Source organism: Manihot esculenta, chromosome 8, assembly GCF_001659605.2.
Source record: "Manihot esculenta cultivar AM560-2 chromosome 8, M.esculenta_v8, whole genome shotgun sequence".
NCBI lineage: Eukaryota > Viridiplantae > Streptophyta > Magnoliopsida > Malpighiales > Euphorbiaceae > Manihot > Manihot esculenta.
In genome coordinates, this window is record NC_035168.2 from 25315730 (window position 1) to 25387818 (window position 72089).

Below are 72089 nucleotides of genomic sequence, written 5' to 3' on the forward strand. Positions count from 1 at the left end.
AAAGAAGGAGAGAATGATACGGATCCAATAGGGCAAGTTTCTGACAATGGTGTGGAGCAAACTTATGTCATTCAAATGGATCTAAAAGGAGTTCAAAATCATATTCATATGATCCATATATATTTGGGGGGTGCTTCAACTCATATGGGACAGATTTGGTGCAACACTTGCAATCATAGGCTTAGGGAGCCTAATCAAATCTATGGGCTAAAACTACACAAAGGGAAGCCTAAAGTGAAGATTAAGTAAGGCTTTTGTGAAGATTCAGCTTTGTTATGATGGGCTTGCTATATTTTTATTATTTAACACTTGTTTTATTTTAGCATTGTTTGGGCTTGTATTTTGGCCATACTTTATCTTTTAAGTTTTAGAGTGTTGGGTCATGTTTTGGGCTTATGTTTTAATACTTATGTGTTATTTTAGTGTGTGATTGGGCTTGGACCTTATGTGTTTAAGTCAAGTCCAAGAAGAGTGTCTTAGGGTTTTATTTGTTTTTCTCCTTACTATATAAGGATAAGAAACAATTGTAAGAGGCAGCTTTTAATCAAACTTTTCAGAATTTCTTTTATGCCTTTGGCGTGTATTGCTTTGAGTGAGAGTGAGGATTTGCTTTCATCAATTGCACCAAGAATCTTGGCTAACTTATCAACTATTCGTTGTGGCGTTTGTCGGATTCTCATCTAAATCCTTCGATCATTGGTGTTTCAGCTTCTCTAAGTTTGGGGTGCCATAGGAGGTGGGTTTATCAGATCTTTGGATTCCGTATCTACTTGTGCGTGTGGGTTTGAGGCTTGTGCCATAGGGTTCCGCATCATTTATTCTACTCACCTCAGCTAGCTCTGACAATGACTGAAGCAGCTGACTCACTGCTGGGGTCCTCGGTTCCTCGGGTCCGAACCTACACAGGTGGACTCGAATGAGGGACCAAACATACTAGAACATGACTCTAAAACATCCCCCAAAAACCCCCTAAAACACCTCAAAACAATCATACAAAACATGCAAAGGAAGGCTGAACAGGGCACTTTCGGCGGCAAGTTCGGCGGCCGAAAGTCCCTCCAGAGCCGAAAGTCAGGCAGGTTCGGCGGCACCTTCAGCGGCCGAAACTCCCAGACAGAGACGAAACTCATGCATGTTCGGCGGCACTTTCGGCGGCCGAAACTGCCCTCCAGAGACGAAAGTCCTCTTTCGGGGGCAGGCTTCGGCAGTCGAAGGCTGCCTCCACAAGCGGGTTCGGCGGCCGAACCTGAGTTTCTCCAAAGTGGCAGAAACTCAGCTCCAACATGCACAAACGCCTCCCAAACCTTTCAAACATGCATAAACCTATTCTACAACACTCCCAATCATAGACATTCAAGCATACAAGTTCATAGGGGTCTCAAACTAGCCTAAACCCCAACTTCAACACATCAAACATACCCACATTGCTCAAAAACACACATTAAACCCATAAACTCAAAACAACCTAAACATGCATTTCTACTCCATGAATCAACTTAAAACTTGTTTAAAACATATAGTGAGCTCAAGATCGGCCCTTACCTCTTGAAGATCAAGAGGAAAATGACCCTAGCTCGGAGATGGGAGAGTTTGAGTTCCTTGAACCTCAAAGCTCCAAAACTTGCTTTATACTCGAAAATCTTCAAAACAAAGTGAAAACTAGTGAAAATCGTGAAAGATTTGAAGGAAGAAACTCAAGATCGGTGAGGGACTGCGGAGAGCTCACCTTGGCCGAAAATGGGGAGAAAAGCTCACCCGTTTCGGCTAAGGGACCCCTTTTATAGGTGGCTGGTCAGGCCACATTCGGGGGCCGAACGTGCCTCCGCATGCATGCCAGGTTCGGCGGCCGAACATGAGGTTCGGCGGCCGAACCTGGACTTCCCTCACTTATGCTTTCGGGGGCCTAAAGCCCTCCCGAAGCGCATGCATGTTCGGCGGCCGAACTTGAGGTTCGGCGGCCGAACCTGGGTCTTCCTTCAAGATTATTTTCATGCAAAAAAACTCATTTTCTTTCTTGATTAAAAACATAAAACTCATTAAAACATTTTATGTAAACATAGTTTTACCCTTCTAGAGGTCCCCGACACCCGAGATTCCACCGGACGGTAGGAATTCCGATACCGGAGTCTAGCCGGGTATTACAATCTGTATTTATAGCAATCCATCCCATAGCAGGAGGGGACCAAGAAATAAAGGTGGTGGACGATCTAGAAATAGTATGGCCCATTCCTGAAGCACGTTTCCAAGCTTCAGTATTCTCAAGAGCCTGCTACAAAATAAAATGCTTGGACATAGGCGGGTTCTGCGCAAGACTCTCAAAGATAACCTTATTTCTTCTTTTCCATAAGTACCAGATTCCCAAAGGAAAAATAATGTTCCATTGTTGTTGTAATACCCGGCTAGACTCCGGTATCGGAATTCCTACCGTCCAGTGGAATCTCGGATATCGAAAACCTCTAGAAGGGTAAAACCATGTTTTCATAAAATGTTTTAATGTGTTTTATGGTTTTAAGCAAGATGGAAATGAGTTTTTGCATGAAAACAACCTTGGAGGAAAACCTAGGTTCGGCCGCCGAACCTCAAGTTCGGCCGCTGAACATGCAGGCATTTCGAGTGTGCCTTAGGCCCCCGAAGGTATAAGTGAGGGAAGTCCAGGTTCGGCCGCCGAACCTCAAGTTCGGCCGCCGAACCTCAAGTTCGGCCGCCGAACATGGCATGCATGCGGAGGCACGTTCGGCCCCCGAACGTGGCTTGGCCAGCCACTATAAAAGGGTCCCTTAGCCGAAATGGGCGAGCTTTTCTCCCCATTTTCGGCCAAGGTGAGCTCTCCGCCGTCCCTCACCAATCTTTGAGTTCTTCCTTCAAATCTTTCACGATTTTCACAAGTTTTCATCTTGTTTTGAAGATTCTCAAGTTTTGAGCAAGTTTTGAGGTTGGAGACCCAAGGAAGTTGAAAATCTCCCATCTCCAAGATTAGGTCGTCTCTCTCTCGATCTTCAAGAGGTAAGAGCCGATCTTAAGCTCATTGCATGTTTTAAGTAAGTTTTATGAAGATCTATGGGGTAGAATGCATGTTTAGCTTATGGTTAGGTTTATGAGTTTATGTTGTGTTTTTGAACAATGTGGCTTGCAAATGCATGTTTGATGTGTTGTAGATGGGGTTTTAGATAGTTTGAAGCCCCTAAGAGCTTGTATGCTTGTGTATGTGTGCTGTAGAATAGGTTTATGCATGTTTGGATGGAATGGGAGGCGTATATGCATAGAAGAGCTGAGTTTCTGCCATTCTGGGAGAAACCAGGTTCGGCAGCCGAAGGAACTTTCGGCCGCCGAACATGCTTGTGGAGGCAGCCTTCAGCTGCCGAAGCTTGCCCCCGAAAGAGGACTTTCGCCTCTGTCTGGGAGTTTCAGCCGCCGAAAGTGCCGCCGAACATGCATGAGTTTCGCCTCTGTCCTGGAGTTTCGGCCGCCGAAGGTGCCGCCGAACCTGCCTGACTTTCGGCTCTGGAGGGACTTTCGGCCGCCGAACCTGCCGCCGAAAGTGCCCTGTTCAGCCTTCCTTTGCATGTTTTTGCATGATTGTTTTGAGGTGTTTTAGGGGGTTTTTGGGGGATGTTTTTAGAGTTATGTTCTAGTTGTTTGGTCCCTCATTTGAGTCCACCTGTGTAGGTTCGGACCTGAGGAATCGAGGACCTCAGCAGTGAGTCAGCTGCTTCAATCATTATCAGAGCTAGCCAAGAGGTGAGTAGAATAAACCTTTACGATTGAAAGCAAATAAATTATAAAGTTTTGAGCATGTTCATGCATCATGAATGCCATGTGATGAATTAGGTTGTTTGCATTAGAATTCACGAATATGTTGCATTGCATTTATGATGTTGATGTGGATTGGTTATTGGATGATCCTTTAGTCCTCATATGATATGATGATGTTACGGCATGATACGGTATGGAAGTCCAGGTTGTACCTATTCTACGTCCCTGGCACGATGTAAGAGAAAGTCCAGGTTGTACCCATTCTACGTCCCTGGCACATTGGAATGCTATGTTATGTTATGTTATGTTAAGAGAAAGACCGGTTGACCCATTCTACGTCCCGGCACTTTCGAATGTAGAGGACTATTGGGGACAATACCATTCGAGATGTTTTATGATATATATGTGAACCAACTCAACGCATGTTATGTCGCCCATTGGGGCTTTGATGAGATCCTACAGAGGGGTCAATGTTATGGTTATGTATATGTTTATGAGCATGCACAGGTTGAGCTTGGTAAAAGAAAAGAAAAGTTCAAATTTTTATGTATATTGTTGATCATGTATGGGATTAAACAGGTTCACAGGACGTATGTTAGGCTTGCTACGGGTCCCGGCGGCCTTAAGCCGACCTGGATCCTAGCGCCGGTAGCGGTCCGATTTTCGAGTCGTTACAGTTGTCCATCCATTTGGGTGTAGTTAGACTTTAAATTGGCAAAAATCCATTCAGTAGAGTCGACAACGGTGAAAAAATGGGGATAGAAACTAGAGGCATCAATACTAATCCAAAAATTAGTCGCATCTCTACAGTCCCTAAGTAAGTGGAAAATATCCTCCTGGCCAAGATTACATATAGGACAAATACCTTGAGAGGTGAAACCCCGTCTAATTCTTTCTATATTTGTCATAATCTTCTTGTGGGCAACCTGCCAAAGAAACATAGATACTCTTTGAGGAACTTTAAGTGTCCAAATCATCTTCCATAGAGGGTTTCCATGATCACTATTGATTCCATAGAGAGTATTATAAGCTGAGCGAACAGTAAAATTACCCTTAGAACTCCACTTCCATGACAAGGAGTCAGTATTTGCAGCAACATTAGAAAGGCAAACCGGCTGAATAAATTGTAAAATATTATCCGGAAGTAAATCTTTCAAAACATCCCAATTCCAACCCGTTAATGGAGACCAAAAATGTCGCACACCAACCGTAGCCATCGAGTCATCAATGGGAATCAAAGCAAATTGGGCAAGAGGCCCTATGGAAAGCCAGGAATCGAACCAAAAATTCGTAGAGGATCCATTTCTAACATCCACCATAAGACCATTCTTAATACTCCCATAACCTTTACAAAAGGCTTTCCAAATATGAGATGAGGAAGCTGCAGCATTAGGGGTCCATTTGGATCTGCCCTGTAAGTATTTTTTAATGAAACACTTAGTCCAAAGGCAATCATTCTCCATAACCCGCCAAGCCAATTTTCCCAAAAGAGCTTTATTCATAGTAGAAAAGTCACAAATCCCCAAGCCCCTATGATCTCTAGGATATTTTAAAATATCCCAAGCAACTAAGTGAACTTTAAGGGATTGATTACCTTGCCAAATGAAGTCTCTGCACACTTGTTCCATTTCCTTGCAAAGCGAAACCGGCAGCAAGTTACATTGCATAGGGTATATAGGCAAAGAAGAGAGCACATATTTCACCAAAGTAGTACGACCCGCCATAGATAAGGTTTTAGCCCTCCAACCCTCAAGTCTTTTTTTCATGCCGTCAAGAATATAGCGGAAAGTGCCCTTATTAATACGTTCATGCACAGTGGGAATCCCCAAATAACTCCCCAAATCCTTTGTTAAAGTGAAACCGCAAAAGCTAGCCAGAGAAGTAGCTAAAGAGGCAGATACGTTGGGAGAGACATAAAGACTAGACTTTGCAATATTAACCTTCTGCCCTGAAACAGCTGAGAAAACTTCCAAAAGAGCCATAATAGGTTGAAGCTGCTCAAAACTTGCTTCAACGAATAAAACCATGTCATCAGCAAACATCAGATGAGAGATAAGGGGCCCCCGCCTAGATAGAGGAATCGACTTCCTAGACCCATCCCGGACAGATTGTTGGATAAGAGAAGCCAAATATTCAATACACATGACAAACAAGTACGGCAACAACCCATCACCTTGCCGAATACCCCTAGAAGGAAAAAAACTTATCTGATCTAGAGCCATTCCACAAAATAGACATGGAGGTAGAGGTGACACATTTTAAAATGTTTTCAATCCAAGAATTTGAGAAACCATATTCCTTAAGGACCCACCCAATAAACTCCCAGTTGAGACGGTCATAAGCCTTTTCAAGGTCAATTTTCAAAGCCATGTAACCTGTAGATCCTTTAGTTGTCTTCATAGAATGGATAGTTTCCTGAAATACCACAACATTGTCAATAATTTGCCTTCCAGGAACAAAACTGGATTGCTCGGAACCAATCAAATCTGGCAGAACAAGCTTAAGACGATTGACCATCACTTTCGTGATTAGTTTATAAAGGACATTACATAAACTAAACGAATGAAATTGTGATGGTTTCTCAGGATCGGCAACTTTGGGAATCAACACCAATAAGGTATCATTTAATTCCGGAGGCAGAGGGGCATCCTTTAAGATACTAAGGACAAAGTCACTAACCTGCATCCCAATGGAACTCCACATTTTCTGAAAAAACCCGGCCTGGAAACCGTCTATATCAGGAGCTTTAAAAGGTGCCATTTACTTAAAAGCAGCAGTAACCTCATCCCTAGAAAAATCCTCATTAAGAATGAGATTATGTGTGCTATTGAGTCTTGTAAGAAGGCCCGACCTGGCCCTATTTAACTCTGAAGCTCTATCAAGAGTATAAAGATTACAGTAAAAGTCTCTCACAAGAGCTTGAAGCTGAATAGAATCCTCAATCCAATTACCCATATCATCCATTAGCCGAGTGACCGGAGATTTCTTATTACGAACCAAAGTAGAAAGGTGGTAATACCAAGTATTCCGATCTCCAGAAACAATCCAATCTTCCTTGGATTTTTGGAACCAAAAGAGTTCTTCTTGTTCTAGAATATCCTCCAACTGCTTTTTTAGTTTGAGTTCCAATTTTAATAAATGTTGCGGACCACCAGTAGAGAGAGTTTTCTGAATTCCAGCAATCCGAGCCGAAATACGTTTCTTTCTGCTGAAGATATTACCAAAAGAATTTCGATTCCAAAGGCGTAAATTCGAAGCCAAATTCTAAATAAAATCGGGAATGTCAGTAGAAGAATTTAAAGCATTACCAACAATCATCCCCAAATCTGCATGATTCATCCATGCAAGCTGAAAACGAAAAGGACCCTCCATACGGTGCACATGTCTGTTCAAAGAAACCACCAGAGGACAATGATCCGAATGAAATTTGGCAGGATGAGTAACATAAGCATGTGGAAAACGAAATTGCCAATTAGGGGAGCAGAGGGCTCTATCAAGCCGAGCCCTTTGAAGGGAATGAGAAGACAGACCCCTAGACCAAGTAAAAGCCGAGCCTTCAAAACCCATATCTAGCAAACCATTATCAAAAATCCAATCCGAAAAAAGTTTTGCTCCAGAAATATTAAATGTATTGTATCCCTGAAGCTCAGATTGGAAAGGGACACAATTAAAATCACCCAAAGCCATCCATTCATCACTCAAATCAACAGAGTCAAGCTTCAAGTCGGTCCACAAGATACGTCTGCATGGGCTATAGGGGCTAGCATAAATAAAGCAAAAGTTCCAGGAAACACCAGACACAGGCAGAACTTTACAAGCAAAAAACTGAGGATGAGATTCAATAAGCTGAATGCTAAAGTTATTTTCAGTCCAGAAAATCCAAATACCGCCACTGAAGCCCAGAGATTCAACTCGAATCCAATTATCAAAACCCAACCTACCACAAATAGCATCTGCATGAGTGCCACTCACCCTAGGCTCCATAATGCAGAAGATGTCAGGTTTAAAAAGTCTCTTATATTCTAAGAAAGCCCTCCGACAGGTAGGGGAGGTGGCGCCTTGACAGTTCCAAGAAATAACTATCATTAAAATAATAGTAGTAATGGTAAGAGAAAACCCCATTGGCAAAAAATCCAATCAAAACTAAAGACACGAAGACATCAATTGACCATCTCTCCCCCCAGACGAGAGGCTAAAGCATTACCCCTCTCAAGTGGAGTCTCTGAAATAATGTCCATCTCTTGAATCTCATTTGTTTCCAGGTTCTCGTCAATATTAGGAGCAGAGGGATGCGAAAATTGATTCTCCACATTAGGAATGTCTAGGTTACCATTTGCATGAGTGTTGTCATGTTTAGAAAAAACACCCCGGTTGGTAACAATACGAGAAACCGAAGCATATTTCTTCCCTCCAAAAACAAGGACATGTTTCGTCTCCTCTGCAGCTCTTCTAGGTTTAGGAACAGTAGCCACTTTATTCGAAACTAAAGAAGTATTGGTAGGAGTAGAAGTAATATCTGTCCCAGTATCTCCAGCATCAGGTCTCACTGGGTTTTTACTGGCAGATCTTTTAGTTTGCGGGCCACTAAAGGACAGCCCAGCTCGGGATGAGCCCTTATCAATAGTATTAGAGGGGGATAGTCTCATGGGCTCAACAGGAGCTGGCTCATTAATCTCCAAAGCAGCATATCGATTAGAACGGTCCATCAAAGGTTTTGTCCCTGAAAAAAGGATCCTTTAATTTAAATAATTTTATAATTTTTATATGTTATTAGTACCTAAATATAAATGTTAAACTTATTTTAGATAAATCTATTTTAGATTCTAATAAAGTGATTTTCATGAATATCTTACCCATTTAAATTTCTAATTTGTGTAATCAAATTATTTAACTATTTTACAAAACGGGTACCCGATCCGCCTAAAGAGTTAATGTCTGACGCATTTTAATTTGATATTTTTACATATGAAATTTTTTAACCATTATTTTTTATACCTAATTTATTAATTTTAATTAATGATAATTTATTAATGTCAGACAGGCAGGTTTTCACGGGTACCAGATCCGCCCAAACTCTATTAGGACAAATTTGAGTTTTTACAAAATGGATTTGGTTATATTCGGGTTTAAAAAATTTTACCCGTCTCGGATTCGGATAAGGTTCGGGATTAGGTGATCGGATACCTGTTACCCAAACCCGATTAGCTATACTGTCAAAACTAATCCTAATTCCTAATTCCTTTTTTCATACTTCCCTCTCTCCGTCGGCGCCTCTCTCCCCCGCTTCCTTTTCATAATTCCCAACGCCTCTCTCCCCTACTTCACTGATGACTGCCGGCAGCCCAGTCTGCACCGGTGACGTCTCCTTTCTCTCCCCAGCGACGATAAATCTTCTCTCTCCCCAGTCAGCGATATCTCCTTCTCTCTCTCCCATCGGTGACATCTCCCACAGTCCCACTTTCCAGTCAACGCCTCTCTCCCCCACTTCACTGATGAGTGCCGCCAGCCTAGTCGGCACCGGCGACGTCTCCTTTCTCTCTCCGGTCCACGATAAATCTTCTCTCTCCCGATATCTCATTCTCTCTCTCCAGTGGCGACATCTCCCACTTTCCAGTCGGAGACAACTCTTGTCTCTCCTCTGTCAACATTGGCGACATCTCCTTCTCTCTCCCCAGTCGGTGACATCTACTCTTTCCAATTGACACTTCTCTCCCCCACTTCACTGACGCGACTACTGGAGACAACCCTTGCCTCTCCCCAATCGGCGTCGGCGACATCTCCTTTGACCAAAACTCTCTTCAGGTTTGCAATCAAATTTTTTGATAATCAAGATCTTTTATGTACATGTTGTTAAAGAATTTTTAGTTGGTATTAAAGATTTTTAGAATTTATGGACTGTTAATTTGATTATTTGGATAATGTTAAAAAATCTAATTATTTGCTATTTGGTTACTGTAACACTGTTGATTTCTAGAATTTATGGGCTATTAATATGATGTATGGACTAAAAGTTGCTATTAAAGATTTTTAAAATTTATGAACTATTAATCCGATTATCTGATTATTAATCTAATTATTTGCTATTTTGTCACTCTTAATCTAATAATCAAGATCTTTTTAGTTGCTGTTAAAATATGTTAATACTATCAGATCCCATACTGTTTAAGAAAAATATGTGTTAATTTACTAGAATGATATTTGATGTAGTGAAGAGATTATAAAGCCTAAGTACCATTTATGTAATCCACCTGTTTCGTGTCATTGAGCATTTCTCCAATGTTTCTACTGCTGGGTTGTGCATATTCTACGTATAGTTTTAGTGAAAATTATTGCAAGTTTTTGGACTTGATTTACAATCTATGTGTATTGACTTAAGTAAAGGTATCTTTGAGCAAATCTTTAGAATTAATTAGGTGAACTGAAGTAGTTATTTTAGTTTGTGTTTATGTATTGACTTAAATAAATTTATTTGTTGATTAAGTTACTATATGTTATTTGTTCTTATGGTTATGTATTGTTTGCTAATACATGTTATTGTTCTTCATAATTGATTAATGGTTGTGTTATGATAAATTTATAATATATTTATTTTGTTTTAGTATATTTAAATTTTCTAATTCAGGTTTGTTATTTGGGTTATAATATTCAAATCTTTAAATTTTTTATCATTGAATTGAATTAAAAAAAATGGGATTCAGTCGGGTTCGGATATTGTTAAACGGATTTGGAACAAGTACGGATAGTAAAATTAAAATACTAAATGGGTTTGGGACGGGTTTGAAAATTTTATATATAATCGGGTTCGAATTTAAGTATTCTCAATTTTGCGGTATTCTACCCGTTTACATCCCTAGATAGATAGATTTGCTCTTTTTGTGTAAAAGAACAATTCATGCAACACATATATTACCTTGTTTAAAATAAATAAATTACAAAAAATTAATTAAATTATTTTGAATTAAAAATTATTTTTTTTAATTTAAAAATATTTAATAAAAATTATACATAATTTTATATAATTTTTTTTAAAAAATAAATTTTATCAAATAAAAAAATTAGCGTAGAAATTGAGTTTTTAATTCACTACAAAATTTATATTAATCACTAACGGACTTCACCAATGATTGAAGTCCGTTAGTGATACTAACGGTAACTATAACGAAACATGATGTAATGTATTATTCACTAATAAAAATGTATTTCCGTTCATAATTCGTAAGTAAAATATTAACGGATTTTTTTTCAGTTAATAATCCGTCAGTAATTTAATTATCTTTTAATATAATAATTTTTTCACTAACGATTAATCATCCGTTAGTGAATTTTAACCCAAAACACATATCCCTAAATCTGAAATTGGGAAATCAAAATCTCTCATAACTCCAAATTCGCGTCCAACCTCTGGCTCTTTCATCTCTGCGCCATCCATCATCCGCCGCCGCGCGCCATCCATCGTCCGCCGCCGCCAACCATCGTCCACCACCATACACGGTCTGCCGCCATCCACCGTCGACAGGTGCGCCCTTCCTCGGCATTACGGTACACGAGTGAGCCCTTCTCTCTCCGGTCTTGCCATTATCAACGGACACGGGTACCCTATTTTCTTGCATGTACTCCAGTCTTGTAAAATTGTCTTCATTAGTGTATTGACAATTGTGAAAAACTAGATGATATCATTTATGCTCGATTCGTCCCATAAACAATGAGCATCAAGAAGATTTTCTCTTTTTTGCAATTAAAAAAATATATATATATATATATATTGACCAGTTTGGCTCACATCCGGCAGAATCCACGTTGCCATTAAATAAATGGTATTTTCGAGTTCTTGTTGGTAGGAATGGAGACCCTTTTTCCAGTGAACCCTCATGAAAAGAATTTGTTTTGCTCCTAATACCTTTTTACCAACTCCACGAGCTTGACTCATTTTTAATTGTTGCTCTTTTTATGTTTTGAATGCTTGATTGAATTGTAAATTTGTTATTGAGTGCTCTTTTAGCATGTTCCTCCACAAATATTGGTGATTTTCCATGTAATTTCTAAATTTGTATTCTTTTGTTCCCCTTAGGGATTTACAAGAATAATGGCTACCTCATGGTTTCATGCAATGGAGGTCTGAATCAAATGAGAGCAGTGGTGAGTGGCACTTGATGTGTCTATAAGCGTTGGTGATGTTATTGCTAAATATGCTGTTTCTACATATATTTGGTAATTATTCTTTTTTTTTTTTTATCCTTGTTAGATTTGCGATATGGTTGCTATTGCAAGATATCTGAATGTAACGCTTATAGTTCCAGAGCTTGATAAAACTTCCTTTTGGGCTGATCCAAGGTGAGTCTATTCTCGACTAAGTGCAAACTTGGGCCTATTAATTGTTGTTATTTCAATGGAATGTTTATAAATTGCTTCTTGTTGGGATCAAATATGGGTCCTTATGAATATATTTATGTTATTGCATTGAGTTTCAAAATATATTTGATGTAGAACATTTCATTGCATCATTGAGAGATGAGGTCTGTATATTGAAAGAATTGCCTCCTAGGCTGAAGAGAAGAATGGAGCTAGGGATGACTCGTACTATGGCTCCAGTTAGTTGGTCTGATATATCTTATTATCATAACCAGGTGGGTCAACTGTTATTATTTTTCCTTGCGTTATTGCAGTCCATCATGCTAAAAAATCCTTCACCAATTATAGTTGGCTCCAATTTGAAACCTCTAATCAGTGGTCTAATGTGGGGTTCTTTATATTTGTATTTGTTATTATTTTTATTTATTTATTTTTACATGCAGATTCTTCCTTTGATACAGAAGCATAAAGTTTTGTTGTGATGGTTTATATTTGTGGGGTTCTTTATATTTGTATTTGATACATGCGGACTGGTGCACCTGCTCGTTATGTCAAAAATATATTTATGTTGAATTTTTATTATTTTGTTAGCATTTCCAGTATTAGCTTCTTTGTTCTACTTTATTCTAATTATAGTTTTTTCTTTTTGACAATCTTGTGAACTGTGATATTGTAGCAATCATGAGATATATAAAAGGGAGTAAAGTGGAAGTTTTGAGCAAACAAGGAGTGCCTTCAGGCTTTTGGCGCTGTGCTGAGATTATCTGTGGTAATGGCCACACTTACACTGTTAGATATGAAGGACATGCAAGCACCATTGATGAGACAGTAATGGAGAGAATATCTAGGAACGCAATAAGGCCTTGCCCTCCACTACCTGAAATTGCCGAAGATTGGGTTCCTGGAGATGTAGTAGAGGTGTTTGATGATTTTTCTTGGAAAACAGCAACAATATCAAAGATGTTGGGAAAAAAATACTTTCTGGTTAGGATAATAGGATCATCTCTTGAATTCAAAGTGAGCAAATTTGACATCCGGACACGACAGTCTTGGCAAGATGATGAATGGATTGTAATTGGAAAGGTACTTCCCACCTAAATAAGTCAGTTTCCACTACAAAATGCCCAGCTGTATCCACATGAAACCTTGTATTCAATTTGTTTCAAGTGAAATTTTTATGTTCTGCTAAGTTAGCATCTTTTGGTTTTGTGAATATAGGATCTTTTTCTTTTCTTTCTGATGTTAAAAAGAATGGACAGGAATTTCTATAAATTGGTCATTCTAAAATTTTTATATCCAAAGTGCATGCAGTCCTTTATAAGTTTGAGATTGGAGTTATATTGTTCATTTTTCACTCTTAACTAACACATCTTCAATTATACTGCTTTGAAAATGACATCTCCATGAAATTAACTTTTTTTTGTTGATTTTACATATTTAATACATATATATTTATGTATTTTGATTTTGTGTCCAGGGTCCTGGCAGCTGTGAAGGTGCAAAACATGACAACAATTCAACTACAAAGTGCGAGAGAAAATCCATGAACAACGTTCGAATGGCAAAGACAAGGTTAAATGAACGTGTAAAGAATGATTGCTTTCCTAAAGTGAACAAGGAGAATCTCCAAGAGCCTAATATAGTTTTCAATAGAACTTTGAAGAGAGGACCTTATGGTTATAAACAAGCTGAAGCACATAATGGTGCTGCCCAGAAATTTAGAGCAGTTGAGAAAGAGGGTAATTTGGTGATCATCATACAGACAGTGATGATGATACAGATGATGAATTTGCTAGTTTAGTTTAGTATGTATATTTTGTTATGAGCAGTTGATAATTTTTATTTCAAATTAAAATTGTACTACAAATTCTTTAAGTTTCACATATATTTGAATGAGTAATTTGGTTTTTTACGTAGTATTATTAATGGACATGATGATGAATGTATATGAATGGATGATGATGGATAAATGCACAGGGGAATAGGTATGAAAATATTTATGATTTACCAAGGAAATTGGATGAACAGGGATACGGATCATCAACGGAAATTCCGTTGGTGATCCGTTGGTGTCACCAACGGAATTTCCGTTGGTATCACCAACGGAAATTTCCGTTGGTGATTCGTTGGTGACACCAACAGACACTAATTCCGTTAGTGATTAAAATTACCAACGAGGATTTTCCCGATGAACTTAGTCCGTCACAGATCCGTTGGTGATCCGTTGCACCAACGGAATATCAGTATTTATCAACGGAAATGTCCGTTGGTAATTTCTTATTTTCTTGTAGTGATTAGGAACTGTGATGTGGAAATCATTGCAGTTTCAACAATATTTTGTTAAGTTTCCCTCCGTAGTTTTTCTGTAACTCGATAATCTTGCTTTTTCCTTTTCCTTAAACTTAACTTCTTCTTTCCCCTTAAGACGATCTGCGTCAATTGACTATCGATAAAGAAGAAGATGTTGTTGTCCCTATTAAGAGTTCCAGAGATGTTCCGATCGTCACTTATGATTTATGTATGGTGAGGATATTTCTCACATACAATCCAATCAATTTTCATAATATACAGAACTCTTTGGCAGATTTATGGCGGCAATCCTTGGAAAGTTATTGTATTAAAGGATTTGGTTCCTAGTTACAAGCCGGATATTTTATTTTTGATGAAAACAAAAGATTTTAGTTCTCGTATGAAATTTTTTCGTAATTTTTTACATTTTGATGGTTGCTTTTTAGTCAATAAATAAGAATTGTGAGGTGACATTCTTTAATGTGGAAGAGTCATGGATCTGTTTCTGTGATTGTCTTTTCTTTAAATTTTATTGATTCGGTTTTTTCGAAATGTAATGTTCAATAAAAGTTTACTAGTTATTATGGGTTTTTGGAATCGTAACGATGACGTCAGTTTTGAAATTTTATTCGAGTTTTATCTCGTAGAAACTCTTTTCTGTGGTTTTGTTCGGAAGATTTTAATGATTTATGCTCGAGAAATGAGAAAGAAAGAGTATTTTTTCTAAATTATCTTATGCAGGGTTTTAGACAGGCACTTCATGAGCATTTTTGCTAAATTTTTTTATACAGAGATTTGATTTTGAATGATTGTAAATATTTGTTATATTTCTTTATTTGATGGAATTTTAGACAGGCACTTGAATGATTGTAAATTATTTTAACCTTGTTTTTTTTTTTTTTTTTTTTTTTTATCAACGTGGTAACTTCTATATTTGTAAATAGTATAATTTTTTAATAGAAAAGAAATGATATGGACCATCAAAAACTTTGTTGAGGAAAAAAAATCTTTTAAGTAATAATTAGTTTAATTTTATTTTGAACCACAAAAAATGTTTTTGAAAAAAAAAATCTTGTTATCTGTGCATTTTGAAAATTAAAAATATATATTATAAAAAAATAGATTGTATTATCAAGTTGTACGGATAAAAATGGTTATTCACATTTGTAAAGTCTCTAAAAACATAGCTAAGCCAATGACCGTCTACTTGAGATGCCTAGTATTTTCTTTCCATCTCACATTTGTAAAGTCTCTATTTTACAAGAATTACATGATCAACTAGCTTTTCTAATTGGTTTAATAATTTATTTATTTATTTATTTGTTGTCAAATATATAAAAATAAAAAAATAAAAGAATGAGGTGTTATTTATTTATTTATTTTTCATTCAATAATTTTAATGTTAGTTAATTATTGTATATAATCTTCGTACTATAAAATCTCTCCTATTTTAACGTGCTCTCTAAGAGCTTTGCAAATTCTATGAGAGGCATGCTAAAAAGGGAAAGAAAAACAAAGCTGGTGATTTATATTATAACTAGGAAAATGTCCATATTTTTTCACAGGTTAATAATAATTTTTATTTTTATTTTAATTATATAAACACTTATTACTTGTTTTTATTACTTATTATAATTAAACATTTCATTTCTTAATTTTTTATGAAAAACTCATGATAAATATAATTTAAATATATAATATTGATTAAATATATATGATAATTCAATCTAATTAAATTATAAATATTAATTTTTTTTTATTTATATAGTATTCATATACGAAATAAATATATAACATTAAATGTTAATTATCGGATAATAAAAAAATAATTATATTTATATACTGTACAAAGTCATAAAACATGAAATAAATATATTGATATATTGCTTTTTTTTTTTTTTTGAAATAGGGGTTGGGGGAGTCGAACCTTAGACCTACCTTTCAAGGCTACAGGATGCACTTTCCACCATACTAAGTCTTGGAGTGCCAATTACTTACTTATTTATTTAGCATTGCGATTTCAATTATTAAATAATATGTTACTTATTTCTAACTTATATATGTACACATAATTAGGTATTAATAATTGAATCATAATAATTAAATTAATAAAATAGAAAAATATTAATGAAATTAAATAAGTTGTATTTTACAAATAAATTACCATTAAAAATTGTATTAATGAAAATCAAATAACAAAATTTAAATTATGAATATATTAATAAATATATTTTATCCCATTCGTTTCATAATTTTTATTTATCTTTTATTTTTTATTATTTTAAAATTATTATTATTTTTTTCATATTATAATAATATAAAATTTAACTATTATAATCCTAATTTATTTTATTTTATTTTTAAAATAATTTCATTAATTATTATTTTTTAAGTGAGCATTAATTAGAATTTAACAAAATTTAATATTTTAAGATAAATATAATTAAAAAATTAATAAAAAATTTTATCTTTCTTAATATTATGAAAAAATAAAATGATAAAAATTACAGAAATTATATATATATATATATACATAGTTATTTTTATTAATTAATAAATTATAATTTTATATATATCAAATTTAAGTGTAACTTGTACAATTAAAAAGACTAAAATATTAAATAATAAAATTAAATAAAATTTAATCTATTTTTTTATATATTCTTTTAACAATCATAATTAATGTTTATATTGATTTTTTTAAATATTGATAACCGAATAATATTGAAGTTATAAAAAAGAAACTCTACATGACAATACTTAAATTCCACGTGATAATATTTAAATTTAAATTTTAGGAGATGCGACATGGGTATAGGGAGTAATTAGTTATCACATGATAAGAGTGTAGAGAGCATCTGAAATTTTTATATGTGGTCGGTCCTTTTGTGGAAATTTCCATTTGTGGTCCCTTTGTGGCTAAATACTCTGCTTTTTCCTCTTCCTTAAATCTAACTTCTTTTTTTCTATTCCCATGGAAGACAATCTGCGTCAATTGTCTATCGATGAAGAAGAAGATGTTGTTGTTGTCCCTATTAAGAACTCGAGAGATAGTCCGATCGTCACTTATGATTTCTGTATGGTGAGGATGTTTCTCACGTACAATTCAATCAATTTTCAGAATATCCAGACCTCTTTGACAGATTTATAGCATCCTTTAGAGGGGTATCTATTATGGAATTAAAGGTAAAAAGATATTTGTTTCGGTTGTTTCGGTTTTTTAATAATGTTGATTTTGAAAAGTTTGATGAGGAGAGTGCAGTCTGAATAAATGATGATACTAAAAAAAGGCCAAGAAATACTAAAAATAACATTGTTACAGGTTTTTCTTCCTCTCAACAGGATACCTCTATCAATACCCCTACTAATGTTAATTTGATAGGTAATAGTGAAGCAGCTCATCCCATCAAAGGTCGGGATAGCCGAAAGCAATGATCCTCCTGTGTTGGAACTGCCGAGAACTCAGCAATCTTCGTACAATTAATGCATTAAAGGATTTGGTTACTAGTTACAAGCCGGACATTTTATTTTTGATGGAAATAAAATCTTTTAGTTCTCGTATAGAATTTTTTTGTAATTTTTACATTTTGATAGTTGCTTCTCAGTCAATAGACAAAGGTTGGGAGGAGGCATTTTGTTAATGTGGAAGAGTCATATGTCTGTTTCTGGGGTTGGCTTTTTTTTAAATTTTATTGATTCGGTTGTTTCGGAAGATAATGTTCAAAGGAGGTTTACTAGTTATTATGAGTTTTTGGAATTACAATGACGACATCAATCTTAAAACCTTATTCGAGCTTTATCTCGTATCATCTTGGAGAAACTCTCTTCTGTGGCTTTGTTCGGAAGATTTTAAACTATTTAAGTCTTATATTATAAAAATTTATTAATTGATTGATGAATTTTAAAATATATATTATAATATTTTTTAATAAGATAATTTATTTTTTATTATTTAATTTTAATTTTAAAAATAAAATTTATTAAAAAATTATATATAAAAATCTTAATAAAAATATCAAATTAGGGAATGTGATTTCTCACTTTCTTTTTTTAAAAGACAACGTTATTTTTTTAAATAATTTATTTTTTTATTTGATTAAAAAAATATTTTTCATTAATTAAAATTTTTAAATATTTTAAATTTAAAAAATATAGAAATATTTAATTTTTTTAAATAAATGAATAAATAAATAAAATTTACTTATTAATTAAGTTTGAAATTTGAGACTACGATTTTAGAGATGATATAGTGAATTAATTTTATGAATCTTTGAAGCTCTAAACACTTTTTAGCCTTCATTTTATTTATAGAAAATAATTTGAATTTAAAAGTATTTTGTATTTTAAGAAAATAACTATTTTTATGGTTTAATTTTAATTTAAAAATAAAAACTATTTAATAAATTTATATATATTAGTAAAAATGATTTTTTTTAAAAATAATTTTTTTAAAAAAAATTATTTTCTTGAATATAAAAATTTTTTATTAATTAATTTATCTAAATATCTCAAATGTCAAAAAAATATAAAAAATATTTTATGAGAAATAAATGAATTTTTCTTTAGTAATTGAGATAATTTCTAATTTTAAATATATAAATATACATATATATAAAAATTATCGGGTACTATCATGATTTATTTTAAGGCTCTGCATATTTATTGAAAAGTATTTTTTAAAAATAATTAACCCAAACAATATTTTTTATGAAAATTATTTTTTAAAAGTAATTTATTTTATTAAATATCCTAAATATTAAAAATATTAAAAATAAAAATATTTTTGTGAAATGAATAAAGTAATTTTGGATTACAAAGACTTTTATATTATTTAATAAATAAATACTATTATTAGAACCGAGCTAAAATGTTTAAATCTAAGCAAAGGGCCATAATGTTATTGGGTCTGAAGTCTGAACACATTCTCCCCCTTTACTTTCCCTGCTGCTAGTCGTCTCTACTCCACAATTGCCAGGAAACGTGGAGAAGTTTCTTCTGCTCTGCTTCTGGCTTCTGCCTTGAGCTTGTGCGTGTGCATTTTGCTGCCTATATTACAATTTCTCCTCGTTGGAAGTTTCGATTTTATTAATCATGGAAGAAGACAGTAAAAAATATAGCAATTCTTAAGGTTCATCTTCTTGGTTCGATTTGAAGTGGTAGATTATGGCTAAAGACGGACCCAACTGGGAAGGATTGCTAAAGTGGAGTCTCTCTCACGCCGATTGTACTGGCTCCAAGCGTAAACTCAGGTAACCTTTCAAGTTTCTCATTGTATAAGACCTGAATTTGTCAATTCAGAGAATTGAATTAATGTGAGCCTTTGGGATTTTTTTTTTTTTAAATCCAATCAACCGATGGAAAGTTCATTGGAATTTGTCTCGTAGTAATGTGTTTTTCATGAGCATTTTGGTGCATTATCTGTGACAGTGAGGAGGATAGAAGATGTTTATGGAAGCTATGCAAGCCCAAAGTGTTCATACCATCAAACGCATGAAGGAGATGACTCTTGTTATGCAAACCCCAAAGCAGGTCTTGGAGGCTCAAGGAATTACTCCTGCTGATCTTGAAGGTACTGCTTTGAGTTGTCCGTTGAGACTTTTTTTTTTTTCCCTTATGAAAAAAGAAAATCTTTACCATTTCTTTCTATATGCTTAATTCCTGGGGAGAAATGAAGAGAGAAATAATTAGAATTTAATTTACATATAGATTTAGGCTTTGTTTGATTCACGAAAAATATTTTCTGGAAATTTTTTTTTTATATTTTTTTGGCGTTGCATTTAGAAAATTTGGTCACCGAAAAATATTTAAAGAAAAAAATTAAATTATTTTAAGAAAAATGACTTCCTCTTTTCATAAAAAAAGTCATTTTCCATACTTTTGAGAATCTTATTAAAATCTCTATATTAAAATTTATTAATATATTTCATTTTTACATTAAATTTGATGCGGTCATAAAACATAACTGTTTTGTGATTGGCCTGCAAGGAAGAGAATGTGAGGTGGTGAGTGTTTACGGCAGCCACTCCGACGCTCAAATTAATATACTAGAGAATAGGGCGAATAAAATAAATTGCTTAGAATTTTAGTGCAAGAGAATAGTATTTTTTTGCCTATGTGATCCTTCTCCTTTTATACTGTAAGAAGATGTGGATAAATATAACATTTCTTGATAATTCGGTGATAATGTGGCCGACTGCTTGATAAGGAATATCATCAGCGGATGGGTAGTAATCCCGTAATTACAAGCGTAATGGCAGTATGCTGACTGTGCTTGATAACGATGACTTTATATTGAGACTCTTCTTATCTAGAAGAGGGTGAGTCTTGATGATAATTCAGATGTTGAGGTATCCTGGTCTTTCTTTTCTCGAGTAGGATCGTGTTTCCACTTATCAGGTCATGGTCATTGCCACGCAGCTCTGTCTTGTGGTGACAGCTCATAGCTTATTTTTGGTGATCGTTATGTAATATCAGAGGTTCTCCCGCTAGTCTTCAATTCTTCAAATTCAAAAGTGATAATTGTTCTCATGATCTCGGGCACGTGTGCGCACATCGTTTGCCTACCTAGCTCTTCAATGATGTCTGTCCCATTTCTCAAGCCACATTTACGGTCTGCCATTAAAACTCTCTTATAAGAACCATTCTTCTTCCCCAAATGTCACTTTGCTCTCTACTGTAATCTTTGTTTTCAGAAAGACTCGCTTCTTCTTTTTCGATTATACTCTTTTACTTTTATGGTAATTTCTGTTTTCCTTTTCCTCTTAGAATGAATAAGAATACTTTCTCTTCTCTTACCCCTAGTGGAGGTTCTGCCTCAAGCTCCTCCTTCGGCTGCCCAATCCATGCTCCAGCCCCCATCGTTCCATTGAGGGAGACTCTAGAAAGCAAAGGTAGCTCGATTGATGACACACTGTCCATCCTATCAGAGTAAGATGTAGACCGCCTTTATGATACATACTAAATTACTCGAGAGACTTTTCGTGTCTTTGCCCTTCCCTACGCGTTCATGTGAATGATTTGATTCCTGCAGAGGATACTATTATGGTTTTCGAGGAGTAGCTGAAAGCGGGTTTTCGGTTCCCCATAGACCCATTGTTTGTTGATGTTCTTCAGTTCCATAAGCTTTCGGTTGCCCAATTGCACCCCAATAGCTAGAGAATCTTGATGGTCTTCCAGTTCATTTGCCTTAATAACAATATTGAACCAAATATAGCCCTTTTCTCCCAGCTGTACCAGCTGTGTACTCGCAAAAATGGAGAACTCTAGTTTTTTAGCGCGCAAAAACGCCAGACCATATTCGACCAGATACCTTCTTCACTAAAATAGTAGAAAAAAAGTTTTTTTATCCTCTGTCACCAGACGTCCGGGGGTTTTGAGTGCCTCCACATGAGCTGGAATTTCTGGATAGAACTAAGAAAGGATGGGATCCAACCGAGGAGGGATAAGGATGGAGCTTTTAGCCTTTCTTTTGACATGGCTAAGTCCCTTTAGAAAACGGATATTACCAAAGCGGTGAGGAACGTCGTTTTGTCTTGGCAGAGTCACTTTCAGGCGGGCCAAACTCGGAGTCCTCACTGGCTCAGCCTTTCCAGCCGTGAGGAGAGCACTGTCTTGGCTAGAGATCAGGGTAATTTTTTTTCTGCCTTCTTTTGGTTTTCAAACTGCCTTGCTTACTTTTCAATTTATGCAGATATGACCAGGTCAAGAAACAGATTTGTTGAGGCATGCATGTTGCCTGCAAAGGCAAAGCTGTTGTCGGGGCTACTGGTCCCCCTCCCAAGCGTGCTCGCTGAGCAGAATAGGTGATCATGCTTCCTCCTCCTCCCAACTTACAGCAGAAGAGTTGGCCCACTTATAGCCTGAGTCTTTTGCCATGGGCGCCTCTGCTTTTGCCTCAACTTTCGAGTCTCCTGCTGCTGTCCCTACTCCTTCTGAATCCGCTCCTGCGAACGTGGGGGTTGAATCCCCATGGCCTCCGAGCATCCAGTGCCTGGCATTGGCACTAAACCGGATGATCTTTCCCCTTGATGATCCTACTCTGGCCATTTTGTTAATCAAGAGTGCCTTGAGGTCCGGGGATTGCCGCTGCTTGAATAAGCTTGAGACGGACGGGCTTTTCAATAATGTCATGCCCTCTGTGCCTATGTGGCCAAAGAGCACCACGAAACCCTGAGGCAGGAGTTTAGCACTCAAGAGACTGATAGGAGACTCTTGGTTGAGGAATGCTTGAGGCTAAAGACTCAGGTCGATGAAGTGGAAGGCACCATGAAGGAGACTTTAGAGTCGGTGGACAAGCTCCTGGTTGAGCTAAATGAAGTTAATGCTTCCAAGTTGGTCCTTGAGAATCAAAAAAAGATTGCCGAGTATTTTTTCATATGTTGTGTTCTTCAAAGAGACAATGAACGATGGGATTACCTTCCTCAAAAAGATTAAGAAAATGCCACAATGTGAGTTCCGCCAGGCCATATTACAAGGCGGATTCTGCCAAACTATAATTCGGGTGTTGATCTCACTAAATAAGGCCAAAAGGCAGGTTCCACCAAACCATAATTTGGGCATTAGTCCCACTAAATAAGGCCACAAAGCGGATTCTGCTAGACTAGGTCATTAGGCGGGTTCTACTATACCATAATCCGAGCTTTGGTCCCCTAAACAAGATCACAAGGCGAATTCCGCCAGAATACAATCCGGGCATTGGTCCCACTAAATAAGGCCACAAGGTAGGTTCTGCCAGACTAGGTCACAAAGACCAGACCATAATTCAAGCATTGATCCCCCTAAATAAGGCCACAAGGCGGGTTCTGCCAGGCCACAATCTATGCGTTGGTCCCATTAAACAAGGCCACAAGGCAAGTTCCATCAGGCTAGGTCACAATGTGGATTCCGCCAAACCATAATCCAGGGATTGGTCCCATTAAATAAGGTCACAAGACTCGGCGTTGGTCCCACTAATCAAAGGTTCATGTGGAGCCATAAGGCGGGTCTCGCCATATTCAGCTACCGGGTGTTAGTCCCCTATAGAAAATTCTAAGCCATGTGATGCCCAAGGCCACACGACGAGTATATGCCATGCCAAAAAAATCGGGCATAAGTCCCACTAATCGAGGCATTCGTGCCAGGCCATGAGGCAGGTTTCGCTAGACTCAACTATCGTGTGATAGCCCCATATCTTTTGAGGCATTTGAGGCCTAAGCCACAAGATAGGTGTTCATGGACGAGTACTAGTCTCAAACTTATAAGAAATCCTATAAGGTATTTCGAACCCAAGACAAGCATTCGCCAAACTATATACTCAGGTGTTAACCCCACTTTCAAAAGTTTTCAAGTTATTTATCACCACTATGGTGGGCGGGTGTTAACCCTTAGTAATTTTTTAAGAAATTAAGTCTTGTTTGACGATAGCTGGATAAGGGCTGTGAACAAGTATAGGGCATGTAAACGCTCAATGAAAATAATGACAAGATAAGAGAAAATATTTTCATTAAAGTCATAAAAGATTGCATAGAAGAAAGGATACCTTCATGTTCCTCCTCTCCAGTCTCTATTACATCAGTATTTTCTACATCTATTACATTATCTGTAGAGACCGATCGTTAGGATTGTCCTTAGCTTGTCCCTCCCCCTCTTCAGTCTCATCTCCCTCCTCTTTGAAAAGATGTTATCTATCCAAGTAAAGTCTTCAAAAGAAAACTGTTTCAGCATCTCCTTCTTGACCGAGTCTTGACCTTATACGAACATCTCCCCACCCTAGACCATCGACTCCTGAAACTCTGTTTGACGGCCACTTGATTTTCTTGTCATTTTTCCTGATCCACATTAAAGTACGTGTCCGTGAGTAATTTAATGAAGTATAATTCTTTTACTTACTTTGGTCATCCCTCCTTCGAAGATGGGATAACTCCTGTGATCTCCTCCATGTCCTTGCCTCTTCAGCTTCTGGCTTTGCTTTTGGTTTGCCCTCTTGTCCTCTCTTAGTGCTTAGATTTTGTCATCTAACCTGATATATTTGTTGACTTATTTGATATGATTTGGTTTGATTACGGATTCTAGGCATAAATTAGGATCCTTAATTATTTCTGTAATTATTCTTTGATTATTTGCTTCCTGTTTAGTTGTCATTCTTTGTGTATAAATAGTCATGTAAATCACTTGTAAAGATCAAGAGTGAAATACAATAATACTCTAAAATTCTCTAGAATTCTTCACGGCATCAGAGCTTTTTCCTAGTTTTAGGGTTTAAATTTAATTTTTCCTCTTTAGGGTTTCAAAATCCTAGATTTACCTTTTTGGTACTACCCTATCTAGGCAACTTTTCACATCTCACTGCTGGCACTAGGAGGATCATCGGACCATTGCCGGCCAAACCGCTCGCTCCGATGCCTGAAAGACGTGTGTGAAGCTCATGCGCCCTCCTTTCCCAGCGCGTGAGACACAGTTCGACGCTGTTTCGCTGCTCCGATCACACTCGTCCATTTCGACCCTATTTCCGGCCTTTCCGTGCCGCTACTTGGTCTTTTGGTGATTCAATTGGACTCTCTTATGTGTACAACCTTGGATGCCTCCTATTCTTTCACGGTTCATTTATTTTTACCATGGCAGAAGGTAAAAAGGTCTTGATTCCTAACTTTGATAATCCTTCCTTGCAAATTAGTCCCGTAAAACTTGATGGAACTAATTATCTTGCTTGATCAAGGTCTTGTTTGATGTTTTTTAAGACTAGAGGACTGCAAGGCTATGTCACTGGTAATAAGAAGTAATCGAATGAGAGTGATCAAGATTTTCTTCAATGGGACTCACATAGTTGTTTTGTTATGACATGGTTACTTAACTCTATGCAACCTCATATCTCTAAGTCCTATTTATTAATTGATACCGTTGCAAAGATATGGAAGGCTTTGTCTTTAATTTATTCCAAGATTGGGAATGATGCCCAAATTTATGATATTCGGAATAAGATCTATGGTACTAAGCAAAGAGAAATGATTATCTTCTAATTTTATTCTGAATTATGTGACTTATGGCATGAGCTTGATTACTATTAGGACTTCTAGGCAGACTGTATTGGAGGTGCAGTCAAATTTCGAAAAATGATTGAAAAGGAACGGGTCTATGATTTTCTTGTAGGATTGAATAACGAATATGATCCAATTTGGATCGTGTTGGGAAAAAATCCTTCTTTCTTTAGAAGAGGCCTATGCCCATATTCAACAGAGGAAAAGTCACTGACATGCTATACTCTATACTGTACCAGTTGAAAAGGCTGGGTTGGCTACTAGTTTGAGCACACCGCAACTGCCTAATTCGGAGAAAGATCACCTGCATTGTGACTATTGTGAGAAATCGAGGCATACCAAGGAGACTTGCTAGAACTTAAATGGTTGTCCGACTAGAGGCCGTGGAGGGAAACAACGAGGTACTTCTAAAGCTAAAGCTAATTTAGCAGATGTTGTGGAAGAGCCCTTTAAGGAGACAACAACTGTTGAGTTTCTTTCTCCTAATGAAATTCAGAGTCTCAAGCGCCTCTTGTCTCATATTGACACCTCTTCCTCCTCTAGTGCTATATCTAACTTTGTAAAGTCAGGTAATGCTTTCTCTCTTGACACTATTCCATAAATTATTGATCTGGTGCGAATAGACACATGACATGCTTTTCTAAAGGATTTCTCAATTATTTTCCTTCTCTAATCAAAGACAATGTCAAAATTGCTGATGGCTCTTTTACTCCCATATTCAGAATAAGTTCTATTATTTGTGCAACCAATATTAAATTATCATCTGTCCTTCATGTTTTCCATTTTCTTGTCAATCTTTTATCTGTCAGTACTATCACCAATGTTCTTAACTGTAAAACTGAGTTCTTTTTTGATCATTGTATTATTCAGATCTTCTTATAGGGAAGAGGATTGGCAATGGTAGACTGTATGATAGTTTATACATGTTGGAAGGTAATTCAGGTTCTCCGATATCTCAAGCCTGTTTTGGAGAAAATAAGAATGTCAATCAAGAAATACTATAGTGGCACAGGCAATCAGGCAATCAGGCAATTAGGGCATATTGTGAGTATGCTAAGCACACTTGAACCTCCTATCCTTTGATTCATGATAAAAGCCAAATTTCTTTTGTGACTATTTATTCTGATATTTGGGGGCCTACTCAAACTATCTCCTTATCTGTTAATCGATGGTTTGTCACCTTTATTGATTGTTGCACTCAAATGATTTAGGTCTATTTGATTAAAGCTAAAAGTGATGTCTTTTCTTGTTTTTAATTCTTTCACATGATGATTTGTACTCAATTTAATATTAAAGTGAAAATTTTGAGAACTGAAAATGGAAGAGAATATATGGATAGTAGGTTTTCTGTTTACTTGGAGACTGTTATAGGTTATAGGAAGTAAATATGTTAATATAGGAAGTAAATATTTATAGATGGGTCAGTTACATAATCTTAGGGATTGTATAATCATAGGCTTGATTTTCTTTCCTGTTTAGATACCGTCACTCATGTATAAATAGGTTGTAATCTCTATTGTGAAATACAACAAATATTATTCTTTTACATGGTATCAGAGCCATTTTCGTAGAGATTTAATTTTTTTTCTCTCGTCAAGTTTAAAATTTTTTAGAGACTTAAGACTCTGTTCATTTGGGTTACCCATAAAGGGTAACATTTGGATCTCACCATCGCCGGAGTCGCCACACCGTCCCCTTGTCAGATCTAAGGTTTGTTTGCCGTTCGGGTGTTGGGTGGAGGTGTTTTTGGTACTATTCATATCCGGGTACTGTTCATCAGCACTGTTCACCGGGTACTGTTCATCGGGTACTGTTCTTCTGATCCTTTGTTTATTTTGATTGTTTTGGGTTGGTTGTCCTTATGGCTGAAGTTAAAACCACCGTAACTGATGTAATTCCTGTGATGACTAAAATCACGGAACACAAATTAAATGGATCTAATTTTTTAAATTGGGGTAAGACTATCCGTATTTATTTACGAAGTATTGGAATGGATGATCATCTTACCAAGGATCCTCCAACTGATGAAACTCATAGAGATTGGATGAGGGATGATGCTCGTTTGTTTCTGCAGATTTGAAATTCTATTCATAGTGAGGTGATTAGTCTTATTAATCACTGTGAATTTGTTAAAGAATTAATAGAGTATTTGGAATTTCTATATTCTGGCAAAGGGAATATTTCCCGTATTTATGATGTGTGTAAGGCGTTTTACCGAGTCGAGAAAAATGATAGAACTTTGACATCCTATTTTATGGATTTTAAAAGAGTTTATGAAGAACTTAATGTATTGATGCCCTTTAGTACAGATGTGAAAACTCAATAAGCTCAACGAGAGCAAATGGTTGTTATGAGCTTTCTTGCAGGTCTCCCTCCAGAGTTTGAGACGGCTAAATTTTAGATTCTTTCTGACTCTGAAATATCATCGTTACATGATGTGTTCACTAGGGTATTGCATACAGAATCTCCAATTCCATCATACCCTACTAGTGCCCTTGTTAGCCGCAATGACAGTGGTAGACAGAATAACAGAGGTGGGCAAAGAGGAGGCTTTAATGGTGGTAAGGGATCTCAGCGTTATGGGGAAACAGGTTCTACTTCTGACTCAGGAGGAATCATTTGTTATTACTGCTGCGAACCTAGACATACTAAGAAGACATGTCAAAAACTACAGAATAAGAATCAGCGCACACATATGGCGCATATGGCAATTGAGGCCCCTTTAGATAAGGGGATTTTGATATCTGCAGATGAGTATGCACAATTCATCCAATACCAGGCATCTCTGAAATCCTCTAATTCCTCTATCACTGCAATTGCCGAGTCAGGTAACTCTACTGCATGTCTTATGTCTTCATCCTCCAAATGGGTTATTGATTCTGGTGCTACCGATCATATGTCAGGTAATTCTACCCTTTTGTCCAATCTTGAGTCTCATACATCGGCTTCTTATGTTACTCTTGCTGATGGTACTAAATCTTTTGTCATGGGTTCTGGTCATGTCAACTTAACCCCTTCTCTTTCTGTATCCTCTGTGTTATGTCTCTCTAAGTTCGCGTTTAATTTGATTTTTGTTAGTAAACTCACTCGTGCATTGAATTGTTGTGTCTCATTCTTTCCTAATCAATGTATTTTTCAGGATCTTTCGACGAAGCAGATTATTGGTAGAGGGCGTGAGTCAGAGGGTCTCTATGTCTTGGATCAGCAACTACCTAGATCTCTTACATATTCCATGCGCTTAACACCTTTTGATGTTCATTGTCGTTTGGGGCATCCTTCTCTCTCGGCTTTGAAGAAGTTATATCCACAGTTTCATTCTTTGTCTGTTTTAGATTGTGAGTCTTGTCAATTTGCCAAACATCATCGTTTACCTTCAATGTCTCGAGTCAATAAACGGGCTTCGTCCCCCTTTGAGTTAGTACATTCAGATGTTTGGGATCCTTATCCTACTGTGTCTAAGTCTGGCTTTAAGTACTTTGTTACTTTTGTTGATGATTTCTCTCGTACTACTTGGTTATTTTTAATGAAGAGTGGTTCAGAATTATTTTCTATCTTTTGTGCGTTTATGCTGAAATTCAAACCCAATTCAATATTCTCATTTGTATATTGCAAAGTGATAATGCTAAAGAGTATCTCTCTGGGGAATTTCAATCTTATTTGTTACAAAAAGGGATTCTTCATCAGTCCTCTTGTGTTAACACTCCTTCACAAAATGGAGTTGCCGAAAGAAAAAATCAACATCTTCTTGAAGTAGCCAGAGCCCTCTTATTCCAAATGAAGTACCTAAATGTTTTTGGGCTGATGCTGTATCCACTGCTTGTTTTTTTATCAATCGCATGCCTTCCTCCATCCTTCATGGTGATATCCCTTATAATATTTTGTTTCCCACTAAATCTTTGTTTCCTATTGAGCCACGTATCTTTGGGTGTACTTGTTTTGTTCGTGATGTTCGTCCACAGGTTACTAAATTGGATCCCAAATCACTCAAATGTGTCTTCCTTGGCTACTCTCGACGTCAGAAAGGGTATCGTTGTTTTTCTCCTGATCTAAATCGATATCTTGTGTCTGCGGATGTAACATACTTTGATTCCACTCCGTTTTTTCCGCCATCATCTTTTTATAACACCCAGGGGAAGGAAGAGGACCTTTTGTTATACATTGTTTGCTCTCTTTCTCCTCAGACTACTCCTACACCTTTCGCTCATGTGCCAAGTTGCCCTCCCATCTTTCATGTGTATTCTAGACGCTTAGAGGACTCTGACTCTGCTCCGCTACTAGCTTCTTCGTCGACAGATCCTACTCTCCCTGATCCTTCACTGTCTGATTTGGATTTGCCCATTACTCTTCGCAAAGGTAAACATACTTGCACTTATCCTATTTCAGCTTGTGTCTCTTATGATCAATTATCCTTTTCTTCTTCTTGTTTTGCCACTGCTTTAGATTCTATTTCAGTTTCCAAAACTGTTATTGAGGCTTTATCCCATCCTGGTTGGCGTGCTGCAATGGAAGAGGAAATGATGGCCCTTGACACTAATGGTACTTGGGAGTTGATGTCCTTGCCCCCAGGAAAGCGGGCTATTGGGTGCAAATGGGTGTTTGCAGTGAAAGTAAATCCTGATGGATCTGTTGCTCACCTCAAGGCCCGTTTAGTGGCCAAAGGTTATGCACAAACTTATGGAGTTGACTATTCTGATACTTTTTCCCCAGTTGCCAAGCTCGCATCTGTTCAATTGTTTATTTCCTTGGCAGCTACACATGATTGGCCTTTGCATCAACTGGATATTAGAAATGCTTTTCTTCATGGTGATCTTCAGGAGGAGGTTTATATTGAGCAATCACCTGGTTTTGTTGCTCAAGGGGAGTCAGGCAAGGTTTGTAGACTTCGAAAATCCCTTTATGGCTTGAAACAAAGTCCTCGGGCATGGTTTGGCAGGTTTAGTGAGGTGGTCCAACAGTTTGGAATGAAGATGAGTAAGTGTGATCACTCAGTGTTTTATAGAAATTTTGATAGTGGAGTAATTCTGCTTGTACTATATGTGGATGATATCGTTATCACAGGAAGGGACATTGCTGGCATCACATCCCTAAAAGAATTTCTTAAAGCACAGTTTCATACAAAGGATTTGGGTTCATTGAAATATTTCTTGGGAATTGAAGTTATGCGGTGTAAGAAAGACATTTTCTTATCTCAAAGAAAATATGTTCTTGATTTGTTAGCAGAAACAGGAAAATTGGGCGCTAAGCCTTGTAGTGCCCCAATGACCCCTAACCTTCAACTTACCACAGACGACAGTGAGCCATTTGCAGATCCTGAAAGGTATAGAAGATTAGTTGGCAAACTGAATTATTTGAGGTGACTTGTCCTGATATTGCATATTCAGTGAGTGGTAAGTTAGCTTATGTCTTCTCCTACTGTGCCCAGTGGGATGCTTTGGGACAGATTCTTTGTTACCTTAAAGGGGCCCCAGGGCGAGGCCTATTCTATGGTAACCATGGACACTCAAATATTGAATGTTTTTCTGATGCTGATTGGGCAGGCTCGAAGGTTGATAGGAGGTCAACTACTGGGTATTGTGTTTTTGTGGGAGGTAACTTGGTCTCATGGAAAAGTAAGAAGCAAAATGTGGTCTTCCGTTCTAGTGCTGAATCTGAATATCGAGCCATGGCACAAGCCGTTTGTGAAGTCTTGTGGGTACGTCAACTATTGGAAGAAGTTGGGTTCACAAATTCAATACCTGTTAAGTTGTGGTGTGATAATGAAGCAGCTATCCACATTGCCTCCAATCTAGTATTTCACGAGAGGACTAAATACATCAAGATTAATTGTCATTTTGTTCGTGAAAAGGTCCAACAAAAGATAATATCAACAGGACATATCCGAACTGGAGAACAATTAGGAGATATCTTCACTAAAGCTCTTAATGGGACTCGAGTTGATTATATATGTAACAAGTTGGGCATGATTAACATTTATGCTCCAACTTGAGGGGAGTGTTATAGGTTATAGGAAGTAAATATGTTAATATAGGAAGTAAATATTGATAGATGGGTTAGTTATATTATCTTAGGGATTATATAATCATAGGCTTGATTTTCCTTCCTGTTTAGATATCGTCTCTCATGTATAAATAGGTTGTAATCTCTATTGTGAAATGCAACAAATATTATTCTTCTACAGAGACCAATGAAATAGTATACCAGATAAGTTGTCCTCGTACTAATGCACAAAATGGTGTTGCTGAAAGAAAAAACATGCATCTATTGGAGGTAGCTCGATCTCTTATGTTCACCATGGACCTACCCAAAATATATTGAGGAGATGCAGTCCTTGTATCTGCTTATCTTATCAATAGAATGTCTCTCAAGACCTTTGACTTTATGAGTCCTTTGGAGGTTATACAAGGAAGGAATTCATACATTGTTCCACCAAAAGTATCTAGATGTGTTTGCTTTGTCCATACTAGGACGGTGGGAAAGTTAGATCCCAAAGCCCTTAAATATGCATTTATTATGTATTCTTCGACACACAAGGAATACAAGTGTTATCATCCTGCATCTAGAAAATATTTTTTTTAATATAAATATTGCCTTCTAAGAAACTAAATCCTACATTAGTACCACCCACTCACCTCTTTAAGGGGAGAATAATGAGCAAGAAGAGGTAATTTCGAATTTTGTGATTCTAAATGATATGGTTCAACGAGAGAGTTCTAGTAGATAGGGGGAGATGTCCAATCAGCGAGAGAGAATTGGACATTTGGACAAATCAGATTTGATGAGGTATTCGAGGCGAGACAAGGCAGAAAAAGCCATTATGCAGTCTACTCTGAGTCAAGAATCTCCTTCTAGTGAGTTACTCACAACTCTTGAATGCTATAATGATTTAGATAAACTTATTGCACAAAGAAAAGGACTAGACATAAACCGACTTAGATAATGGACAACAAAACTAATGTCTGGCCTAGTAATATTAATGTATAATAATCGGCCAACTAATCTTCTAAATTTATCTGGGGGAGGAAGCAAATCACCATTAGAAAGATTTAAACCTTTGAGCAGAGGAGTAGATGCAGGTTTAGCATATATCATACCAGTATCCGTTAAGACATCTAAGATAAATTTTCTCTGACTGATAATGGTACCAGATGAAGATCTGGCCACTTCTAGGCCAAAGAAATACTTTAAATGACCAAGATCTTTGATAATGAATTTACAATGTAAAGCATTTTTAACTTGATCTATAGCAGAGAGAGAGATGTACCAGTTATGATCACATCATCTACATATATGAGATAACAATAAAGGTACTATGAATATCCCTTGTGAAGAGACAGTTGTCATGTATTGACTAAACAAAAACCAATGATTGCAGACATGATGTGAACTCCAAGTTTCATTACCTAGAAGCTTGCCTTAAGCCATAAAGGGACTTTTTCAATAAACAAACTTGTCTTGGATCAGCTTTAGAATAACCTGCAGGGGCTGCATATATACTTCTTCTTCCAAGAAACCATGTAAGAAAACATTATTGATATCTAATTGAAAAATAGGCCAACGTTTAGAGGTTGCTAATGAAATAAAAATTTTAATAGTAACTATAATAAAATAAGGAATAATTGAGCAATTTTCATTATATTTCTCTACTGAAGTAAGTGTGCATATATACAGATTACAAGGTCTTGTTAAGGCAGCTCCTAAGAATTCTCTATCAATCAATTAGTCTATGATTATATAATCTCCTATAATTATGTACAAAGTATATTCACACTCTAACACTCCCCCTCAAGTTGGATCATAGATATTTATCATGTCCAACTTGTTAGAAAGATATTCTATTCAAGGCCCATTTAAAGCTTTGGTGAGTAGATCACCCAGTTGTTCTCCTGTCTTCACATAACTGGTGGAAATTAAATTTTCTTGAATCTTATCACGGATGAAATGACAATCAACTTCAATATGCTTAGTCCGTTCGTGGTATACTGGATTGGAAGCAATGTGAAGAGTAGCTTGATTATCACACCAAAGTTTCGCAAGTGACACAACATCCATACCAACTTTCTTCAACAGATGATTTATCCACAGAATCTCACAAGTGAATTGAGCCATGGCTTTGTATTCTGACTTGGCACTGGATCTGGATACCACATTTTGCTTTTTACTTTTCCAAGACACTAGGTTTTCTCCAACAAATACACAGTAGCCTGTGGTCGACCTTCTATCAATTTTGAATTCCGCCCAGTCAGCATCAGAAAACACTCAAGTGCAGTATGCCCATGATCATTGTAAAGTATACCGAGTCCAGGAGTCCTTTTTAGATAACATAGAATTTGTTCTAAAGTGGCCCAATGTTTCACTGTAGGTGCAGACATAAACTGGCTTACAACCCTTACTGCAAAAGCAATATCTGGCCGAGTCATCACTATAAGGTAGTTCAGCTTTCCAACCAACCTCCTATACTGGATCATCATAAGGGTCTCCTTCATCCTCTATAAGACATATATTAGGAATCATTGGTGTGCTACATGGTTTAGCTCCAATCTTCTTAGTTTCTGCAAGTAAGTCAAGGACATACCTCCTTTGAGACCGGAAAATTCCCTTTTACTCCTTAAGACTTCGACTCCTAAGAAATACTTAAGCTGACCCAAGTCTTTGGTATGAAAACTCGCATGCAAGTAGTTTTTGAGAGAAGAGATCCCTATACTATCATTCCCTAACTGTTGAATCCCACATCGGTTGTGGAAAGGGGTAATGTGCCCCTTATATGGTGATACGGATCCAATAGGGCAAATTTCTAACAATGGTGTGGAGCAAACTTATGTCATTCAAATGGATCTAAAAGGAGTTCAAAATCATATTCATATGATCCATATATATTTGGGGCGTGCTTCAACTCATATGGGACAGATTTGGTGCAACACTTGCAATCATAGGCTTAGGGAGCCTAATCAAACCTATGGGCTAAAACTACACAAAGGGAAGCCTAAAGTGAAGATCAAGTAAGGCTTTGGTGAAGATTCAGCTTTGTTATGATGGGCTTGCTATATTTTTATTATTTAACACTTGTTTTATTTTAGCTTTGTTTGGGCTTGTATTCTGGCCATATTTTATCTTTTAAGTTTTAGAGTGTTGGGTCATGTTTTGGGCTTATGTTTTAATACTTATGTGTTATTTTAGTGTGTGATTGGGCTTGAGCCTTATGTGTTTAAGTCAGGTCCAAGAAGAGTGTCTTAGAGTTTTATTTGTTTTTCTCCTTACTATATAAGGATAAGAAACAATTGTAAGAGGCAGCTTTTAATCAAAATTTCAGAATTCTTTTCATGCCTTTGGCGTGTATTGCTGTAAGTGAGAGTGAGGATTTGCTTTCATCAATTGCACCAGGAATCTTGACTAACTTATCAATTATTCGTTATGGCGTTTGTCGGATTCTCATCTAAATCCTTCAATCATTGGTGTTTCAGCTTCTCTAGGTTTAGGGTGCCATAGGAGGTGGGTTTATCAAATTTTTGGATTCCGTATCTACTTGTGCGTGTGGGTTTGAGGCTTGTGCCATAGGGTTTCGCGTCAGTCCCAATGTCAAACTTGTTCCTGAACAGGGGGAGCCACTTAAAGATCCTGCTATATATAGAAGATTGGTCGGCAAGCTCAATTATCTCACTATCACACGACCAGATATTTCCTTTGCTGTAAGTGTGGTTAGTCAATTTCTTCAAACTCCATACAGTAGTCACTGGGATGCAGTCATTCGCATTCTTAGATACATCAAAGGAGCTCCAGGACAAGGTCTACTCTATAAGGACAAGGGTCACTCACAAATTGTTAGCTATTCTGATGCAGACTGGGCAGGTTCTCCTTCAGATAGACGATCTACTTCAGGATATTTGACCATGTTGCAGATTTGAGGACAAATCTTTTCAAAGGAGGGAATGATATGAACCAGCAACCACAATCACATGAGAATCAAGGAAGCAAGGATCCATTGGTGCTCCCTAGTGGACTAGTGACAAGGAGCAAAGCTAAGAAGCTTGAAGTAGCTATGAACTTACACATTCAAGAACAAGTAACACAAGAATTGACCGAGCTTGCCATTGGCAAATGTCTCGCGAAGCTTGAAGACACACCTAAGCTACTCACCTTGCTTAAGGTGTGTAATGGAGATAGCACTGTCTAATTTATTTGGCATTGTTATGATGGGCTTGCTATATTTTATTATTTAAACACTTGTTTTATTTTAGTTTTGTTTGGACTTGTATTCTGGCCATATTTTATCTTTTAAGTTTTAGAGTGTTGGGCCATGTTTTGGGCTTATGTTTTAATATTTATGTATTTGATGTGTTATTTTAGCATGTGATTGGGCTTGGGCCTTGTGTGTAGTTCGGCCAGATCTAAAAAGAATGTCTTAGGGTTTTATTTTCTCTTCTTACTATATAAGGATAAGAAACACTTGTAAAAAGGAGCTTTGAATCTAAATTTTCAGAATTCTTTTCATACCTTTGGCGTGTATTGCTTTGAGTGAGAGTGAAGATTTGCTTTCATCAATTGCACCAAAAATCTTGGCTAACTTATGAACTATTCAATGTGGCGTTTATCGGATTCTCATCTAAATTCTTCATTCATTGGTGTTTCAGATTCTCTAAGTGTGAGATGCCATAGGAGGTGAGTTTATCAAATTTTTGGATTTCATATCTACTTGTGCGTGTGGGTTTGAGGCTTGTGCCATAGGGTTCCACGTCAATAAGGAATTGCATGAGATGATCTACATTATGGATTTTTGTCGTGAGCTTCTCAGATCCACAGTTGCATAGAGGTATTGACACAATATTGGGTAATTCGTCCCAAAGTTCTTTTAATTTGCTATAGTATGCTGTCACTAAGAGATTTTCTTGTGAGATCGATGTTATCCGCTTGATTTGATAAATCATTGGTCCGTTGCTCTTGCCGTACCTCCCTCCCAACTTGATCTAGAGTTCTCTAGTATTAGTAATGTAGAGAAAGCTTCCAACCAACTCTTGCGAAATAGAGTTTAAAATCCATGATGTTACCATGTAATCGCATCTTTTCCACCTATCAGTCGATTCAGTCCCCATATCTGTCTTCTGGTACAGTTGTTTTTCCTTCCACGAATTCAAGCTTGTTTTTTGCTCCAAGCGCTATTTTCATCGCTTGATTTCAGCTTCTCCAATTAGCTCCATTTAACTGAACGGAGACAAGAAACATTGCCGGATTGTCAGTTCTGTAGTGCCAAAGTATGGTCGTTCTTCTAGAATTTTAATTTTCAGAATCAGGACAATAAAAATTTATCTCTAATTTATAATCTAGCAGAAAGTATAGAGAAGAGAAGGAATAAAGTATAAAATGGGAATATATTTCTTTGTAAAGATACAAACTATTTATACTGGAAAAAATGGTCATTGTAAGCGGTTATAAAAGTCTTGAGATAATATAATAAAATCATAACGGTCAGATTTAATATTAGATTTAAATATCAAATCTGCAACAGTAAAAAAATCTCACAAATAAAATTTTCAACAACCATAAAATATTTAACGACATAAAATCTTCAATGACCACAAAATCTTTTGAAATCTAAATTTATTTTACAACAATCAATGTAACTTTGGTGATTTCTTTTGTCGGAACTGGTTGGCTTCATGCCCTGGTAGAGCTGCCCTCTTCCACTGTTTAGATCTAGGAAGGTTTTCGAGGTAAGAGAAGAAAAGAAAAAAAAACAAAGAGAAAGAAAAACTTTTAAAATACCTGATACCATCTTGAACCGATGAAATACTGTATTTCTTATTAGAAAAGTATATTGGGAGTATGTACAGGGCCACCTATATATATAGTGTTCAGATATTAAAAAATCTACATGAAGCTACTAGAACTTACTACTGCCAGCAGAATTAATTACTAATTGAACCAGACTAATTATTTAACTATGCATGCTAACAATGTATGCCGTAGTTAAAACTTTATGGTTCTCTGAGATATTTATAAATTTGGGAGTTTTTTTTTTTTGCAACATTATGGTATCTTTAAGACTAGCTCCAAGTCATCAGTGTACTTGTGAAGAATCCATATCTCCTTTGAATTGGCTTATCAATTTGTCAATGGACGTGATTGTTTTGATTAATAAAAATAGTTCTTAGCTTTGCTAATTCTGCTTGTGTGTTATATCTCCTTTCAGTTGGTGGTCTGATGCCTCTCCTTGGTTACCTAAATAATTCCCATGCCAGCATTTGGGCAAAGGTTGCAGATGTTTTAACCACCATTGTCCAGGATGATCCCCGTAGTCAGCAATAGGGTATGGAAGCAAATGGCTTAGAACCTCTTCTTTCTAATTTCACATCAGACCCAGATATGACTGTTTGAACCAAAGTCTTGGGGCAATTTCCTGTAAGTGCTGCTTCTTTGGCTTTATATTGATCATGGTTGTTTGAAAGCTTGCATAGTGCACACGGGTTACCTTTTCCCTGCATTCCTGGCTTGGAACTTTGAAAAGATATTGAAATGAGTTATTTGTTGATAATTCTCAACTTTAATCCGTCACAACAAGCCACATATTACGGCATTTCATCTGAAAACAGTTATGCGGGCGTGAGAGATGTTTTGGGTTCTGAGAGTGTGAGACTCCAAAGGTACTCCTGGATTGATATTTAGTTATTCTGTCTTTAGTATTCTGGTTTGGTGACAATTATATGGTTCTTGTTGTTGGAAAACAAAATAAAAGAACTTCTAATTTGGCTGAAAAAGATGCTTGTGATGAGAAATTACAAGCCTATTGATGGTGTTGGTAGTTTTTTCAATTATTTCTCTGATATAATCAACCTTTTTTATTTTAGGAAAGCTCTCAACTTGATCCTTTACCTACTACATGAGAATAGTTCAGATTGTAGTGTAGTGAGAAAGCTACGGTTCCTAGGCATATTATTGCACCTTGCATCAAGTGAAGATGCTGAAGCATGAGAGGTAGTCCTCCGGGGCCTTCTTGAGCTTGCTTGATATAAGAAAGGTGGAAATGATGGCGGATTATGGGAAGAAGTGAGGAAGTGAAGCAACTGCTTGAATAACAGATTAAGGGCATCAGCTTGAGGCTGCTAGAGAGGAGAGACAACTGGTAGACTCCCTCTGGAATGCGCATTTTAATGAACCATCATCTCTGTGTGAGATGGGGCTGCTTGTTATCCCTGAAAAAGATACCTTACCACTTAATGTTGCCAGCAACATTTTGAACGTCCTCTCAGAGGTTGGGCTGCAAGGTGACAATTCTAGGACTGACAAGAAACAGGCTCCCCTATTATTGGGTGCCGTATCGGAGTCTGCAAATGCCCAGGTAACTTCAAGCGCTGAAGTCAATGTTCACTACCACCATATTTTAGCCAAGGGGTCGAAATCGGTTGCAATTGAATGCTTTTAGAGACTAAATTAATTTCCCGTCGCAAATTATAAACTTTCAGGGACGGGCAAAATTCCCTTCGCTATTAGCCAAAGAGCCCGTCCCAGTTTAGTCCAGCAAACCCGTGTTTTACATTGTATTTGGCGCTGGCTCCAATATTAAAAAAAAAAAAAGAAATTCTGCTCATAAAAATTAACAAAAGCAGCATCCATTTAGAAAGACAAAAAAAAGTTGGGAAAAGGACTTAGGGATCTCGAAGAAATCCTCGTAACTTTATTTTTTTATTCTGAATCTTCAAACAAGAAATCAATAGCAGTTACTGGGTGCCTGATCTGCAAATTTTTCTGCCGCAAATCTGATTGCAAAGGCTCGATGAAATTAGTGTGATTGGGTTGCAGATCGATGATAGCGTGTGCTTCCAAAGGTGAGACAATCTGCTGCCTCCATTTCTTCCCCTATATCTTGCTAAGGTGAGATGATTCTGGGTGCAAGAAGCTAAGATTAATTAGCTTTTAAATGGTGTTTGGGTGTTACTGATTTGGGAGTTGAATTGATTGCTATCAAATGTGAGGAGATTCGGAGTTTGGATCTCTCTTATTTGCACCGAGAGTCTGTTTTAGCATTTAGCTTCACTTATGAGTTGTTATATCTATGAATTTGGTTATGCATTTGTCTAATTTTTTACCAAACATGAGTTAATTTGATGGTTTCATCAATCAATTTGATTTTTTTTTCCTACCACAGTTCTCATTTAAAAGGTTCAGTTTTTTTTTTTTGGTTAATCATACTTTATGGTTAGTAAAATTTATTGCATTAATCATACTTTTAGTGCTGCAGTTTATTATGTATGGCAAGAAAGAAATAACATAATAAAGACAATGAAAAGCAAGTTGTGCAGAGAGTTATCTGGTGTGTTATAATGAACTTTGGCAAACTCTTGTGGATCAGTGGACTGGAGCAAATGGGTATGAGATATAGGCATAGTCTCTGCTGGTGCTTGTTTGTGTCTGGGCTTTCCCAGTATGTTTGTTGTGCTGCTGTTTTTTGATGATGCAGATTACTCTGAAGCTGCCTTTTTGCAACTTGTCAGTCTACAAGGTTGCTGTGGCGTAAGGTGTGGCTATAATAATGATATGCTCCATGTTTCCTTGTTGTTTTTAAAGGCTTTTGCATGTTGAAATGCAATTTGTGGTGCCACCTCTAGTATGCTGAATGTTGGAAAGATGCAGTTATATAATGGAAGTAGCATGTTTGGCCTGCTGTCATGATTAGTAAGGTGTGTTTACTGTGCTTTAATTGGAAAATAGGCTATGCGAGACTTCCTTTGACGCTTTAAATATGGATTGCCTATGTGCAATGACTTACTGGTTGACTTCTTGAAGGTTTAATGTGATACTCCTAGTAGTTGTGGGATGCAATGGATGAATGGGTGCAGGTCCTGGTTTCGAATCCTTGGATTTGTTTACATGCTGTCACTGGTTGATGTGAGTGAACATGGAATGTTTTTTTGCTTTTGCTGCAGAATTAGCAGGTAGAGGTAACAGATCGTTGGCTGCAGATATATATATATATACATTGATTCTGGGTATAGCTCTTCATATGTTTCTCTGGGGGTTAGTGTTGCTATTTGTAAATGGGTAAGGTTTTGTTTTTTTTGCTGGGATTTGTTACAGGTTAAAGTTGAGCTTTTGTTCTTTGGCAATAAATTTCATTTTTATTGACCATAAAAACAAATTATTACTTGTGAGTTGAATTTGTTGTGTAAATAGATGTTTACATATATGATGGTGTAATTTATATGTTAACTTTCTTGTTATATACGAGGAACTTTACATAAGCATTGGCTATATATCGGTGCTTCATAAACTCTGTTTCGACTTATTTAAAGTTAAAGTTTAATTTCTCCTAGAGGTATTATCTGATTTAAACTTAAATTTAATAATGCGGTTTTCAACTGTGCACAAGTGCAGCACAGCAAGTGCACTGCATAAGTCCAGCACTGCACAGCAAGTGCAGCGCACAAGTGCAGTGTAACAAGTGCAGCACTACCCAGCAAGTGCAGCACTGCACAGTGCCCAGTGCACAGCAAGTGCAGCACTGCACTTGCTGCACAAATCTGATGGCTTCACCTATATGATTTTGCTCGAATAAATGGATAGTTTTTGTCTCCTTACACTAATGTTTTTTAAATAATTTTGGGATGAATTTTTAATTCTATTCCAATTAAATTGATTTTTTTAAGGTTTGAATATTTATACACAAAGAATCAACCTAACTTAGAAATATTTACGATAAGAACAAATTTCTATAATCAAACCTAATTAGGATCTCAAAGATTCAAATCCTCCTAATTAGAAACCTTCTATATTAGTCAATACTTCCTTTCAAGTTGGTGTATAGATATCACATGTGCCTAACTTGCAAACCAAGGTATGATAGGTTTTATTGCTGAGTCATTTGATATAACTATTCATTGGAAGTCACATCAGCTAGCTATTCATTGAAAGTTACATGATCTAATTTCAAGACCATTTATTAACTTCTCTTTAGTGAAGTGTCGATCAATCTTTATGTGCTTCGTTTGATAATGTTGAACCGAATTGTGAGCTATACTGATGGCAGCTTTATTATTACAGTATAAGAGGAGTTTGTCCCTCTCCAACAGTTTCAATTTCTCTAACAATCTCTGCGACCATAGGAGTTTACAAACACCTTATGCCATTGCTCTATATTCTGCCTCAGCAATTGATTGAGTAACAAAACTTTGTTTTTTGCTTCTCCAAGTGACAAGATTTCCTCCCACAAGTGTGTAGTAACCACCAGTCGACCTTCTATTATCAAAGAATCTAGCCCAATTTGCATTTGTGAATGTGTGTATGCGGAGATAATCATGTTTAGAGCAGACTTTAAGTATCGCAAAAGGTGAAAAACAGCTTGCATGTGAGACTGAAGAATTTTGGGAAGAATTTTTTAATTCTATTCCTATTGAATTTCAATTTCTCTAACAATCTTTGTAACCATTATAGTTCACAAATACCTTGTGCTATTGCTCTATATTCCGCCTCAGAACTTGATCGGGTAACAACGCTTTGCTTTTTGCTTCTCCAAGTGACAAGATTTCCTCCCACAAGTGTGCAGTAACCACCAGTCAACCTTCTACCATCAAGGGATCCAGCCCAATTTGCATTTGTGAATACGTATATGCGGAGATTACCATGTTTAAAGCAGACTTCAAGTATCGCAAAAGGCAAAAAAATAGCTTGCATGTGAGACTGAAGAATTTTGGGAAAATTTTTTAATTCTATTCCAATTGAATTGATCTTTACAAGGTTTGAGTATTTATACACAAAAAATCAATCTAAATTAGGACTATTTACAATAAAAATAAAATCCCTTAAATTAAGCCTAATTAGGATTTCAAATATTTGAATCCTCCTAATTAGGAACCTTCTATATTGGTCAACACTCTCTCTCAAGTTGGTGCATAGATATCACACACATTCAACTTGCAAACCAAGGTGTGATAGGTGTTGTTGCTGAGCTCTTTGGTAAACACATCAGCTAGCTGTTCATCAGAAGTCACATGATTTAAACTTAAGACACCATTTATTAACTTTTCTTTAATGAAGTGTCGATCAATCTCTATGTGCTTCATTCGATCATGTTAAATCGGATTGTGAGATATACTGATGGCAGCTTTGTTGTTACAGTACAAGAGGAGTTTATCCCTCTCCAGTAGTTTTAATTCCTCCAACAATCTCTGCAACCATATGAGTTCACAAACACCTTGTGTCATGCCTCAGCGCTTGATCAAGCAATAACACTTTGCTTTTTGCTTTTCCAAGTGACAAGCTTTCCTTCTATAAGTGTACGGTAACCACTAATCGACCTTCTATCATCAAGGGATTCAACCCAATTTGCATCTATGAATACATGTATTCGAAGATGACCATGTTTAGAGAATAGAAGACCTTTTCTAGGAGTAGACTTCGAGTATTGCAAAATGTGAAAAACAGCTTGCATGTGAGACTCATGAGGATCATGTATAAACTAACTGACTAAGCTAACTGCCTATACTATGTTTGGTCGAGTATGCGAAAAATAACTCAATTTGCCTACCATCTTCTTATATTTATCAATATCCACTGATTCACCAATCCCCGTTTGTAGTTTGTGATTGGAAATTTCTGCTGGTTTGTAATCAAACATACCAGTTTCTTCTAAAAGATCTAGAATGTCTTTTCACTGAAAAATAAAGGTTCCCTTCTTTGACTTGGCAACCTCGATTCTTAGGAAATATTGCAGTTTTCCTAGATCTTTAATTTCGAACTCCTGACCTAAAAGCTTTTTCAGCCGAGTCATCTCTTCAGTGTCATCCCCTTTCATTACTATGTCATCAACATAAACTATAAGAAGAGTAATTTTACCCTTGTGATGTCTGATAAATAGGGTATGGTCAGCATTCCTCTGTTGATAGCCAAAGGAAATCATAATTCTGCTGAATCGATCAAATCAAGCTCTGGATAACTGCTTCAACCCATACAAAGTCTTCTTTAGTCTGTACACCTTTCTTTGTATTTTTTCATCAAAAAATCCAGGAGGTATTTCCATATACACTTCCTCCTCCAAGTCTCCGTGGAGGAATGCATTTTTCACATCAAATTGTTGTAGATTACAGTCAAGGTTGACAGCGCAAGATAGCAGTACTCTGATTGAGTTCAGTTTGGTAACAGGGGCAAATGTCTCCTGATAATCCACTCCATAGGTTTTAGTGTATCCTTTGGCCATTAGTCTAGTCTTGAATCTTTCAATTGATCTACTGCTTTATGTTTTATAGTGAATGCCCATTTGCAGGCAACAAGTTTCTTCCCAGGTGGAGGAGTGACAAGCTTCCATGTCTCATTTTTTGCCAGTGTTTTTATCTCTTCAATCATTGCTTTCTTCTATTTAAGATCTACAAGAGCTTCCTTCCAATCCTGTGGAATAGACACAGAGGAAAAGACTCTATAGGATGGAGACAAAAAATCATAAGAGAAAGTTATAAATAGAATACTTTGTGCAAGATCTAACTCATTTTCTTTGAGCAAGTAGTTTATTTAGATTATCAAAGGCTTAAGGTTTAGGAATGACTTACCAAATGGAGAAGAGGAAGATTCATGACACTAAATAGACTCCACAATGGCTTTTTCTTCTTCTGTTTTGTCTCTTCTTGAGTATCTCCTTAAATCTGGTTTATCCAAATCCTCAATTTGGTCACTAATAGTCTCCCCTATATAGTAATCTCCTCTAGAGTAAAACATTCTAGAGTTATAGGATTAGCAATCATCTCTTCTCTCTCATTGTCCTCCCCCTGAAGAGGTGATCGGGTAGTATTGAAGTAAGATTCAGTCTCTCTAAATGTAACATCCATACTGATAAAATATTTTCTAGATGGAGGGTGGTTATATTTGTAACCCTTCTATGTAAAAGAGTACCCAACAAACACACATTTAAAAGCCCTCGGATCAAGCTTCCCACCTGTCCTAATATGAACAAAACACAGTGTATTCAAACACCTTTGGTAGAACAGTATAAGCATTTTTTTTCCATGTAGTACCTCTAAAGGGCTTTTAAAGGCAAGAGTTTTGAGAGACATTGTATTAATGAGATAAGTTGCGACTAAGACTGTATCTCCCTAGTAGGTTTTTGGAAGATTCATGGTGAAAAGGAGAGATCGATCTACTTCCAAAAGGTGCCTATTTTTTCTTTCAGCAACAACATTTTGGGCACTAGTGTAAGGACAATTAGTTTGATGCAGTATCCCATTAGACTTCAAATAAGCAGAAAAACGTCCATCCATGTACTTTATTCCATTATCAGTTCTCAAAACTTTTATCTTAGCATCAAATTGAGTATAAACTATTTTGTGAAAGATTGAAAGTAAGAAAACACATCACTCTTTACCTTTATCAAATAAACCCAATCATACGAGTGCAACAATCAATAAAAGTAACAAACCAACGATTACAGATAGTGAGACCGTTTGAATAGGTCCTCAAAAATTAGAATAGATGGTCACAAAAGGGATCAGAATCCTATTGTTACTTGAGGGATAAGAGGTTCTTGTATGCTTAGTGTACTCACAAGCATCACAAACTAAAGAATCACACTGAACTTTGGAAAATAAATTAGGATAAAATTTCTCTAAAACAAAGAAGGATGAGTGTTCTAACCATCAATGCCACTGTATGATTTCCTTGTTGACATCCCAATTTCTTCCAAAAAGAGCCCAAGGTGAATTCAAACTCACATTCTTCTCCAACATATATAATTCATTATGCAGTCCACCATTTTTCCAGTTTGAAAGTCCTAAATAACATAATGGTCAGGAAAAAATTTAATTTTACAGTTAAGTGCTTTGGTGAAAGCACTAACAAATTAAATATTAACAGGAAAACGAGAAATATGAAGAATAGAGGATAGTTTGATATTTAGAGTACAAACAATAGAACTGGTTTCAGAGATAAGAGTGGAAAAACCATCTGCAATTCTGACAGTGTCTTTTTCTAAACATGAAAAATAATTAAGGAAGCTTTCGGAGGAGCCCATCATATGTCTATTTGTACCAAAATCAATAATTCATGGAGCAGAATTAAGAGACGAAACAAAAGTACTATCAGAAATCCTTACATTACTACACAAGTCACTGCCATTTTAAGAAAAAACAACATTTTTCTGTCAAAAACAGTGAAAAATTACTATTACTGAAGAAAGAATTATTGTTCACCGGTGAAAAGGTACGGATCCAGGCATATCAGAGGTGCGACTTGAAGATGAGTCTATCGGAAAGAATCACTACCGAAAAAAAAAATTGAAAAATGTCTCCCACATCGGAAAAAGGTGAACCAAGTCATAGGTCCACACAGGTCAGAGGCGCAACTTGAAGACGAGTTTTCTGGAAAGGATCGCATGAAAAAGACAACCGGAAAATGTTCCACATACTGGCGTGTGGGAAAGATGCAAAATCTTGCGATGCGTGTGGCTTCATGCGCATGACCATATGGCGACGGTGACGATGTGAATAGACCGAAAATTGGATGGGCTTTCCTTTCGGACGGGTGGTGTCGAATAACTCTCTTTATATAGTCGCCTAGAAACTTGACCTATTAGTTAATCCTAACTTTTTTGTGACAGGTTTGAAACTTATGCCAATTAAGGTAGCAAAACTCTGATACCATGAAGAATTTTGGGAGGAATTTTTTATTCTATTATAATTGAATTGATCTTTATAAAATTTGAGTATGTATACACAAAGAATCAACCTAAATTAGGAATATTTACAATAAGAATAAAATCCCTATAATTAAGCCTAATTAAGGTCCCAAAGATTCGAATCCTCCTAATTAGGAATATTTTATTGTAATACCCAGCTAGATTCCGGTGTCGAAATTCCAACCTTCCGACGGAATCTCCATTGGAACCCGAAATTTCGAAACTGGAATCTCTTTAGGAATGGTAAAATAAGGTTTTTATTAGATGAATTTTGAAAATTGAGGTTTTAAGAAAGAAAGAAAATAGTTTTGAAGAAAATAGTTTTGGGGGGAAAAATCAGGTTCGGCCACCGAAGGTGGTACCGCTACGGGACCTCCCCTTTCGGCCCCCGAAGGTGGTTTATCCAACCACCTATAAGAGGCCTTCAGCCCGAAAATGGGAGAGCTTTCTCTCCATTTTCGGGCAGAGGTAGGTCCATGCCCACCCATTGTGATTTTTGTTGTTTTTCCTTCAAATCTTTCAGAAAATTCACGAGTTTTCGTTTGTTTTTGAAGATTTGAGTTGAATTTAAGTTTTTAAACCTTGGAGACCTCCGGAGATTGTTTTTCTCTCATCTCTATGTTTGGGTTGCTGCTACCCTTAGATCTCCAAGAGGTAAGCCTAAATCCTTACTTTTATTATGTTTTAATCAAGTTTTAAGAAGGAGTAAAGGGTTAAAAATGCATGAAATGGTTAGATCTAAAGTTTTAGGGTTTGAGTTGGGTTTTTAATGAATGTTTGCTCTTATGAGTTTTGTTGTTTGTTGGGGTTTAGGCTAGTTTTTATGCCCCTTATGCTTGATGAGTGAGTATGCATGTTTTGAGGAGTTGGGTGTGAGGATTTGAGAGTTTTGGTGGCTATGTATATAGGGTAGAATCGGGTTCTGCTTTTCTGGAGAATCCAGGTTCGGCCGCCGAACCTGCTTGTGGAGGCAGCCTTTTGGCCGCCTAACCTGCCCCCAAAAGCATGGACTTTCGGATCTGTGAAGGGATTTAGGCCGCTGAACCTGTCCCCGAAGGTTGCTGACTTTCGGATCTGTGTGGAGTTTAGGCCGCCAAACCTACTCCCGAAAGTCCCTGACTTTCGGATCTGTGAGGGACCTTCGGCCGCCGAACCTGCCGCCGAAAGTCCCCTGCCAGCCTTCCTTTGCTTATTTTATGTGCATGTTTTGGTATGTTTAAAGGGGTTTTTGGGGAGTTGTTTAGAGTCATATAATAGTCATGTTTAGTCCCTCATTTGAGTTCATCTGTGTAGGATTGGACCTGGGAGACCATAGAGGCCTTCAGTGAGTTAGCTGCGTCAGTGTTAGGCGAGCGTCAGCCAAAGGTGAGTAGAACTGAACCGTCTTTTCAAAGTAATCAAACTTTTTATCATGTTCACGCATCACGAATGCCATGTTTATATTAGGATGCTTGTATTAGAATTCATGAATATGATGCATTACATAATTTATTGTTGATGTGGATAGATATTGGATGACCCACTAGCCCTCGAGATGTTATGATATGATATGATACGGAAAGACCAGGGCTTGCCCATTCTACGCCCCTAGCACGATGTAAGGGAAAGACCAGGGCTTGCCCATTCTACGCCCCTGGCATTATGGATATGTTATGTTATGTTTAAGCGAAAGTCCTGAGGAGCTCCGTCGAGGGCCGGGCACATTGGAATATGTAGAGGGTTACTGGTGACAAGTCCATCTTGATGTGAATTGTTTGTGTTGTGATGCATTTCATACGAACATATGTTTATTAAATTGTTTTTATGTTCTGCTCACTAGGCTCTTGTAGCTTATCCCTTTCCCCTAACCCCAGGTTTGCAGGATCAAAGATAGCATCGGGAAGTCGGCATAGTAGCTGGTATAGTTCTTGTAATAGTATAGTGTAGACATGTAAATTTTAATGGATCAGAATTGTGCTTGGCCCTAGTTTTCTTTTCCTTTGTAATCCTTGTTAACATGATCCTTATGTAAAAGTTTTTAATTATGAGTTACGTTTGAACCAACCTTGAGGCATGTGATGTTAACCATACTAGAGCATTTGTTGAGGGCTCTAGTATGGGTTTTATGTTTTCAGTATGATACATGTACAGGTTGAGCTTGGTTTCATGGAATGTTTAAGTTTTTGTGATGATGTATGATCATGTATGAGATTTTTATCAGGTACTAAGGATATATAATAGGCTTGCTACGGGTTCTGGCGACCTTAAGTCGATCTGAATCCTAGTGCCGGTAGCGGTCCAATTTTCGGGTCATTACAGGGTGGTATCAGAGCCCTAGGTTCATATGGTCAGACCTAGAAAGTGTTGGGCTCATAGATGTCATAGAAGGACAAGCATATTAGGAAAAATCATGTCCACTAGGATAGGATGTAGAGTCCTGTCTTGATGAAAGTATGATGATGTGTAATGCCATGACATTATGCATGTGCATTAATGATATGTTATGTATATGTTGTGGGTTCATGTGTGATCATATGGACCATATGATGCTAATATTTATGTGATATATGTTGTTTTTCAGAAGACAGGATGTGAGGCTCACGTCGATCTGCACGATTGACCGGAGTTCCACCTGAAAATGACGGCATGGATGCCCTTCCTCCTACTACTCCGTCAAGAGCACGGTCAAGTAGGACCAATAGAGGTGAAACGTCAAGGGACCCTAGAAGGTCTTTTGATGTAAACAGAAGGAGAACAGATCCGAGAAGGATGTCTGCGGATATTAGGGAAACAGTGGAGGATGATCAAAGAAGAGACGGAAGTCTGGGTGTGAGTTTCTCAGGAGAGGGTATGGGAGAATTTGAAGGAGGTGCTCAGGCCTCGGGTTTTGCTTACCCACCTCAGTACCACCCCTACCCATGGGGACCCGGGTATCCGATGGAAGGCCCATCAGATTTCTCTAGCTACCACCCGTACTCCTCACACATGCCCTATCCTCCCTATTACCCACCATACCCACCTTACCCCATGTTCTCACCTCCACCCTTTTATTACTAGAATCCAACAAATCCTAATTCAGGGAATGTTGTACCACCTCCTCCCCCAGCAGAACCAGAAATTTCTGAAACCCAACCATCCAAACCTAACCTATCAGCAGGGAGCAAGGTGAAAATGACGGACTATCTGAAGTTAGATGATCCTAAGTATAAAATAGGTGATGATCCGTTTGAGTATCTCAAGACGGTGAAAATGATAGCTGATGAGCTAGGGGCCAATGATAGCAGAGCCATTCAGATGGCGAGGTTCACTTTAAAATGCAAGAAGGCAAAGGAATGGTTCAAGAACTATGTGGACCCGAATCTGGATAGCATATCTTAGGAACAGTTTGCAAATGAGTTTGCAGGATGGGCTTTTCCAAACAATTCGAGGGAGTTGAAGGTGATAGAATTTGAGCAATTGAGGCAGACTGAAGACATGAGTGTGGATGAGTATACCGATAAGTTTCTGGAGTTGCTTCAGTTTGTGGGTCAGGCTTATGACACTGACTAGAAGAAGGCTAGGAGATATACCATGAGACTCCACTATAGGTACTCCTCCTTGATTTTAGCAGCAGAGAGAGAGAGCTTCCACACTATTGTGGATGCGGCGCGGAAAATGGAGGCTAGTGCCATCATTCAGGGGATAGTTAAGCAACAGGTGGCACAGTCCTCGGGTTCCAAAACCTCGGGTACAGGGAAATTTGATCTCTCCTCTCTGAGTGCAGCCGCCTCAGGAAGTAAAAAGTGGAATAGATCCACTAAGAAGCTGAAGAAGAACAAGTTCTGGAGCAGATTAAAGTCTGGTCTGGGAATGGGTGGTGGTTCCAGCTCTGGTTCGGACAGCTTTGATGTGTGAGGTGCGGTAAGCCGCACAAAGGGCTTTATCGGTTTGGGACTACAGCTTATTTCAGATGTGGACAGGAGGGGTACATGGCACGTGAGTGTCCCAATGCAGCTATAATGGCATAGTCCCAGCAGACAGCTTCTGGCAGCGTAGCTCAGCCAGCAGCTTTAGCCACATCTCAGGGCAGAGGGAGAGGTCGAGGGACAGGGACAACCTCTTCTTCAGCAGGTTCCTAAGGGGAAGGTCCTTCAGCTCCAGCATGGATCTTCACCATGACATAGCAGGAGGCCAACACATCGAACACGGTGGTGTCAGGTAAACTCACTATTGGGTGTTCTGATGTGTATGCTCTTATGGACCCTAGTGCCTCTCATTCTTTTGTTTCTCCAAGAGCCGTAGATAGTTTGGGTTTGATAGCTTCCGGGCTAGAGTGTCCTCTTTGGGTCAGTGGGCCCAAGTGTGATCCATCTGTGGCAGAGTCAGTCTGCCGGTTCAGTCTAGTCTTTGTTGAGGATAAATGCCTTCCAGCTGACCTTGTGGTTCTAGATTTGACTGATTTTGATGTCATTCTAAGGATGGATTGGCTCTCTACTCATGGTGCTACCTTGGACTGCAAAGACAAGGTAGTCAGGTTCAGAGAACAAGATGGATCAGAGGTCGTCTTTAGAGGAGACAAAATAGGTATGCCTAGAGGTTTGATATCTGCCCTACAGGCTCATAGGTTGCTTAGGAGGGGTTGTCAGAGGTTTCTTGTTCATGTTAGAGAGTTAAATGGTCAGGTTAGGGAACCAGCTTTAGTGCCAGTAGTCGGAGAGTTTCTCAACGTTTTCTCAGACGAGCTACCAGGTTTACCACCTGCTAAGGAGATAGAGTTTGAAATTGAAGTAATGCCAAGAATCAGACCCATCTCTATTCCTCCCTACAGGATGGCACCTGCAGAGTTAAAGGAGTTGAAAGAGCAGTTGCAAGAATTGGTAGATAAGGGTTTCATCCGACCTAGTACCTCACCTTGGGGTGCTCCGGTTTTGTTTGTGAAAAAGAAGGATGGATCCCTAAGGCTTTGTATCGACTACAGACAGTTGAGCAAAGTCACTACCAAGAACAAGTATCCGTTACCCAGGATCAATGATCTGTTTGACCAGCTAGCAGGAGCCGCTTGTTTTTCGAAGATAGATTTGAGATCCGGGTATCATCAACTGCGAGTTAGAGAGGAAGACGTACCCAAGACAGCTTTCAGGACCAGATATGGGCATTAGGAGTTCCTAGTGATGCCGTTCGGGTTAACCAATGCCCCCGCAGCATTCATGGATCTCATGAACAGAGTTTTTAGCTAGTTTCTAGATCACTTTGTTATTGTTTTCAGTGACGATATCTTGGTGTATTCCAGAAACGCAGAGGAGCATGTCCATCATCTGAGGATTGTGTTGCAGACCCTGAGGGAACACGGCATGTATGCCAAGTTCTCTAAATGTGAGTTCTGGTTGAGGAGTATCTCTTTCTTGGGGGCATGTAGTGTCAGAAAAGGGAATCTAGGTGGACCCTAAGAAAGTAGAAGCTGTAGCTAACTGGTTCAGACCCACTACAGTGACAGAGATTAAGAGCTTTTTGGGTTTGGCGGATTACTACAGGAGGTTTGTCCAAGACTTCTCTAAAATTGCCGCTCCTATGACCAAGTTGACCAAAAAGAATAAGAGGTTTGTTTGGTCAGAATAGTGTGAAAAAAGTTTTGAAGAGCTAAAGAGAAAACTGATGTCAACACCGGTGTTAGATCTGCCTATAAGTGATGAAGATTTCACAGTGTTTTGTGATGCATCCCGAGTGGGAATAGGTTGTGTTCTAATCCAAAATGAGAGGGTAATTGCTTATGCTTCTAGACAGTTGAAGAAGCACGAGTTGAATTATCCTACACACGATCTAGAGATGGCGGCTGTGATCTTTGCACTCAAGATGTGGAGGCATTATCTGTATGGGGTAAAATGTGAGATCTTTACAGATCATAAGAGTTTGCAATACATCTTGAGTCAGAAAGAGTTGAACCTGAGGCAAAGAAGATGGGTGGAACTGCTTAGTGACTATGATTGCAATATCCAGTATCATCCGGGTAAGGCAAATGTAGTAGCAGATGCCCTCAGCCGGAAATCACTTGGCAGTTTATCCCATATCTCAGTAGAGAGAAGACCGGTGGTGAGGGAATTTTATAGGCTCATTAATGAGGGTTTACAACTAGAGTTGTCTGCTACAGGTGCACTAGTGGCTCAGATGAGAGTGACACCCATGTTTCTGGAGTAAGTGGCGCAGAAACAGCATGAGGATCCTGAGTTGGTGAAAATAGCGAGAACTGTTCAGACGGGCAAGAATGGTGAGTTTAGATTCGACAACAAAGGGATCATCTGTTACGGAAACAAATTGTGTGTACCAGACGACGTAAGTTTGAAGGGAGACATTATGAGAGAAGCTCATAATGCTAGGTACAGTTTTCACCCTGGGGCCACCAAAATGTATCAGGATCTGAAGAGAGTTTATTGGTGTCAGCTATGAAGAGGGAAGTGGCGCAGTTTGTGTCCGCTTGCGAGATATGTCAGAGGGTGAAACTGGAACATTAGAAGCCAGCTGGGATGCTCAACCTACTACCAATTCCAGAGTGGAAATAGGAAAATGTAGCAATGGATTTTGTGGTGGGATTACCAGCAACGTCCAACAGACTAGACTCTATATGGGTAATAGTGGACAGATTGACCAAATCTGCTCACTTTATTCTTGTCAAGAGTGGTTACTCTATGGACAAATTGGCGCAGGTATATGTAGAAGAGATTGTTAGGCTGCATGGGGCTCCAGTATCAATAGTGTCAGATAGGGGACCCCAGTTTACCTCCAGGTTTTGGTGGAGTCTGCAAAATGCTATGGGCACAAGGCTAGACTTTAGCACTGCCTTCCACCCACAGACTGACGGACAGTTAGAGAGAACCATCCAAACGATAGAAGATATGTTAAGAATGTGTGTGCTAGACTTTGGCGGTTCTTGGAAGCAACATCTACCATTGGTGGAGTTAGCCTACGGGATGGCTCCTTATGAAGCTTTATATGGGAGGAAGTGCAGGTCACCCATCTGCTGGGAAGAAGTGGGAGAAAGGGCCTTAGCAGGGCCAGAGTTAGTAGAGATCACCAGCAGGGTAGTGCCTATTATTAGAGAGAGGATCAGAACAGCTGTGAGTAGACAAAAGAGTTATGCAGACATCCGCAGGAAACATGTAGTTTTCCAGGAGGGAGATATGGTGTTGCTTAAGATGTCTCCTATGAAGGGGGTGATTCATTTTGGGAAGAAAGGTAAACTAGCTTTAAGGTACATCGGACCCTTCGAAATTTTACAAAAGATTGAGAATGTATCTTACAAGTTAGATTTACCTGCTTCTATGAAGAGAATCATCCGGTTTTCCATGTTTCCATGTTACAAAAGTTCGTATCAGATCTAGGCAAGGTTCTTAATGAACCTGATGTAGAGATCCTAGAAGATCTCACTTATGTTGATCAGCTAGTGCGGATCATAAACACTCAAATCAGAAAGCTAAGGAACAAGGAAATCGCGATGGTGAAAGTCCTTTGGAATCACCACAACATGGAGGAGTGCACCTGGGAGACCCGGGAGTCCATGCTCCAGCAATATCCCTATCTCCTTTAAAGTAAGTATCTTATGTTTTCATGTGTGTTCTTAATGTTATGTTTGCTGTGTTGAACATTCAAGGATGAATGTTCTTAAGGGGGGAAGAATGCAATACCTGGCTAGACTTCGGCGTCGGAATTCCAACCTTTCGACGAAATCTCTGTTGGAACCCAGAATCTCGAAGCTGGAATCTCCTTAGGAAGGGTAAAATAAGGTTTTTATTAGATGAATTTTGAAAAATTTGAGGTTTTAAGAAAGAAAGAAAAGAGTTTTGAAGAAAATAGTTTTGGGGAGAAAAACCAGGTTCGGCCACCGAAGGTGGTGCCGTCACGGGACCTCCCCTTTCGGCGCCCAAAGGTGGTTTATCTAGCCACCTATAAGAGGCCTTCAGCCTGAAAATGAGAGAACTTTCTCTACATTTTCGGGTACAGGTAGGTCCATACCCACCCATTGTGATTTTTGTTTTTCCTTCAAATCTTTCAGAAAATTCACGAGTTTCCGTTTGTTTTTGAAGATTTGAGTTGAATATAAGTTTTTAAATCTTGGAGACCTCCGGAGATCATTTTTCTCTCATCTCCAAGTTTGGGTTGCTGCTACCCTTAGATCTCCAAGAGGTAAGCCTAGATCCTTACTTTTCTTATGTTTTAATCAAGTTTTAAGAAGGGGTAAAGGGTTAAAAATGCATAAAATGGTTAGATCTAAAGTTTTAGAGTTTGAGTTGGGTTTTTAATGAATGTTTGCTCTTATGAGTTTTTATTGTTGTTTGTTGGGGTTTAGGCTAGTTTTTATACCCCTTATGCTTGATGAGTGAGTATGCATGTTTTGAGGAGTTGGGTGTGAGGATTTAAGAGTTTTGGTGGCTATGTACATAGGGCAGAATCGGGTTCTGCCTTTCTGGAGAATCCAGGTTCGGCCGCCGAACCTGCTTGTGGAGGCAGCCTTTTGGCCGCCTAACCTGCCCCTAAAAGCATGGACTTTCAAATCTGTGAAGGGGTTTAGGCCGCCGAACCTGCCCCCGAAGGTTGTTGACTTTCGGATCTGTGTGGAGTTTAGGCCGCCGAACCTGCTTCCGAAAGTCCCTGACTTTCGGATCTGTGAGGGACCTTCGGCCGCCGAACCTGCCGCCGAAAGTCCCCTGCCCAGCCTTCCTTTGCTTGTTTTATGTGCATGTTTTGGTATGTTTAAAGGGGTTTTTGGGGAGTTGTTTAGAGTCATGTAATAGTCATGTTTGGTCCCTCATTTGACTCCATCTGTATAGGATCGGACCTGGGAGACCGTAAAGGCCTTCAGTGAGTTAGTTGCGTCAGTGTTAGGCGAGCGTCAACCAAAGGTGAGTAGAACTAAACTGTCTTTTCAAAGTAATCAAACTTTTTATCATGTTCACGCATCACGAATGCCATGTTTATATATATTAGAATGCTTGCATTAGAATTCACGAATATGATGCATTGCATAATTTACTGTTGATGTGAATGGATATTGGATGACTCACTAGCCCTCGAGATGTTATGATATGATATGATATGATATGGAAAGACCAGGACTTGCCCATTCTACGCCTCTGGCATGATGTAAGGGAAAGATTAGGGCTTGCCTATTCTACGCCTCTGGCGTTATGGATATGTTATATTATGTTTTAGCGAAAGTCCTGAGGAGCTCCGTCGAGGGCCGGACACATTGGAATATGTAGAGGGTTACTGGTGACAAGTCCATCTTGATGTGAATTGTTTGTGTTGTGACGCATTTCATACGAGCATATGTTTATTAAACTGTTTTTATGTTCTGCTCACTAGGCTCTTGTAGCTTATCCTTTCCCCTAACTCCAGGTTTGTAGGATCAAAGATAGCATCGGGAAGTCGGCATAGTAGCTGGTATAGTTCTTGTAATAGTATAGTGTGGACATGTAAATTTTAATGGATTAAAATTGTGCTTGGTCTTAGTTTTCTTTACCTTTGTAATTCCTGTTAACATGATCCTTATGTAAAAGTTTTTAATTATAAGTTATGTTTGAACCAAGTTTGAGGCATGTGATGTTAACCATACTAGAACATTTGTTGAGGGCTCTAGTATGGGTTTTATGTTTTCAGTATGATACATGTACAGGTTGAGTTTGGTTTCATGGAATGTTTAAGTTTTTGTGATGATGTATGATCATGTATGGGATTTTTATCAGGTACTCAGGATGTATAATAGGCTTGCTACGGATTCCGGCGACCTTAAGTCAATCTAAATCCTAGCGCCGGTAGCGGTTCGGTTTCCGGGTCGTTACATCTATATTGGTCAACAACTTTTATTTCAATAAGCTTCAAAAGTACTTTTCTTAATATTTTGTGCTATGGCCTTGAACTATAATTAGCCTTCTCTATATTGTAACAATTTGATTTTGGTTTTGTTATATTTTTTTATACCTAGATTGCTTGCAGTCTTGTGAATGTGAATAGCTGAATAGTTGTTCCATATTAATTATCAAATATTTGCAATTGTAGATTTCTTTCGCTGAATCTAATGATCATGCCTGGATAACTATTTGAACACACTTTTAGAGTGTCCTTACACCGGAGCATGCGATGAAGTGATTGCTAAAGATGAACATGGAATCTTGCAGTCCATTTTGTTAAAACTTGTTTATAATTTAAGGATTTGGACATCGTATTTGCTCTGGTATGATACTGAACTTTTCTCCTGCCAACCCCCTCAACTTTTTCTCATTGATGCATTATTTGTGCCACCAAATGCTGAGAAATTATATACAATACTTGATTGGTTTAAGTTTCATGGTTTTTGTGGCAATAGACCATAAAGGAATTTAGTGTTGAAGCATTAATTAGCAATTTCGATCAAATTATGCAGAAACATCTCTTACCTATGATTTTCATAGCTTCTCTTTTGTAATAGTTGCATTTCAGTAAATTTACCACTGATGGATTATACAGATAGAGAAAGTAGTTATTCTGATAAATCAAGATGTAAGGGATATCTAGAATTAATATGACTTGTACTAGTCTCTGTTAAGTCTCAATAATGCATTAACCAAAAACATTTGTTGATTGTAACTTCAATAGAGTGGGAATCTCACATTTATGGTAACATTATTCCTTTACAGATATATTAGTCTCATGTCTTTTTGGAATGGACTTCATTCATTGAATATATATATTATTGATTGTACAAGATACTGTTTTTGGATCAACTTGGTGTAACAACTATTTTCAAGTGCTGTATATGAAAATAGTTTATTATATTTACTCATTTTTCTTTATATTTTATATTACATGCAAAAATGAATAATAAAAAGTGATCATATTATATTACAGCTTATAACGGTTGAATTTTTTGTTGCAATTGCATAGGAATATAGCTTTCTGATTTTTAATTGCCAAGGTATATAGATTTGTGATTTTTGATTGCGAAGGTATTTTTGTAGTAATTATCTTTACAATATTTTTGAAATTGAAGTTTTAGCAACTGATACATATTTTCCTAAATATTAATTGTGATGGATTATCTTTTTCCACCTTTTAAATTTTCAGTAGCGAAGCCTATTGTGATGAGATAATTATGGTTACTAATTTTTGCAATGTAAATTTAATTTTTAGCGATCCAAATTCCATTCGCTAAAAGGCCATTTTCTTGTAATGGTCGATGAGCAGAATAGGCCAATGATAAATAACTGATGTAGCATTCTTATATGCTTGCTGAAGTTATGTAGTTCAGGCATTTTTTTAAGGGTAATTTATAGGGACATTCTTGAGATTTGGTAAAACTCACAAACTCATCATTCCCTAAATTTTATGCAACAACTTAGTCCTTAACTTTTATTTTTGTCTAACAAAATAGTCTCTCTGTTAAAAAAAAATAAAAAAATATCTTAACAGTGAGTTGACCATAGACTAATGAATATGCAATTTTATTGGTGAAAATAGTCTCCAAGTGGTGGAAAGAAGTTGAGACAATATGATTTATTCTTTTGAACATAGAAAACATAGACTCATGATAATTGTGGTAAAAAAACCAGATGCTTGGGTCCTTATCTTCTTCAATGGCACTGAGAAATTTCATTATTTGCACATAATGATCTATAACCCATTATAACCCACAAAAGAATTTTTAAACACAAATTGAGGGATCAAAAGCAAAAGAGATTTAGAAATTGAACTGAAAGAGAAAAATGAGTTGTACCTGCAGAGCTGATAGGGACATCAATGGTGCCTTTAAAAGAAGAACCAAGTAAAACACCAACAACGCATTTGTGAGTATCCTTAGCGACTCTATTGTAGCTATCAATGATACTCATGATAATCAGTGGGTGCACTATTACCTTCTCTAACGGTCTCGCCAATTTTTGCTACGTTTTTATTACATCTAATCTTGCTTCTGGTCGATAATTCAACTCTTTAAACTCAAATTTTTCAATACCCTTTTCTTTCTGCTTCTAATTTTCTGGATTTTAGAATATGAATTTTGGAATTTATTTGCTTCTTCAACAGAAAATTTTTTTCTATTCTGGTGTTTATTATATATAGCATGAATATTGAAGGGTATTTTCACCATTTGGAGAGTATTTTCACCAATAAAAATTACATATTCATTGGTCAATGGTCAATTTACGGTAAAATGTCTTTTTTTTCTTTTAACAGAGGGATAATTTTGTTAGATAAAAAATAAAAAATTAGAGACTAAACTGTTACACAAAGTTTAGTAAGGGACGAGTGTGTAGGTTTTATCAAACCTCAGATATCTCTATAAATTATCTTTTGTTTTTAATTGTTTGCAGAAGAGTTAATAAATTGGGTGATGTGTAAAAGATATTTTTTCTATTCTATTACTCCTAATTTGGTATGCATTTCTTTAAAGAGAAAAATTGAATTTATTAATAGAACTCAATTCATTTCTATTCATAAATGAATTCATTTATTTGAAATTAATTTAAATATAATAGAATTTAATTCAACTATTATATATTAAATAAATAATTAATAAATTTAAATTAATTTAGTTTACTCATCATTCTTATATAATTTTTTACCATTAAAAAATATAAATTAAGATTTTTTAAAAAAAATAACAAAATAATATAATAAATTTTTTAATATTAATTATAAATGCATTAAGTATTAATAGTTGATATTAAAATTTTATAAAGAGTAGCTGTTAATTAAAAAATAAAAAATAAATTTACAATTAAAACAAACAAAAAATATAAAGCATAAAAATAAAAATAAAAGAGTTCTCAAAATCTAATTAAGTAATTTTGATGTATATAGGTTTAATCATTGGTTGCAAAATTTTAATAATTTTGATAAGATTTACTTTTTAATTCAAAATTAATTTTCTCAAAAATTTATTTTTATATTCTTAATTTTTCCAAATATAAAAATCTCATACTATTTTTTTTCATTCCGTTCAAATGCAAAGTCTTTCCATCTTTTGCTCTGTGAATTACCTATTAAAAGAAAATTTTCTTTCTAAAATACCCTTTTATACTTAAAAGAAAAACTTTATATTTAAGTCCTTACATTTTATACATTAACACATCAATTCTTAAAAACAAAGTCAAGAAATTTTTTCAGGTTGCTGTTATTTTTAATATTTTTTGTATTAAAATTCAACTAAATACTTGTGTCATTCCATTTTTATACGTTAAAACACATCAATTCATGAAAATAAAATTTGAAATTTTCTCAAATTTGCTGAGATTTTAAACACTTAAACCCTTTTATTTGTATACGTTAAAACATATCAATTCCTGAAAATAAAATTTACATTTTTCTTAAATTTTCTACCATATTTAATTTTCTTGATATAAAATTCAACTAATTATACAATATTTAACTCCTCCTTTATATATTAAAACACACATCTCTATCCAAGATAATTTGGAAAATTTTGGCTTGCTGCCATTTCTCAATTTTCTAAATATAAAATTTAATTAATTATAAATATTTAAATCCTTCACATTTTATATATTAAAATATATCAGTCCTAAAAATAAAATCTGTAGTTTTTTTATATTTCTGTCATATTCAATTTCTTCTATCGTTCACCGCCACAATGACCATTAAAAAATTAACACTTTCATTTGTTTAAACTTTTCATACAACTAAACCATTTTTCTTACTATCACAAGTAATAAAAATATATAAATTAAAAAGTAAAGTTTTTAAATCTCCTAATATACATTTAACCCTTCCAAGCTTTTCTAAAATAATTTTATGATCTTTCTTAACTTTCTTTACATCATAAAATGCTCTGGAACTATTTGAAGTAGACATTTCTCTATCTACAATTATTTTTTGGAGAAGAGAATGAAAGACGAAGAATGAGGAGTTGTGTTTTAATTAGGTTTGACCAGTTATTTACCTTTGAACTCGCAAAATAATAAATAGAAAGATTATGTATTTAGATAAAATGAAAATAAAGAGATTTAAATATTCAGTTTTAAAAATATTGAAATTGATCTATTAATTATATCATAATCTAAAAAATAAATTATAATTTATCCAAATATTAACATAAATTAATTGAAACGGTAATCTTAGCATCAATATTAGTAACGACATTAGCGACAGATGAGTAAAATTTAGTGATAAAACGCATCATCCGTATTTTTATAAAAATAATTATCAAAATTTCTAAACAAAGTTATTTATGACACTTAGTCAACGGTAATTATGATGACGAAATTTAATTTGTAATAATTAAAAATAAAAAATATAATATTAAAATATTTTAAACAATTATACGGAAAGACATTGGTAATTTAAATTAGTTTTTATTAATTTATTTAATTAATTAATCACTAGTTAATTATTTCATGATTAATTTTTTCGGATGTTAAATATTTTATAGTATTTTATATAAGTGAGTTGTGTTATTATATTCTCAACATTCTTAAAAATGAAAATACTATCAAATCAAAATTTTAATTAAATAGCTCATATTTAATTAATAATTAATTAATGATTAATTATTTATGTGGAAAGAATGTGATACTATAAAGCACAAATTAATTTCCAACACATAATAAAAGTTAAATTTGAATGAGATTAAATGTGTTGATTGATTTTCATCTTTTGGACAATAGAATGAAATGATTTTATTATGCAGTTTTTAATTGAAAAATAGACATGTGCTGTTCATATTAAAGCAGAGGACAAGACATTCCACTTCCACTGAAACAACTCCACTCACTACTCATCTTTATATATTATTTGTACATCTTGGTGGTCGCAACCTTATCATTCCCTCCCCACATATTAATGTCACTCCATAGCCACCATCTACTTTTTTATTTTCTTTTCATGGCCACCATTTCAGCATTTATCACATTTTCTTTTCTGTCATTTCTCAACTTGTCTGCTAAATCTGAGGTGTGCATCGTTGTTATAAGGAGAAAGTGCCAATGAGAGTAAAAAATATTAGATTTTATTTTTTAATTTAAATTTATTTTTAAATTATTATTAAAAAATTAAATAAATCTTAGTAAAGTTTAACTCACTTTAAAATCTTAACAAGTAGTTATCTTTTAATGATAGTTTATAAATAATTTTGAATCGAAATTAAAATATAATATTTTTAATTTTTATTATATAATCAAAAAGTAAATTTAATTTTCTTTTTATTTAAAAGAGAAAAGAATTCTGGAGGAGCTTGTCATACTATTTTATAGAAAAATTATTATATACTATCATTGTATTGTATGTAGGAATAGTCAATGGTTGTATAATAAAATTTATTCATTTCATTAATGTGTTTTATATAAACCATTCACTTTGCAGTTCAATTTGTTTGTAATTTTACAAACACACAACAAACGATTGCCTAGAGAAATGAACTGGAAATGCAACAAAGAGAACCTAGAGCTATGGCATAAGTGGCTCGGGCACATGGGTGAGAAAGGATTGCATATCCTCACCCAAAGGCAAGTGCTCCCTGATCCTATAGATAAAAATCTTGAGCCTTGTATTGATTGTCTTGCTGAAAAATAATATATTAAATCGAATCACTCACATAGAAGAAAGCATGTGTTAGATTTAGTGCATATTGATGTTTATTCTTATGACCGAGAAATATCTTGGCAATTCATTATATCTTATTAGTTTTATTGATGACCATTCAAAAAAAATTGGATATTTTTATTGAAATCTAAAGACTAGGTTTTAAATGCTTTTAAGGAGTTTCATGCTCTTATTGAAAAGGAAACTAGCTATCAACTAAAGTGTGTCAGAGCTAATAATGGCGGAGAATATCAAGATCCATTTGACTCTTATTATAAGTCTCATAGCATTAAATTTGAGAAGACCCCACCAAAGACACCTTAATTGAATGGAGTAACTGAAAGGATGACCAGAACAATTGAAGAGAAAATCCATTATATGTTGTCACATGCAAAGCTGTCAAAGTCATTCTAGGAAGAAGCATTGATGACTGCGGTAAACATCATAAATTTATCACCCTTTGTTCCCTTGGATGGTGCTGTCCCAAAGGAGGTTTGGTAAAAGAAAAAGGTGTCCTGCAATCATGTGAAAGTATTCAGTTATAAAGCCTTTATGCACATTCTCAAAGATGAAAGAGTCAAACTAGATTCAAAGACAAAGCAATATATCTATCTTAGATCACCAAAAGATGAATTTAGTTACCGATTGTGAGATCCTATCAATAAATGGGTTGTTCGAAGCAGAGATGTTATGTTCTTTAAAGATCAAACAGTCGAAGATATAAAGAAGGTGGAGAAGCCAATACTCTAGAATTGTTGATATTAATGGTGTTCCAATCCCCATGTTACCCAATGCTGATAGAGGAAATGCAACTGATGAAGGTGAAGCCAAAATTAATGAATCTGAGGAGATTGATGCTCAAGAGGATGTTGAGCCAAATGCAGCTGGTAAATCGGCTGAATCAACTAAAATTTTAGAAGTTCCAACAGAATTTCTATTAATGCAATCCACTAGGGAGAGATGACCTTTAGTAAGATATGACCCTAGTGAATATATTATTCTTGCAGAAGGAAGAGAACCTCAGAGTTTTGAAGAAGCCATGAATGATGGAAATAAAGAAAAATGAATGAAGTACATGAAGGATGTGATGCAACCATTACATGAAAATATACTTACGAGCCGGTCAAAATTCCTAAAGGTAGGAAAGCTTTGAAGCACAAATAGGTGTACAAATTGAAGGCTAAAGAGAATAGTTCTCAACCAAGGTACAAACCTCGCTTAGTTGTAAAGGGATTTGGTTAGAAAAAAAGGAATTGATTTTGAAGAAATATTTTCTCCAGTTGTAAAGTTTTCTTTAATTCGGTTGTACTTGGATTGGCTACAAGTCTAAATTTAGAGGTTGAACAACTTGGTGTGAAAATTGTCTTTCTTCATGGAGACTCGGAGGATGAGACTATATGGAGCAACTTGAAGGATTCAAAGTTCTAGGTAAAGAAAATATGGTTTGCAAATTGAAGAAGAGTCTTTACAGGTTGAAATAGGCACCACGACAGTGGTATAACAAATTTGATTCGTTCATGAATGAATATGGTTTTAGTAAGTCTCAAACCAATCACTATGTTTTTACAAAAAGATATGCAGATGATCATTTTCTCATATTCCTACTTTATGTTGACGATATATTAATAGTAGGAAAGAATTCTGGAAGAATTGCTGGATTGAAAAATACATTGAGTAAGTCTTTTGCAATGAAAGACTTAGAACCAACAAAGAAGATTTTGAGCATAGAAATTATTCGAGACAAGTCGAACAAGCTCGTATGTTTATCTCAAGAGAAATATCTTGAGAAAGTACTTGAAAGGTTCAACATGCATAAGGTGAAGTCAGTAAATGCACTGCTTGGTGGACATTTCAATTTGAGTACCAAGCAGAGATCAACAACCAAGAAGGAAAGAGAGGCAATGAGAAATGTTTCATATCAATCAATTGGTGGAAGCTTATGTATGCGGACTTGTACCCAACCTGGCTTAGCACATGCAGTTAGTATTATTAGCTGATTTTCTTCTAATCTAGGAAAAGAGTATTGGAATATTGTCAAATGGATATTGAGATATCTTCGAAAAACGACAAAGAAGTGCTTATGTTTTGATGATGGAAAAGCTATGTTAATTGGTTACACAAATGTTGATTCCAAAAAGTCAACTTCTGGATATTTGACTATCTTTGTAGGGGGAACGGTATCATGGTAATCTAAATTACAAGAATGTATTGCTTTGTCAACCAAAGAAGCTGAGTATATTGCTGCCACTGAAGTCTGTAAAGAAATGCTATGGATGAAGAATTTCCTACTTGAGCTAGGACATAGGCAGGACAAAATATATATGGTATTATGATAATCAGAATGTCATTCATCTAACAAAGATTGTAAACTTCTACTACGGAACAAAGCATATTAATTCTTGATATCATTAGATTAGAGAGATAGTTGAAGAAAAGTACTTACAGATTGAAAAAGTCCACACTGAAATGAACTAGTAAGACATATTGATAAAAGATGTATCGACCAAGAAGCTTGAAAATTGTTGCAAGGGAGCTGATGTAGTGACCTCTCCCAAATAAGTCAGAAGAGGGAGATTTTATTAGGTTCCTCCATTAATTGAGAGATGAAGCTAGAAAAATATGAACATAAGAAAATGGGAACTTAGAAAAACGAGAGCATAGAGAAATAAACCAATAGATATGTGCATGGTATTAATGAAACTTTAAAAATGCAAGATGCATTTATAGATATTTAATAAAGCCTTAGAAATGTGCATTCTCCACACTATAAAAGTAGAAGGGGTGTTGAGTCTCAATAAATAAAAAGAGGAGAGATCTACACATCACAAACACAAGTCATCCACCAAATTAAAATGAGAAAGTTTGAGTGTTTCTCTAAACTCAACTTGTGAGTATTACCCGACTTTATCGAGAGAAATATGAGTGTGTAAAGACATATAATTTGCAATCATATTTATATAATGAAAGTATATAAGCTACAATGATGTAGGCATCAATTGGTTGAACCACTATAAATCTCGGTATATTCCTTCTTCTTCTTCTTTTTTTCTCTATTCTGAATTATTAAACAAAATTCAATTTTTGTATATTTTTTACAACAATTATTCCCAATAAGGTATTGAGGATATAAATAAAAATAAAAAGATATTTATATAAATTTTATTTTAATATGCACTTGTTTATATTTTTTAGTTAACTTTCGCTCCATTTAGAAAATTTTTCCTCTTTAACAAAATAAGGGAAAACATCTTATCGATGTTATTTTCTGCACAATATTTTTCTTTTTTTTCTTCATCCAAACATAACATTGAAGTCCTCAATTTCATTCATCCAATTTTGATCTTACGAGTATATTACTCTATTATTCTATATGATATATATTTATAATGATAAAAGAATATTATATTATTATAAAAAGTAGTTATTATATTAAATATTTGAAGTAATATAAATATTTGATTTTTTTAATGAAAGATACAAATGGTTTTTAATTTTTGATTCAGAAAAATGTTTTCTTATTATATATTGTGGTTAATGCAGTTTTTATATATTTTTTATGAGAACTGAAAATTGAAATTTCTTAAAAATAATAAAAAAAATTCTTAATTCCTTACTTATAAACAATCTTTAAAATCACTCCATGGTATGAATTAGACATGTAAAATGATAATCGATCTTTTTATATATCATTCAATTAATTCGAATTTGAATTATATAGGTCCATTAAGAAAAGAAAAACGCTACTTTTAAAGATAGCTAATATTATCTAGCGTGCATCAGCACATTTTTAAACTCATTATAATATTTATAAATTTTATTTATTTATATATTTATTATAAATTTAAATTATAATAAAAAAATAACTGATACGAGAATGAGAATGACACGATTCTTCAAGAAAAAGTTGTAGATTAAAGTATTCACATTCTTCAGAAATTTAATATGAGAAGTTTCAAATCATGACAAATCAAGTTATTATCGCTTCATTTAATACTTACGAGATGAGAACTATATTTGGAAAGTATGGGAGAATAAGGAAACAAATAATACACTATTCAACACATGTGGACGAATTTTCTAATCTTAAAAGAACGATTTGATATCAAATCAATTTAGGTGCAATTGCCTTAAATGAATACTTTAGAAAATATGCAGAATTTCCTTTATTTCCCCTTCTAAATTCAAAGCAATTCACATTTCAAGATTAATTCCCATAATCTCAACCAACAATAAGGGAAAAAAAGTTTAAGGCAGCAAATTAATATCTTAAATTTAGACCAAGAGAAAATCCGGAAGAATATCTCACAAATTTCGGCCAAACATCAAGAATTAAGGCAAAGAAAATTTCGGCCAAATAAATTGAGAAAGGAGAGCCAAACATATATGATTTTCTGCCAAACAAAAAATTATATCAATTGAAAAGATTTTCAGCCAAACTAAGAAATAAAATAGAATAGATTTAAGTAAAACTTAAAATAATCAAAACAAGCAACAATGGTCACAAAGAAAATCTCAACCGAATTCTCCAATGTAGAGGAAAGAAGAAAACTCAAAAACCCTAATCATAATTTACCTCACTTTGGCTCTGATACCAACAGACTTTTTGAAGAGTTTATAATCACTAGCAATGTTTAGTTCACTTTCATCATCACTATCCACCACATTTTTATATTTACTCACCCTGTCTTAAATCAACAAAGAACAAAGAGAACTCACAAATTTGATGTTAAAAATAAAAGCACTCAAGTGTTTGCACTCTTACCACTCTTTTGTTGATTCTTTAATTGCGCTTTAGAATTTAAGGTCAACCAACCAACGATAAGGTGCATTTAAATAAACAAAGAAGAGAACCTAAAGAAAGAAGGAAGCACACAAAAATTAAAAAGAAAACACTGACAATTTAAAAAGTAACATACAAATAAGGTTTTTTGCTACTTGAAAATTATCACTTAGAGTATAAACACAAGCAAATAATACTCTAATAATGTCAAGAAAGCAAAAGTAAGCTTAAACCAAAAATAAAAACTTAGAATTCAAATGGAAATGAATCTGAATAAAAAGTTTAAATTTAATTCACTTCAAAATATTTTAAATATGAATCTATTTAAATCTACCCTAAAAGTCAAGTATCAAAACCCCACAAATAGAATAAGAAAAAAAAATTAACACATATAGAACTCAGGACCAATATGTGATCAAAAACTCTGAACACACAACTTGACAAAAACGAGACTAAGATATCTTCCAAAAGTTGCTCTACTACATCTCTAACTAACCAATGTGATTAGAAATATAGATAATGGAGCGAATGTTGCTCTACTACACTCCTAACTAACCAATATGATTAGAAACATAAATAATCAAGCGATTCCAGTTTCGAAAATGCCACAGGAAATTCTTGATAAGTTAACTAAGTATGGAGGAGATTCATATTAAAACGCCACAAAGTTAAACCTTGATGAATTGCTAAATAATGGACAAGAATCAAATATTGTTCATAACATCATCTTTTTATTCATTGGCTAATTGTGGTTGCCACCTTAAAAGTATTTTTATAGCCTCCAAACCCTAATTTTATTATAGTAAGATGTAATTACAATATAGGAAGGGTATTTAGTCAAATAGTCAAACCTAGATTACATTAAAGATCATTTTCCTAAATTGTCTTAAAGAAATCTTATTTCTAAATAGACTACACGAATTTAGCTTCTAATATAGAGCAAATTAATCTAAAATAAATCTTACAAAATACTAAATACTAAAATAACAAAATTAGTCTAAATACAATTTGACCATACATGTATTATACGATCTAAAATTGTGTTACACGTCCACGTGTGTTGAATAGTGTGTTGCTTGTTTCCTTATTCTCTCATACTTTCCAAATATAGTTCTCATCTCGTAAGCATTGAATTAAGCTATGATAACTTGATTTGTCATGATTTTGAGCTTTCCATATTAAATTTTGAAAAATATGAATACTTCAATCCACAACTTCTTATTGAAGAATCGTGTCATTCGCATGTTCGTATCATTCTCTCCTTTCTCGAAAAGATTCATTCTCGAATCTTCAACTATAATGACAAAAAAATGATTGACATGTATGAGATCTTTTTTGAATTTAGTATGAAATTTTGCGAATGAAGTACTAAACTTTGATATCTCTCCTCTTTTTTTTTTATTAAATCAAACAACTGAAACAATTTTTTTTCACTCTTTTGTTTTTTCTCTCACTTCTTTTTAAAAATCTCACACAACTGAAATAAACTTTTTTTCTTCTTTTTTTTTTATATAAATATAACTGAATTTTTTTTTATAAGATAAACTATAAGATACACTGAAATAAAAAATAATAAAATAGATTGAAAAAAAACTTACGAAACAAATAAATATAGATAAATAGAAATTTATCTATTATCGTATTCGCATATCAACTGATGCGAAATCCAAAACCATCATGTGATCAAAAACTCTGAACACACAACTTGACAAAGAACGAGGCTAAAATATCTTACAAAGGTTGCTCTACTACACCCTTAACTAACCAATGTAATTAGAAATATAAATAATCAAGCGATTCCAATTTCGAGAATGCCACAAGAAATTCTTGATAAGTTAACTAAGTATAAAAGAGATGCATATTAGAATGCCACAAGGTTAACCTTGATAAGTTGCTAAATAATGGACAAGAACCAAATATTGTTCATAATATTATCTTTATTCATTGGCCAATTGTGACTGCCACTTTAAGAGTGTTTTTATAGCTTTCAAACCCTAATTCTAATGTAGGAGGATGTAATTACAATATAGGAAATATATATAGTCAAATAGTCAAACCTAAATTACATTAAAGATAAATTTTTTAAATTGTCTTAAAGAAATTTCTTTTCTAAATGAGATGCACGAATTTGGCTTTTAATAGAAGCCAAATTAATTTAAAACAAATATTACAAAATACTAAAATACCAAAATAATAAAATTAGCCTAAATATAATTTGGCCATACATGTGTTATGCGATATGAAATTGTGTTATGCATCCCCATCTGTTGAATAGTGTATTGCTTGTTTCCTTATTCTATCATACTTTCCAAATATAATTCTCATCTCGTAAGTATTAAATTAAATAATGATTACTTGTTTTGTTATAATTTGGAACTTTTCATATTAAATTTTAAAAAAATGTGAATACTTCAATCCACAACTTTTCGTTAAAAAATCATATCATTCTATGCTTGTATCACTAACTATAATAATTTAAGTATAAATGATATCTTAATATTATTCTAACAATCTAATATTTAATATATTTCTATAAATTAAATAAATTTATTACTTAAATTATTTAATATTTATTATTATCTTTTAATAAATTGATTTAATATTTATTATTATCTTTTAATAAATTGAATGATAATGTTAATTATTTTTAATAAGTATTACATTACATTATTTTATTTTTTTAATATTATAAAATTAATATAGTAAATTTTTATAATTTTTTATAAAAATGGAAAATGATTTTTATTACATTTAAATTACACTTTTATTAGTTCTTGATTTAAATTGTTAATATTGGTTTTTGATATTATGATTTATCACTTTAATGATTTATAATTTTTTATTTTAAATATTATTTTTAAAAAATTTATTATTTGAAATTTTATTTCTAAATTTTAAATTTTACTATATCAAAAATATATATTATTTGAAAAATATATATTATTTAAATAGAATCAATAAATTATTATTTTTAAATATGAGCCCCTGAACAGTTCACGTAATATCAATAAAATATTATTTCTAAATTTTTTTTATTTAAAAAATATATATCATTAAATTATTACAGTTCAATCCTGATTTTAATAAATATTTATTTATATATTTTTAGTTTCAATTTTAAATTCATATGTTTATCTCGTCCATTTATCAAAGTAAAAATTAATATAAATGTAATTATTTTTTAGTTTATATTAATTTATAATTTATCATTTGAACGATTTTTAATTCTTATTAAATATATAATTATATTTTTAAAATATAAATTTGAAATTTTTAAATTTATTATTATTACTAAATAATAGTTCGATTAAAATTTTTAAATTTTAATATTTATTCAAATTCAATAACTTACTATCATAATTAAAAAAAAATTAAAAAAATAATAATAATAGATATTTATCTCACTTTTATATATATTATAAATATATTCTACTGTAAATAAATATAATAAATCATAGAAAAATTGAAAATAAATATTAAATACATTAATTTCATAAGTATTAACTATTATAATTTATAAAATAATATCAAAAAAAGCTTTTATATAAAAATTTTAAAATTATTAATTGTATATAGCTCTATTAATAATGTTATTAATATTCTTTAAATTTATATAATAAGATAATTAATGAAAAATAATTTTTTAATTTTAAAAGAAAAAAGATTTTATTTAGAATTTTGATTATACAAGAATTCTTTTTAATAATAAAATTATATATTTAATTAATTAAAATTATATTATTTTAAAAAATAAAATTTATATTCCAATCGAAAATGCTTTAGGCAATTAAATTAAAAATCTAATTATAATTATCAAATTTAACTACTAATCCATTATTAGAAATTTCATCTCCCACTTTTATAAAATAAAATAATTCAAATCTGAAATAAAAGTATAAATTTTAAATAAATATTTAAAATAATTTACTCAATTATTACATCATATCATATAGTATTTACAAAGATTTTCATTTTTAAATTTAAAGAAAATACTGTTTTTTTTTGTTACCTTTTTTATTTAATGGGATGTTTATATGAAAAAAAATTATATATTTTGAATTAAAAAATTATATGTATTCATTGAATGGAATGTTATATGAAAAAAAATTATATATTTGAATTAAAAAGTTATATGTATTTTTTTTAAAAAAAATATAGTTTGAATATTACATAAAATATCTATAAAATTAAATAAAAATAAAATGAACATAATAATAAAAAATTATAAAATAAAAAAAAATGATTAACCTTTAAAAACTTTAAAGATTAAAAGAATACTAAATCAAAGCAAGTAAAATTCAGTACATATAAAACATGAAACCTGACATAAATTTAAATTAAATAAAAATACACATAAATAAATAATATCTCTGAGATTTGAGAGGCTAACAATACAATTGAAATCTAAGAGGTTGAAGGTATAAATTAAGTTTAGTAAAATTGAAAAATAAAATACTATACATATACAATATCTCCTAATTAAATCTCACTCAATTTAAATTTAATTTATTTTATACTACTCTCTTCATTTGTTGATACTGAATTAATAAAACTTGTGAAACCCTACATTAATTTATTCAGTATGGAGGCTATAATATCATAAATTTATATCTTAATTATTATTTTATGGAAATTCAATCATTTTTTTTTTAAAAAAATAACTCAATCATAATTAAATAAATAATCATTATTTACTATTAAATAAATTTAATAGCAGTTGTAAATTTAGTATATTAAAAAATTTAATTTTTAAATATTACTCAATTTAACCTTAAAATCTAGTTTTTTTTTTTTTTATTAAAAAGAGGTTATGTTTACCTGAACTTGAAAGATTTTAAGCAATTTCCAATTTTTGTAATAATTTTAATTATAATAAAAAAATAACAAAAATAATTTTTTATATAACTTTAATTTTATTTTTTTTTCAAATGCAAACTTATAGTTATAATTGAATTAGAAATCATAATAAAATTATATTCATTGCGAAATTTTTAATTTAAAGTTAAAATAGGAAATTTATTTAATTAAAATAATTTTTTAATTCATAGTTAAAATTTAAAATAAAATTAGCAAAAATATTATCGATTAATAAAATGAAATTTAAATTTAAATAAAAAATTCACTTAATCAAATATATTATTTTTAAATTTATTATGTTATATATTTATTTCAATTTGTAATAAAAATAGAATTTAACTACAAATAGAACTAAGAAATTTAAAATTAAGTCAACTTTAATAATAATTTATAATTTTTTAAATATATAAAAATACCCTTTTAAGTTTGATACGGATCTATTAATATATATTTTTTTATATTAATTAAAAATAATAAAACAAATTTATCTAATTATATAGTGGCATTTTTTATTTTTTATTAAAAAAATCAATTCACATCAATCATTAATTTAAAATTATTTATATATTTTTATACACAATTTTTTGTTTAATTCATTATTTTTTTAAAAAATAATTTAATTTACAATAAAATTTTAATAAATAGAATTTAAATGCAAAAAAATCTTTTATAATAAAATTTAATCAAGAATATTTTCAATCAATTTAAATTTAAATAAATTAATAATATAATTAAATAATTAAATTAAAACTTTTTAAATAATAACAGACTATGTACTCTCTAAAATTTGATTTGTATAACAAAAAGTGCTATAAAAAAATTAAATATTTATGATAATTTATATTTATATCTAAAATTTTAAATTTTAAATAATCAATTTTTTTATAATTAT

General features: G+C 34.7%; 2 protein-coding genes and 1 long non-coding RNA gene across 19 annotated transcripts; 2 read left to right on the forward strand and 1 right to left on the reverse strand.

Annotated features, from left to right (window-relative positions):
* Positions 1 to 6513: 6513 nt before the first annotated feature.
* LOC110621511 lies at positions 6514 to 7737 on the reverse strand. The gene is made up of 2 exons (XM_021765790.1): positions 7066 to 7737; positions 6514 to 7017 (listed from the first exon to the last, which is right to left on the reverse strand). The coding sequence occupies exons 1-2, from the start codon at positions 7735 to 7737 to the stop codon at positions 6514 to 6516; spliced, it is 1176 nt and encodes a 391-aa protein (XP_021621482.1).
* Positions 7738 to 11117: 3380 nt separating this feature from the next.
* LOC110620301 lies at positions 11118 to 14014 on the forward strand. Of its 5 annotated transcripts, none has more exons than XM_021763986.2 (6): positions 11118 to 11344; positions 11822 to 11889; positions 11996 to 12084; positions 12238 to 12377; positions 12756 to 13185; positions 13580 to 14014. In XM_021763986.2, the coding sequence occupies exons 5-6, from the start codon at positions 12784 to 12786 to the stop codon at positions 13901 to 13903; spliced, it is 726 nt and encodes a 241-aa protein (XP_021619678.1). In that variant the 5' UTR covers positions 11118 to 11344; positions 11822 to 11889; positions 11996 to 12084; positions 12238 to 12377; positions 12756 to 12783; the 3' UTR covers positions 13904 to 14014. The 5 variants fall into 5 exon arrangements, with proteins under 5 accessions (XP_021619678.1, XP_021619679.1, XP_043814773.1 ...); XM_021763987.2 differs by having other exon boundaries at positions 12779 to 13185; XM_043958838.1 differs by having other exon boundaries at positions 11118 to 11300; positions 12779 to 13185.
* Positions 14015 to 19291: 5277 nt separating this feature from the next.
* Positions 19292 to 56064, forward strand: LOC110621141. Of its 13 annotated transcripts, XR_006351662.1 has the most exons (7): positions 19292 to 19640; positions 19819 to 19960; positions 37585 to 40228; positions 40316 to 40430; positions 47338 to 47409; positions 54822 to 54893; positions 55390 to 56064. It is a non-coding gene; the product is annotated as an uncharacterized LOC110621141 (long non-coding RNA). The 13 variants fall into 13 exon arrangements; XR_006351654.1 differs by having other exon boundaries at positions 37585 to 40430; XR_006351661.1 differs by lacking the exons at positions 47338 to 47409; positions 54822 to 54893; positions 55390 to 56064 and having other exon boundaries at positions 37585 to 40069; positions 40176 to 40228; positions 40316 to 40571.
* Positions 56065 to 72089: the final 16025 nt, after the last annotated feature.

What these genes read in the sequence shown, in the direction of transcription:
- LOC110621511 (XM_021765790.1), bottom strand. Translation starts at nt 7,737, where the DNA reads ATGGAGCCTAGGGTGAGTGGCACTCATGCAGATGCTATTTGTGGTAGG. An exon ending in ATGCAGATTTGGGGATGATT is followed by an intron (nt 7,018 to 7,065) that starts GTTGGTAATGCT and finishes GATTTTATTTAG; the next exon opens with AATTTGGCTTCGAATTTACG.
- LOC110620301 (XM_021763986.2), top strand. Translation starts at nt 12,784, where the DNA reads ATGAGATATATAAAAGGGAGTAAAGTGGAAGTTTTGAGCAAACAAGGA. An exon ending in AATGGATTGTAATTGGAAAG is followed by an intron (nt 13,186 to 13,579) that starts GTACTTCCCACC and finishes TTTTGTGTCCAG; the next exon opens with GGTCCTGGCAGCTGTGAAGG.